Source organism: Gossypium hirsutum, chromosome D04 (genome assembly GCF_007990345.1).
Source record: "Gossypium hirsutum isolate 1008001.06 chromosome D04, Gossypium_hirsutum_v2.1, whole genome shotgun sequence".
Classification (NCBI taxonomy): Eukaryota; Viridiplantae; Streptophyta; class Magnoliopsida; order Malvales; family Malvaceae; genus Gossypium; species Gossypium hirsutum.
Genome location: NC_053440.1, coordinates 31,026,017 through 31,098,105, shown reverse-complemented (window position 1 = coordinate 31,098,105; position 72,089 = coordinate 31,026,017). Strand labels below are relative to the sequence as shown.

Below are 72,089 nucleotides of genomic sequence, written 5' to 3'. Positions count from 1 at the left end.
GGTGCCACACCCTTCTTTTATTGTCTAGAAAGGTAAGTTCTCATGGAACTTATTATATTTTCTTACTTTGGCATGTGTATTAATGTGTGCTATATGTGTATTTAATATATTTGTGTTTGTTAACCATGCTCAACATCTGTAAGCTATGTATATGTCAAGGTTTTTATGAGGTACATGACATGAAATTGAAGTTATATTTATTAGGATCTAGTGTTTTTAATGTAGTGATTACATCTATGTACGTGTAATTTTTCAAACAATTTGGTTTAATAAAACTCCATCATTATCATTAACATATTTTGTATATTATCCTTAAATAGTTATTTAATTCAAATCAAAATGAAATCAAATATTGACTTATTGATTGTCTAATGTTTAACTAATATTAAGCAACATTATGTGGTCAAATCATAAAGTGAGAGGAAAACTTGTATTAGTAGATAATCTAAACACGTTCTTAGTTTAATCGAAATTGAGCAAGTTGATTTAAAAGCTAATATGACGTCTATCAAGTCAAATAGGGAGATACCTTATCTTGGGTGTTACAGATGAAAACTCCCAGATATAGACATAGATGTGACTAACTAGATTGATAGTAAATAGGATAGGACCTAAGTATAATAGATCCTAGATCTGTTTATGAATTTATTCTTTTGTAACATTCATAGTGTGACTTACCTTATCTCGAGTAAGTAACAAACTACGTATGCATAATTCGTATTCTTTGATGTATTGATTACTTCTGTTCAATTGGTAATAGAGGAAAAACTTGGTATGTTGGGTACACGACTTTTGCAAGACATAGCTTCACTTACAATAGAGGAATCCATAACCCAAAATTTGATGGGCTTCGAATCCACCAAAAATAAATTCTTACACCTACAACTGAAAATTAAATTTGTAGTATAGAGAGTAGGGTCGATCGCATAGAGATTAGACTGTTCAATTTTATTATTTCTTACAACAAAAAATTATATTAATCTGTGAAATTAAAGAAGGGGATTAAATCTGAATATAAAATAAATAAAAGAAATTAAGAAAAGTAAAAACACAATAAAAATAAGCAAACAAAATTATATTTGAATAAACCAATAAAACAAGAGCACCAGCTTCAGGCATGATACTAGGTCTAGTAGTTTCGAGTATATTTTTCGGGTTTCGAGTGTGAAACTAGGAATTTATGGGGCTTCTAGTAATTTTTAATTTAATTTAGGAGATTAATTTAATCTAAAATCGATTAAATAATAATCCAAAAATATAAAAATATTTTTGGAAAAATTAATTTTAAAGTAATTAAATAATTATAAGTGAAAATAATTAATTTGGGTCGAAAAAGAATTTTAAAATAATTTTTATTGGGGGTTAATTTGAGTTAAATTTAAATATTAATTAAATTGGGTTTAATTGTAAAACAAGGGAAAATTTAGAGTATTTATTTGGAAAATAAACCTTAAAATTCAAAATTTTGGAGGGAAAAGATTAAATGGTAAAACAAGAGAAATGTGGGAGTGGCCATTAGGCAAATTTGCCAATTTTAAATTATGGTGGGTTGTTTAAGCTTTAAAAACAATGCATCTAGCCTACTTTTCACACCATTTACATCATATTAGAGAATTATAAATTTTATTTTCTTTACATGGTTTTAAAGATCTATCATCAGAGAATAGATCCAACCATTTTCCTTCTTAAAATACTCTCTCAATTCACCTAAAATTATTCTCAAAAGTAGCAAAAAATATTCTGAAATTTCTTAAGATTCTTTAATCAAGATATTCAATCAAAGGATTTAGAACGAATCAAAGGTAATTATTATTCCTAAACTTGTTTTTATGAAGATTAGAAACATTTTTACATGATTTGAGAGTCAATTAAAGGATTTTTTTATCAATGTCATCTTCTTCAAAGGCTTAAGGTGCTTTAATGGTGGATCTTGAATTTTGAGAGGAAATCCAAAAATCAATGGATGTTCCAACTCAAATTGGATCTATTAGAAGGTTTTTGGTTTTATTTATCAAGATTAAACATGATTTGCAAGGTAATTTGAAGAAATCTAAATTTCATCATCTTCTTGAATTAATTTTCCATATTTTTATGAAATTGATACTTAGTTTATGTGTAATTGGTTTAGTATTGAAGTTTCAAAGTGATTAGGAGGGCTGGAGAGGTCGATTTTGTGAGGAATCGAGTTTTCGACTTGATGTTACAAAATCTAGTAAGGTATCTCTGTGAGTGAATTTTTATTAGCATAGTTAATTAAAAATTGTGTTTAATATAGCTTTGGAAAGGTGGTAATGTCTACTTTACCTCTGTTGAAGCTTCGAATCTTGAAGAGGACCAAGATAACCAGAATTGAAGCTCGAAATTGCCTAGTTGATCACTTGTTGTGATAGAATAAAATTGTGTGGTGAGTGTTTCTAAGGGCAATTTGGTAAATTGACCCTCAATTATGTTTAATTAGCACCTTAATTAAAGATTAAAATTAATTAATTATGGATGAATTGTTGATTTTGCAAGATTGGTATTAAATGTGTAAAAATTGAATTTGCGTTGGAAAAAAAAATGGTAAGTGAGTTTTTGGGTGGTGTTATGCTATTTAATTAAATTAATTTTAAAAATGATTTTAAGTATGTGTACTGAAAGTTTTGATCATGTTATGTTGAAGCTACAATTGGTAATTGATAATGGGAAATTGGCAAATGAATTGCTTGATTTAAGTCGATATTAAATACTATGTTACATGTTACACATAAGCATCTTGTTACATTAAATTGAGCACACTAATGATTGATTTATATGCTATGTTTGATTGAATATATTGGCAACATGCATGGTGGATCCATTAGATATAGTTGGCATGCCATAGGATTTGTGGGTATTCACCATTATTTGTATGCCAATATATTTATTTGTGATTGTTACTATATCAATTGATGATTGAATGCCATGAATAAATGACTTTTGGTATTGAAAATGCTTATGGAAAATTAATTGACATGATTCTTTATTTTGGCTGATAATTAGTGATTGAATAGTTGTGAATTAAGCATGAATTGGATGTTAATTTATTTGTCATTTCTATTAACCTTCACTGAGCTTTTAAATCTCATACCCTCACATTCATGCAAATAATCGTCGAGATTGAGAAGCTGAGGAGATGAGCAAGAAGGTTCCAAGAGATCTAGGCTTGGTAGAGACTTTATTACGCATTTTAGAGACTGTAGTCAGGCATTATGGAACTCCCTGGAATTATTTTGATTTTGGTTGTAACTGAACTTTGGACATTTATTTTGGATGGTTTTATATTAATTTTGAGGCATGTTTGAGTTTAATTATTGATTGATTTACGGTGTATTGTTGCTTGGTAACACGATGATTGATAAAACGGTGTGTGAAACATGAAATATATACTAATGATTGTTTAACTGAAGCTTCTATAGAGTGGTTTACTAGCAACTAAGGTACGCCACTTGTTTGATTTATTCGGTGTTTGATGTGCATGAAATTAATTGCCTAATTTTAGTTAATTGAGGCTTAATTGGTGTCAATAAATTCAATTGAAGTTGTGTGTATATGTATGTTAATTAATCGTAGTTAAATCAGGTTTAATTGGCCATTAAAATACGTAAAATCGGTTTTAAAATGAGTTTTTCACAAAATAGGTGCAGTGGTTTTCACACAGACGTGTAAGGGGTTGCACACGGGTGTGTGGAAACTAGAGCTATCACACATAGGCGTGTGGGATTTCCACACGGGTGGGTGTGATCTGCCAAAAAGTTTTTCATGGCACGAACATGGAAATTTAATGACATACGGTTTGGGGACACGACCGTGTGAGATTTTGGAGGTTTGAATTTTTATCTTTTTAAATTGGTATTCTAATTTGTTTAAGTTACAATTTGGTCCTAAAAATTTATTAGTCTAATTAGAGCCCTAGCTGATAAGGAAACTTGGTAATAATTTAGGATTGGTCTCGTAATGGGTAAAATTAAATAAAAACGCACTTAATCTGTAACTCGGAGTGGTTCCTGATAGTTTGTATTTGTTACAATTTAGTTCCTAATAGTTACACTTAATCTGTAACTCAATTTAAGCTGAAATTTTTAGGCTTGCATAATTTTTACTAAAATAAGTTTGGTAAACATTTAAATCTAAAATCGGGTTAGTTTTACCATAGGTGGCAAAATGAAAAAAATGCCCTCAAGTTAAATTACCTAGGAAAAGTTTAAAATTGGCTAATAATTTGCTTCCGCGATAATAGATAACTAATATTCCAATAATATTGAGGTGTTATAAGGTTGGGGTGTATCTTGGGTGGTCGTTAGCCAGAGAGTCACTTAGGTGGCTAATGTAACACTTTGAATCTGGGCCGGTCCGTCTCGGTTGGGTTTGAGGTGTCACATTTTGACTTCAGCTTCAAGCCAATCCCGCATGATAGATTTTCTCCTCTAATCGATAAGTCAGTTATAGTGATAAAGGAACAACCTCAAACCACCAGCTATAATGCCTTGAAATATCTGGTACTAAGAAACTCAGTAGAACTTCGATATGAAAAAATTAGAATTCTAATGGATTAAATTAATTTTATTTTATTAAGAAGCCTTTAGAAGTCAATTTTAGTTAATTGGACAGTTATTAGCCCAATCAGGTATGTAATGCTCCAAAAATAGATCTAGTAGTTTCGGGTAAGTTTACCGGGTTCCGAGTGAAAATTGTGAATTAATCGGGTTAATTAGCGGTTTATATTATTAATTAGTTAGCTTAATTTCATCTAAAAAATTGGTAAATAATATCCCGAAAAATAAAAATATTTTTAGAAAAATTAATTTTATCATTTTAAATAATTTTTGAGTAAAAATAAATATTTTGGGTTAAGTTGGAATTTAAAAATAATTTAAAATGGGGGTTTAATTGGGTGGTTTAAAATATTAATTAAATGAGACTAAGTTGAAAAATAAGTAAAATGTGTAAGAGGTTTTATAGCAAATAAACCATATTTTCAGAATTTTGGAAGGAAAGGAGCAAATTGTAAAACAAGGGAAAAGGGGGACTGGCCTGATGGCAAATTCCCCAAATTTTGAAAATTAGGTGGGGGTTATCAATTTTAAAAACTCTGTAACTACCTCACTTTTCACTCATTTTCACCCGAATTGAGAGCTTTTTCTCTCGTTTTCTTTTTCTTATTTTTAAAAACAAAATATCATAGAATAAATCTAAACCATTTCTCTCCCAAAATTCTCCTAAAATCTCTCGAAATAAGTTTCAAAATTGGGTAAAAAGTCATCCGAATTTCTTCAAGCATTTTGATTCAAACTTCCAAATCAATTCTTTGAGTTCAATTGAAGGTAATCCTCATCTCTAAACTTTTTTAAGTTAATTTCAATGATTATTTGTTAATTAAAGTGATTAAATGGATTTTCAACTTTAATTTCTTCTTTCTTGAACTTGAGGATCAACAATGGTGGATCTTTAATTTTGAGTTGGAATCCAAATATTAATGGATGTCTAAGCTCAAAATAGGTATAAAAAGAGGTTTTTAATTTTAAACCAAAAGATCAAACACGTTTTATGGATCAATTTTGAGAAATTCGAATTTAATCAAGAACCTGGATGATTTTTTCAAAAAATCGTGAAATTGATTAAATGATGAAATTAACAGTTATAATACATGCTATTGGACTAGGAATGAAGATTAGAAGTGGTTTGAGGTGCTAAAAGGGGAGTTTAGTTAAGGAATTCCATATTTCGGCTTAGTTGTGCAACATCGGTAAGGTAATTTAGAGCAATGATTTAGATTCGTATACTTTATCAAATTTTGTGTTTCTTGTTACTATTGTTAGTGTGGAATGCATACTTTGTCTCTGTTAAATCTTCACATGAAGAGGAGAAACGTGCAAATCAGAATTGAAGCTTAAACTTGCTTGTTTGAACACATTTTTGCTTAAAGAGCTAAGTGTGGAGGTGAGTGATATTAAGGAAAATTTTGTAAATTGGCCTGATTATGTGTTAAATTAAAGGTTTAATTGGAGTTATTAATGACTTAATTGCATATTGGGTGGTTGGATTTGCAAAAATAGATTTTATTTTATAAAAGAGCAAAATGGGAATTGGTTTGGTAAGTTGTGTATTATGCTTTTAGCATGATTAAATTGTATGGAATAAATTGATATTTGGAGTATGAATTACTGATTTATTGAACATTTGATAAAGGTGTTTTAATTGGTATATGAATATTGGGAAAATGATATTTGCTATGCTTAATTTTATTGATGTTAAAATTGCTTAGCAGCATGCTTTTACTTGCATTTTAACATCCTAAATTAAGTTATTAAACACCAAATTTTTTGACTTGTATGTATGATTATATTGACAACATTGCATGGTGGATGCATTGGATATAGTTGGCATGCCATAAGATTTGTGAGTACTCACCATTATTTGTGATATTGTGAGCATATGGCTCATGGTGGACTAATTTGTTTGGAGTACATAAGGGAGTGTTGAGCTTGAGTCTCCACTCATAGGGTTATTTGAGGTGCTATAAGGGAGTGTGTAGCTTCGCCCCACTCAATTCGAAGAATTGTATTTGATTTGTGGGAGTTTTGGAGATCCGTTTATCCAATGTATGATCACACATTTACTTATTGCCATGGATGTATTATGCCAATATAATTGATTGATTGTGCCAATATAATTGAATGTTTATGTGTTAAAAGATGATTTTACATGCCATGGAAAAATTGATTCTTAATTCTTGAAATAACATGTGATGTTATGGTGAAATGTGAACATGTTGTGACTGAAAATTTAATACTTAATTGCTTTAATTTATGCATGTCTGGGAGCAAATTACTTGATGTTTTACTATCATTCACTGAGATTTTTAAGCTCACACCCTCACATTTCGTGCAGAGAATTTTCGGGTGTAAAGAGTTGAAAAGCGAGTGCAAGGGCGATCCAAGAATACAGCTCGGTAGTGGTTTAAGAAATTTACTTTAGAGGCTATATAGGGGGCATTGTTATGCTTTTCGGACTAGTGTTATTTTACTTGTAATGGACATTGGACATTAAATTTTGGAATTAAATTTTGGTGATTTTATAATTGCTTTAATACATGATTTTATGTCTAATTAATGTTAGATTTATGGTATGTTGATGAGTGTTCATACGGTGGTTGATAACACGGTGTATGAAGCATATATTTTATACTAACAATGTTTAATTGAAGCCTACCATGGAGAGGATTGCTTGTGACTAAGGTATGTAGCTTGTGTGAATTAATTGGTGTTTGCTAAGCGTATTGGAGATGTATGGATGTTTATGATAATTAATTGTAGCTATTTCAAGTTTAATGGGTAAGTAAAATATGTAAAATCAGATAATTAAAATGAAATTTTGACAAAATAGGTGCAATGGTTTGCACAAGGGCGTGTGGGTTTTTGGGGGTTTATTTTTTTATTTTTGTAATCTAGTATTCTAATTTGCTTAATTTATAATTTAGTCCTAAAACTTGATTAGATTAATTGAAGCCTTTAATGATAGGGAAACTTGGTAATATTTTAGGATTAGACTTGTAATTATTAATATTTGGTAGAAACACGCTTAATTTTTAATTGGCATAATTGCAAAAAAACCCCTCAACGTTTGGGGGCTTTTGGTTTTGTGCCCTTGACCCTTTTATTTTTTTGATTGACACCCTCAACATTATGATTTTTTAAGAAATCAGCCCATTTTTAACAATCAACTCACGTTGACCGTTAATCAAACTGTAGGTCAACATAATAGCCTATGTTGCATGCCACATAAGCGCACGATGTCATAGATGACGTCATCTATTTTAAAAACAATTTTCTCTCATTTTCTCTCTTGCCAAACACCATTTTTCTTCTTCAAAACATATGGTTGGCTCAGTTCATCTACAAAAAATCTCCGTTTTTGTTCAAGATATGGGTTTTGAAACTCTCAACTGAGTCTTGCATAATTTCATGTTTATTGTAAGGCATGATGTTGTTGAGCCATATTTATGAGATTTTTGTTGTCAATAAAAGAAATTGAAAAGGTTTTTGAGGTGGAACAAAGCTTCTCTAGAAAATTTTGAATATTTTGTGTTAAGATATGTGAAAAAATAAATAAAAATATCTATCTAGAAATTATATTGATTTTACTTGACTTATTATTATTAAGTTTAATATGTTATTGTATATTATTGTTAAAATGTTTATAAAAATGTGATTATGGACATATTAAAAGTTTGACTATGTTAAACGATGCTAAAAATTGGTTAATGGTATGGAAACAATCTTATTAATGGTTTTTGATTGAAGTCTCTTTATAGATATGTAAATGAAAATTTGAAAGTGAATGTGGTAGCATAATGTCATGGCAGAAGTTACTTTTATATGTTATAGATATTAATGCCATGGACATGGTGGTTAAACTGTAAATTAACTTGAGAATCAAACGCAATTATTCTGGAGATTCTGAAACAAGGCCTTAGTAGCTTAGATAAATAGTTTAGGGTTAGAGGTGTTACAATTATTGGAGTTCAAGTTAGTTCAATAATTCAAGTTAGTCCGGATACGAAAATCACCACATTTCAGCTCTGGAATTTCATCGTAGCAAAACAATACACTTTTTAAATATGCATGCAAAACAAAATAATAACTGGTCATAAACCAACCAGACCAACTGGGTTTTCGTCTAACATCATAATTAGCTAACATTCTCATAACATAAGAACTCCATTAGAAACTGAACAATTATACACATATCTCTGAGGATAAAAGAATATATATAATATCCAGAAAAGATCATCGTGTTCATTTCAATTGTAATCGTCACACACAGGCATCTTTACCACTTAATTATCATTTCTCTAACAAATTTTGTTATCACAAACCTCACATTATTCCATTCACTAACAAAAATCAATTCAAAAGAATTTCCAGTTAATACATACATTCTTTAGGTATCATACCTAAATATTTTGTCTCATCAAATTTAAAATTTTCTTTAGTTCACATTTATGAGCTTATTCAACATGATTCTCGTAAAAATTTTGTCATAAAGCAATACTGATAAGGGGGTGATGGTGAGGTCGTAAAGCCTCTAACTTACTCTCATAAATACATATATATGTGACTTAGCTTTCATCATCAATGTAATACCATCATAACCACCTAGTTCATTCCAAGCAAATTAACTCATCTATTTATTACGAATGTTTTCTGTCACTCACAATTTCACACAATGGATTTACTTACTCGAGCTCAATATTAATATCTAATTAAATTCCAATACTTGGCTTCCATTTTACTTACCGACATTTGTCAAATTAGAGAACGTCTTACGGAATTGAGTACTTTGTTTTCTCGATGCCATAGTCCAACTATGGTCTTACACATAATCACATATCACATACCGATGCCATAGCCCAGCTATGGTCTTACACAGAAATCACATAATCACATTTTCACATGTTTCCATGGTCAAACCATGGTCTTTTCCGTCAATTCATCATATATCACTGAACGAAAGTACTCATTCCTGCGTTCTACTCAATTTGATCTTCCAATTCAATTTTCATGCTATTATAATATTTATAGTTCAATAATAAAGACATAAACAAAACATCATATTATTTTTAATATAACAATTAAACATAATATTCTATCAAATAAATATACTGATTACACTTATTCAAACAAGTGTACATAAACACACATTCTATCTATTTGTGTATATTTGCTTACCATATTTACTTAATCAAATATGTCGAGGAGATAACATCATATGCACACCAAGTAAACACGGATGGGCTTATCACCATATAAACTGTCATTTTATTCTACGTTTCCACATTTCTCATCTCAATTTATGGTTATCTCATTTCGTACATTAACACATACTTATCATGAACTTCTATTCATACTTTTCTAAGTTTGTTTCATCATAAACACATTTCAATCACATCAATATAAAATTTTCAGCATTTTTTAAAATAGCTCGATTGGAAGTAATAGGGCATTACCGGATATCACGCTATCACGAGTAGTAATACGACATATATAGCTAGACTTACATACGCTACGTTAGTCCTAGAACCGACTAAACTGTAGCTCTGATACCAATAATTGTAACACCCCTAACCCAAATCTATTACCAGAATAGGGTTATAAAGCATTACCGGAGTTTACAAATTAATTTAAAGACATTTCATTTCATCAAGCATTTATATTTAAAACCAAACAAAATCAAAACATTAATGAGATAACGTTGGCCAATTTAACTTATACATGTCATTCAATGCATTATTCCCCTAACATGCACAAACTCAACATTCAAGTTAGTTCAATAATTTCCATGTATCAATAATATATATATCATGATTGATTAACTCATCAATTCCATGATTTCCATTCCCTTGTTATTTTTCCTTATTTATCCCCTTGAACTACTTGGAATTTCGAAGGATTTTCAAGGGTACACCTAAGTGTACAGATCCGGGTCTGTCAATTTATATTCATGTGCGCACATTTCCATTTCAGAGAGCACACTCCCGCGAACCTCATCCTTACAGCGGGATTACCAGTCCAGGCTAAATTCCCTGTAATATAAACTCATAGAGTATTGTCGGGATTACCAGTCTAGGCTAAATCCCCTGCAATGACAATTACTCTAATGAGCTTGGATCTGAATTACCAGTCCAGGCTAAATTCAGACCCTAATTCGGATTACCCGGGCTAAATCCATTTTTCACATATTCTTCAGGAGGGCTATATCAGGATAGAATCATTCATCCGGGCTAGATCCTTTTTACCGTCAATTCCTTTTCAAAGATCTATCGAATTTTCCTTCCATTCAACCGGGATTTCTTCCCCTTTTTATCTAATATATTAATGTTTCATCAATTTTCATACAATTAACATTCAAATCATATTCACATTAATAAAAATCATTTCAAGCATTTAAGAATATAATTCAAGTTACACGAACTTACAAGGCTAAATTGTAGAAATATCAAAATTTAAGGACATTTTGGTAATTTTCTATTTTCCTTAAATTTCCACCCAATCTTGATATAAATTAATATTTTATTCAATTTATTAATTTAAATAATAAAAAAATTCATTTCATGCAATTTGGTCACTTTTTGACATTTTTACAAATTTACCCTTAAAATATTACTTTTATTCAATTTAGTCCCTGAACCTAAGACATGCAAATTAGCCATTTTTAATGAAAATCATGCTAGTTGAACAATCATATATTTTCCTCCTCCTCCTATCCATTCCACATCCTTAATGTATATAAAATGCTTATATGTAACATTATCTATAATTTCATTATTTACTTATTTGTTCATTCAAAACTATCTACTTGAGTCCTGGTCACAAAATTATTTATATCTTGAGCTACGTAACTCCAAATTGAGATTCGTTAATTTTATATGAAACTAGACTCACATATCTTCCGACTATAAAATTTTTATAATTTTTGGTTTAACCAATAAGTTCATTTTATTCTTTAAATTCATCCCTATTCTGCTGTCTGACAGTTTTGACCATTCTTCACTAAAAATTAATTATCTCCTCGTACAGGACTTGGATAATGTTATCGTATATTTCTATTGAAAATAGACTTATTAAATATTTTAAACATATAAATTTAAGCCCCTAATCATTTTTATCAAGTTTTTGATGATTTTCCAAACTCAGAATAGGGGAACCCAAAATCATTCTGACCTTATGTCACAAAATTTATTATAACTCATTATTTACAATTCCATTGCTTGCACCATTTCTTCAGGCTAAATAAGATTTAATTCCATATTTTTTTCATCCTCTAATTTAATTTCTACGATTTATGGTGATTTTTCAAACTTAACTACCGCTGCTGTCCAAAACTGTTTTAGTGCAAGATGTTGATAATCAAATTTATAACACCCTCCTTTCCTTTCTCTACAATATTTTCTATCAATTCCTCTTGTTTCCCTTCACTAACATATCAATAACATAGAACCTTATATAATAAAACCCTACATTAACATCAATTTCATACTTTTTCAATAATATCAAACTCAAAAGTATATTAAAATCTTAATGTTCTTACCTTGCTCTATTGATTTCAATCTTTAACTTGATTTTCTCTCTCATCCAGCCTCTATTTCTTGAATCTAACTTGATATTCTAGCTCCCCATGGTCTCCTTATAAATTTTCTCTCTTGGTGGTTATGGAAATTTCTTTGATTTCTAAATGAAATGGTGAATTTTTAGTGAGAGGACCAAATTGTAAAGAAAAGAAAGTTTCTTTCTTTCTTTTCTCTTCATACGTTGGAATGCATGGGAGAAGATGATGATTCTTCATCTTTTCTTCCATATATATATACTAAATAAAATAATAATAAAATGATAAAATGTCATTTAAAAATCAAATTAAAATATTAATAAACTAATATTTATTTATATAATCTAAAATATCTCCAACATCATCATTATTTTCTAGATTTCTCTTTCTTCTAATTGACCGTTTTTCCCTTTAGATCTTTTAAAATTCTATCCTTGAGTCATCACTTAATTTGGTAAAATTACGATTTAGTCCCTCATAATTCTCCATCTATTCAATTTGGTCCCAATTAATCCATTTTCCTTAGTTTCTATATTATTCCACCCTTAAAATATTTACACTATTGCTCCTTCAACTTTTTCATATTTACACTTTAACCCCTCAAATTTTGAGTATTTACTCTTGGGTAACAAAAATTTTCTCACTTTTGCAATTTAATCCTTTCTTTAATTAATATGTCATAATATACTTCCCAATGTTGTCATAACTCAAAATTCTCCTTTTTGTCACTTCATTTCCTTACTATATCAAAGATAATATCTTACTGTAAAAATTTTCGGGGTATTACATAGTTTCAACTGTGATTAGCCTTCGAACATAGCACTTCGGTGTGCACTATTACTGTACTGTTTGGTTTTTGAACATTAGTGCTACAACACATTACCGCTACTCTAGTATGTTAGCTGGTTAGTCCCTTGTACGATTCTGATATCTCTGAGCTTATTAAGGCTGAAATTAACTAATTCTAAATTTGAAATTAAATAGATGCTATCATTTTATAAGCAAATACTTAAGTTGTCTGATGGTATTATTTCTATATGTTTTTTTATGGAACTAAATTGCTCTTAGTTTTTTTGAATTGTTGAATAGTTGCCACTAATATTGTTTCTAAATGTTTTATAAAACTTTTGTACAAAATTCGAACCATAATTTCAAAGGTAAGTATATACAGTAATTTTATATTATATTACTAAGCTTTATGCTTAACGTGCTATTGTCTTTGCGCATAGGTTTTCTTAACTTGAAGCTTGGATCGACTTAAGGATCACTAACTACACCATTGCCATTATTGAAGAGTATGAAACATTTGTATTTGCCATTTGTACCTAGTGGCATGTACCGGTGAGGTCACTTAGGGATATATATATTTTTTTCATATTACTATAAGTTATAATGGAGATATTCTCTACTTCTATCTTGTTTATTTTTGTTGGCCTTGAGCCAAATGTAATATCTTTTGAACAGGTGCATGCATTCTTAGATTTTCCATAATTAGATTGGATTTGAATTGCATTATATATGTTTTTATGATTCTAGTACAACTCATAATGTTTTGACAAGTTTCGCTTCATTTTGACTATGTTTATAGGATTCTAGTTTGGAGATGTTTTTGGGTTACTTTTTGTAGCACTCCACACCTGACTCGATCTCCTAATCTGAGATGTGGGATGTCACATTTGTTGTCGGAGCAACTACAATTTTTTTTTGCATATCAAATAAATAATTTACACAATACATTAAGTTCAATAGTTAATTATAATATGTTATCTAATCATATCTAGGTTATAAATGAGCTTGCAGAAGCTCTTATGAAAAACTAGTGTTAATGGAAATGCTAAAATATAAAATTTTCAAAATATCAGAGTGACATCGCGACCATGTGGGAATCATGTCACAAAATTAAAGGAAGAAGCTTGATGTTGCAAATTTAGTAGAGGTGAATCATGACCTTGAAAACAGGAGGCTAATGTTGCGAATTCAACAGGTGGATGTCGCAACTTTGAGAATAGGGGAATTTGGTGTCACAACCTCAACAAGGGAGAATCACGACTATGGAGACAGAAGCTCAATGCCACGACATCAAAAGGTGGTGTGCGACTTTGAAGGTAGTTTCTCCTAATCTTTGAATCATTTAAATCAAATCTGCCAATCACATAGCTCAAATGGTCTAAGTGACCTAAAAGTCAAATTCAACTAATCTTAGACATTAATTCAAATGCACAATTACTTTCATTGATATGATCTTAACCATTTCTACATCCATTTGAGTCTTATACTTCATTTGGATATACTTCCAATTAATATATTCATATTCAAGTTAACATTTTCCATTCTAAAGCACCAAAATGACAACTTACAATTTAAGACCAACTAAACCTTAGATACATACCACTTATTGATAATGTAATGAAACTATAAAAACTTGCTAAGTCGAGTGCAGAGTTCTGAATTTTGTTTCACCCCCCGAAACCTTGAGATCTACTAGTACCTGGGCAAGGACTAAAAAAACCATACACTGAGCTATAGGGCTCCATGGTACTTTCATGATTCAAATCAATAATACAATAATAATAGTATGCCAAGAAATACAATTAAAACATGTTTATTTTCAATAATTTCAATTTACCATTCATGTCTCATGTACCAAAATTCAGGCCCTATCTTATTTGAAAAACATGTATGCATATATCATACTATGCTTCTATCATCATATTGTTGATCTGGTGCCCTAAGTGGTTTTTACATGCAAAACAAAATGGAAGCAAATGTTGCTCATTGGTTGTCTAATGTTTAACTAATACTAAGCGGTATTACATGGTCAGATCGTAGTACAGAAAAACAACTTGTATTAGTAGACGAACCTAAAGAAGTCCTTAGTCTAATCAGAAATGAGCAAATCGACTGAAAGACTAATATGTCATCTATCAAGTCCAATTGGGGAGATGCCTTGTCGTGGGCATTAGAGCTGATGACTCCTAAAAGATAGAGACATAGATGTGACTGACTGGACTAGTAGTATATCAGATAGGACCCAAGTAGAATAGATCCTGAATCTGTTTATAGATTTATTCACTTGTGATACTCATAGTCTGGCATACCTAAATCTTGAGTGGATGGCGGACTATGTATGCATGACTCATACACTTTGATGTAAGTAAAAGCCTGAGTTCAAATAGATCAGGAACCAAAAGTTGGTGTGTTGGGTGTATGACTTCTGTAGTATGCAACATCATTCAAAATAGTGGAATTTATAGCTCAAAACGTGGGTAAATGATATCCTATCATTGGCATTACATGGTTGATGAAAAGTGATCATGGTCATGGGTCGTCCGTCTTTATGATGGATGAATTTATCACTATTTGATAATGATTGACTTTTCATGAAGGAAGATGTAATGGTTACCATGAGATAAAATAGGATCATACTGGGAGAGCAGATATTATCCCAAAGAGATCAAGGATATCCTATGAGGGTAACACACTTATGACAAGGTCATTGTATGAGTACTTAATAGTTAGTTTCGTAATGGTATGTCGTTGGGGAGATCTCAGTCATGATACTATAATGAATTGACTTTGTGACTAAATGAGTTTATAATTAATGGGCGAAAATCCAGAACTTAATTATAAATCATTTAAGCCTCAACTACATATTTCCAATTGGTCCCTCCACTCCGCTAGCTCATTGAAATCAGAAATGAATTATTTGTTTTAATAGAAATGAATGGAATGAATAGAAAAAGAGAAATGAAAAATATTCAGGAATTATTATGATTTTCTCCGAAATGGAGAAATGAAATCATTTGGAAATGAATGTAGGTTTCCAAAACTGGAAATATAAATGAAAATTTGCAATCCTATATAGGATTACTTATAAAATGATGGAAGAATGAGTTTACACATTTAGATTGTTTTGAATTACAAAAATAAAAATAAATCATTCGGTCATAATTAACATGTTGAGTCGTGACATATTGAACATATTTTCTCGAAATTGTTTTTATATATAAATATTAATGTTTATTTTGAGAAATAGAAAAACCGGATAGGTTGGATAATATTACAGAGTATTAGGTCAAAAAGGCCTAATAAGTACTCGTAATTGGACCAGATGTGAGAGAGTCCCAAAACTGCTCATATAACATGAAGAGGGCGACAACCGTAGTAGAAATACAAGGGTGAGTCATTCAACCCACTCCTACTCTAAGTAGGATGTTGTTTTTCTATTTAAAATACATCTTTACAACTCTACAAGGGTTCTACCTTCTCTTCCTATAAATAGTTGGCACCAATAGAGCTATTTACACAACTTTTGGGAGATTGTTATTCTACCAAAAAATAGAGAGAATATATTCTCAACTATTACATATATACTTTCCAAAATAACAATTCTATTGGTTTCTATTAAAGAAGAGAGAATTTTCATTTTCACATTAAAAGGAGAGAACTTTTTCCAGTTTTGTGTTTTAATTCAACTGGTTCGAGCCCACACTCGAAGCAGTTCATGATACAAGAATAGCGGATAAGATCATTTGGTTGAAAGCCAGAAAACATCAAAGATTCGCTTAATCCAAAAACACATGTACGATTTCGGTCTAAGGTTTATTGTTATAATAGCACAAAATGGGTTGGTTTTCAAAATCTTAATTTTCTGTTGTGCAAGAAAATCGTTTTCAAATAGAATTTTTTTTCCAATAATTGATATCAGAGCCAAGCTGTGCTATGTTTATGGTGTAAACCATGATCGAATCTCTCTCTTCATCTTGTTTGATTAATATTTGATAAGATGTGACATTCTTGTAATTATTTGCATGTTAAGGGGAATGTATGTGAATTAATGCAATATTATATATTTGTTATATAATAATTATTTTTGCCAAGGTTGTGGTTCTTAAAAAATAGATCGTGGAACTATCATCTCCACGTAGGGTTATTTTTTATTTATAGAATTCTTGTGAGCCAAAAATAGACATAGGACATAAATGTAATTTTCTAAAAAGGAGTCCATGACGAAGAGAAGATGGAGCAATGACAGTTGAAGACATAAGGAATGCTTTATGGTAAAAAGTTATGTATTTTTTTTCATTTATTTTGTAGAAATAGAACCATAAAAACCTTGGCTGGCAATTTTATTTGAATTACCAATCTCTTTATATTTCTGTTTAATAATTTTTTATGATATAATTGTAATATATAAGTATGAGATAACTCCACAGTTGATCAATTAAAGATAAGTGTGGTAATGAGAAAATACATGTGTTGTATTGTTCCATTCACTTCTTTATATTATTCGATAACTGTGAGAAGTGTGGTAATGAGAAGGTGCATGTCTAGGATTGGATCTGGCTAGGAAAGAGTTGGTTTTTAAGTGGTCAAATATGACTTGTCTGCATTTCTTGGGATCCTACCTGGTGCATGGATCACATTCACTTCTTCAATTTTTTCCCTAAAAGAAAAAATTGTGGAAAATCAAAATGTTGATTTTTTATGAATGAATGAATGTGAATATTATAAAATTGCCAAAGCATGTCATGTATACTTGAGATAAGCATGCCATATAGTTTAGGAAAAATGTCACATGTACTTGTCATGCATATATTGATTATACATCGTTGAAACCGAAAATTAAAAACCTTACATGTTTTTAAAATATTGAGTGGGAAAAGGTCACTGAACAAGATCTACGGCCTCTATCAATGGTCTCGTGTAATGGCATGACAAGTACACTACCCCACAATAGGATTTCTATATGGATTTCTATAGAATTCTCTTATTTTCAAAATGATAATTGTATCGGCCCTTGTGGTAGGCATTATCATGCGATAAGTCAAGAAATTCTATCTTCAAATGAGAAGAACTAGTCAAAGCATGCTACTCGGTGAGATTGTCCCACAATGACTCATTTTTGGTGCATGATATGATAGGTGTTGAGTTGATGGTTATACACTCAAGATCTTTTAGTTAAGTAGCTCATCATAGAGCTCTACTTGAGTTAGAATGATGGCCAAAACGTTACACGATTATTAGCACGTGTGAATTACAAAGGAATTAGATTCATGTACTAATTGGATAAAAATCCATGTTCTTACTAGTTGATCATGATCACCCCATGGTGCCTTTATTCAATGGGTGTGAGAATTATCGTTACAACGGCTTACAAATATTTTCAAGGTTTAATGTAAGATGCATGCATCATTTTAATGCATATCGTAATATTGCAAAACATTTTCAAACATTTTCTTACTACAAAGATATTAATATTTTTTTTTTCAGTTTGAAAATGACACCAACTCATTTGTTGAACATACTAAAAACAAACTGAATGTAAATAACTATAAGGAATGGAAAAGGAACCTAATAATTGTCCTGACCTGTGTGAAACTTAAAACAATTCTTAATAATAAATGCCCTTCAGCCACTCAAGCATAGGCTAGAAAATGTTGGGAAGAGTCTGATGAGATAGCTCGTTGTTATATGCTGTTAAGTGTGACAAGTAATCTGTACAAGAAACTAGAGAGCTATAAGACCGCTAAACCAATTATAAATAAGGTAGAAGACATGTTTGGAGGCCAAGCTACCTTGGATCAATAGTTTGCTATAACTAACTTAATGAATGCCCAGCAAAAGCCCGACACTTTGGTCAAAGACCTTATGATCACTCTTATGGGCTACTTTGCCAAGGCCGCGGACAATGAAGCCAATTTGGACAAGAACACGAAAATTGAGATGGTTTTGAAGCCGCGTATAACCTTCGAAACGAAAATCTGACGCTTACACAACTCATGAATGAGTTATAATCCTCTGACTTGATATTGAACGACGGTCAACCGGAAAGGGCACTTCAAGGCAAACTAGTGAAAAGAAAGAGAACTAGAAAGCCTAAATACTTATCTAAGTCTAAAAGGTTCTTTTGTAACAAGAAAGGGCACTTCAAGGCAAACTGTAAAGAGTGGAAGGAATACCTAGCTACCAAAGGCAAAGGTATGGAACTTTTGATGATAGAAACTTGTTTAGTGGAAGATTCAATAGACCACTAGGCCATTGATTTGAGATCCACTAATGTTTGTGTTTCTCTACAAGGGTTCGAGGAGACGATCTTAAAGATAAAAGGTTATTGTTGCGGACCGAGAATGGGACAAGTGTGGCAGTTAAAGTAGTGGGGGATGTACATCTTCATTTTGATAATTTTAGGAAGATTATTTTAAAAGATTTTTTCTATGTACCAAGTTTCGAAAGAAACTTAATTTCTGTTCTATGTTTAAATAAAGATGGCTTGACCGTGACTTTTAATAATGGAATTGCAATATTTATAAATCACAATCTTATCTATAATGGATGGATGTTAAATAATATCTATTTTATCAAACCAAACATGTACACTATCCTATCTCGAGATCGGGGCTGGAAGTTTTGGTTCAGCAAAGTTAAGGTTCGCTAGTGTCCGACAAACTGGGATCACCAATCAATTGGGTGAACTGGAGGTTTGCCAAGATTCAGGTGAGAATTCTGAATGTTCTGTTAGTAATTTGTTTGTTTATTGCGAACTAGCCATACCATCTTCTAGCAAGGACAAAAGTAAATCCAAAATTGTTTAAGTTTCTTCGTTTTCAATGAGTACTCTGAGATCATTTCGGTTATGTTTAGGTTACGATATTTTTTTATGATTTTCTAAAAAGAACTCTGATTTTCGAAAACCAAGATTCAAAGGTAAGTTTTCTGGAAGACCATCGATACTATATTTTTAAGCTATGAAACTCTATTTTCAAAACAAAATTTAAAAGATGATTTTAAAGCACAGTTTTATGTGAGCTCCTATGTGATCCTCCGCTTTTAAGAAAGTTATGGAAGAATGGTTTTTAAACTATGTTTTTGAAAGGCACTTAACATGAATCCTTTTTATAAGGAAATGTTTTATCTCTACTTCATGCAAGCTCTTTGACAAGCTTTGCTATGTCCGAGATCTTTGTTTTAGTTCACTTTTTGTGAAATTTTTGTTTGGATATATTTTGTGCAAGCTTTCTATTAAGCTTTTCCTAGTGCAAGCTTTCTGTTTTGCGAGCTCCTTTGAGAGCCTTCCGATTGGTATACCAATAGTGTGAATATTCACCTATGCTATGTCTCATTTTGTCTGCTCTTTGCGAACTAGGTTTGATATAAAAATATTCAAAGAGACAAAGATTTTGTGACCGAACCAGTCTTATTTTTTACGAACCAATTGTGTGACCTAAGGCTGACTCTATTCATGATTCTGTCATGTGTGAATTGGTCTCGTGACTTTGAGATAAACTCCGAATCGATTTTGATTTTAAAAGAGATATGGTCTCACAAATTTTAATGCGAGCCACTTTTTAAACATGTTTTAAGTAAAAGAACTTATATGAATCATTTACAATCTACTTTCACAAAAAAATGTTTTCAGATACGTATTGGGTCTCGCGCCTTCACTTACGAACCCAACTCGTGAAACATTTTCAAACTAAGTTTTTCCACTATTTTCAAATACTATTTTGACAACATATTCTAATGATTTCGTATTATTCACTGAGCTCACCTTGAACTCATCTACTCCTCTCTTACTTCTCAAGTAAGTAGATCATGAATGGCATAGGCGATGTCGATGATTTGGCGAGGCACCTGACTGATATTGGTGAACCATAAGGATGGGCTTGGGTTGATATTATGTTATTAAGAACAATATTATATTGTTTATTTGGTTACAAGAAAAATTTTCTTAAGGGTGAGTTAGTGTGCTTATTTTTAATTTAATTTCTTCTATTCATGTCTTGAAATATATATATTCTATGTCGTTAATCAATAAATCGATGTTATTCATGCATGTGAAATTTATTACCTTGTGATTTTCGTATGTTGGATAAATTACTTATGTACCCCTATAGTGTTAGTTTCTTTACATGTGAACCATTGGTTTGCGAACTATATTCACTAGCGTACCCCTGTTAAGATAAATTTATTACATACGAAACTGTAACACCCCTAACCCGTCTCCATCGCTAGATTAAGGTTATGAAGCATTACTGAACAATCAAAATAACATTTAAGATCATAACATTAAATAAATTAATCTTATTAAAAAGCAATCAATCATATGCGTTTGGTCCCTAAATGGAGCTTTTGAAGCCCTAAAAATAGCTTAGAAGCAATTCGGGATTAATTTGAAACAAAACAAAAGATTTGGGAAAAGTGGAAAATTTTGAAAACAGGGGATACACGGCCGTGTGACATAGCCCAGACCGTGTAACAATCGAACTATAGGACACATGGCCGTTTCGTGGGCCGTGTGCCAGATCGTGAAACTCACTGACTTGTGACACACAGCCATATCACAGGTCGTGTGCTACGCCGTGTAACTTACTGACTTAACACACTTGGAATTTACAAATGACATATGGCTGTGTAGCCAGGTCGTGTGAGTCCCACGGCTGTGTGACAGCCCATGTCTCAGGCCGTGTGATCCATATTTTGACCCTAAAAGCATGCCATTTCAAGGCCAAAACACACCTAACCAACCATCCCATTTGTATACACATTCAAGATATTTAAACATAATTCAAACACTTATAATCATACCATTTCAAACATCCTATTTCATCAAACCAATATGCCATTGAAAGGCACCATATTTGTATCTAAACATCATTGATCAAATTAAAGCAACATAGCCACATTTCAAGCATAGAACTTAGTTCTTTTATCTACCAAATGATATCACATATGACCATTTACATGCCATTACAAACATACCAAAAGGATCTTATATACAAGCACTTAAAAGTGGCCAAAATGACCTAACTTGGCAAGGCATTAAGGTCCATCAAACCAAACATAAACTTCAAGGCATATGCATACCAAAACGACCAATACACATTCAAGAAATACCATTACAAAAGGTCCTATACATGCCATATATAACCTTGGCCAAAATACTCAAAAACTACCAAAATGGTTGTTGGATAGTGTGATAGATCTCAGACAAGCATCCAACCAATCTAGCTTCTGCTAATCTATAAAACAAAGGAAAATAATTATGTAAGCAACGCGTGCTTAGTATGCTCCTATAAACTCAAACATAACTTACCATTTCTTTAGCATAAACTACAAAAGAGCATAATGTCATTACTAAGACAATAAGCTTAGTAAAAGCCTATACAACCACCATCAAACTCACAAGATAGTAGGTTCATCCATGATACATATGATTTCAATCATATAGTAAGTAGATTTTATATAGACATCATTTAACTCATCAACCTTTTCATAATATCATGAACCATTTCAATTGTATGCTTGACATGTCATTTCCTTTACTTACCTATTGAACCATTTAGAATTACATCGGATACTCGGGAATGCTCACACATAGTGTGCCTTTCCATATAATCGTAATCTTTCCTTTTAAATAATGCTCACACCAGTTGTGAAATGGGCCTAATCACACGAGTTGTGGGTCAGAATGTTAGCTACACGATGATGCTCACATGAGCTGTGGAGAATCTGCAAAAAATGCAGGACCTCAGCCATCGGTAGGACATTCAAGACCAGCATCGAAACATGAAATCCCTAATGACATGTCATTCGTATCCTAAGAATTCTTAAGGTTCAAACAGGATTCGTTATCCGTCAATTATTCATACATTGATACGTATACAATTTCAAGTCCATCTATATTAACACAACATAGAAAATAATCAATTTAGCTAACATTAATACGATCATAATTCATACGAACTTACCTCGATAACTATGGTCGTAGAAGTAGAGTTGAAAACTAATCCAAAGCTTTAGCCTTTCCTTAATTTAAGTCTGGTTGTTGTTTATCTTAATCTAAATAGATAATTTAATTTAATTGAGTACTTCAAGTATTCAATTTAATCCATAATTCATATTTGTGTAAAATTACAAAATTACCCCAAATACTTTAAATTTTCACAATTTAGTCCTTAAGCTCATAACTTAAATATAATTCATTTTAACCTAAATTCATATTAATAAATGCTACAAGGGACCTTGAAAAAACCCATATTTACCAACAATTCACAACAAAACCCATGGATTTACACTGTTAACAATTTAATCCCTATTTTAAAATTCATCAAAAATCACTTGACAAAACAAGCTTGTTTAATAACCAAGATTAATAATCTATCAAATAACTCCAAAATATATTCAAACTCAACCATGACAAGTCCCTCAAACTTTAACAGTATTTCAAATTAACCCCCGGGCTGGCTAGATTAAGCTAAAACGAACTCAAAAACATAAAAATCATTAAAAACATGACACAAAATCATACCATGCAAGAAAAAAGTGTTGGCCAAACCTTCAATCCCTAAAATGGTGTTTTTCTTCTTCTATTTTTGATGGAGAAAACCATGAATGAAGATGATACCATTTTGTGTTATTTTAGTTTAAGTTTTATTTATTTAATTAATATTTTACCCTTATTAATTTAACTTTAAAAATAACTAAATCATGTCCATTTTTGTCCACCATCAACATATATAGTATAATTACCATCGAATCCCATTAACTTTCCTTTCAATAGCCATTTAGCCCTTTTAGCTAATAGAAACCCACTTTTACACCTTTTTCGATTTAGTCCTTTTTACTTAATTAACCATTTAAACCTTAAAATTTCTTAACGAAACTTTAGAACGACCCTAAGATAATCCTATAGAAAATAAATAAATATTAAAATAATAATTCACTCATCAAAATTATGGTCTCGAAGCTACTATTTCTAACACCACTGAAATTAAGCTGTTATAGAAACCGTAGTTATGTTTATCATATTTACATGCATAACCTTAGCTTTTTGAACCCTTATATGTGTACGAACCCATGATTTTATGCAAACCTTACTTAAGTGTGATAATCTTATGCATGCATGTTTCTCATGTTTGCAAAAGACTGTTATTTAGTAAAGCTATAATGTATAAGTCTTTAAGTATTAAGCGAACTGTTAGTGCGTTAAGGTTTTTCATTACTGCATGTGAACAGCTATGTACTTTGTGTGCTTTTGTGTTCGCCAAAGTTAGTCAAGCTTTTCTGGACAGGTAAGCTCATCAGAAAGTGGCAAGGTGTGTTCACCAGAATAAGGCGAGGTAAGTGGAAACAAATTGAAGTGCTTTGTGCACTTTTGTGTGATTTTTGTGGGGTAGATTTGGGAACAACATCGCCTATGGTTCAATTATATCTTTGCAGGATAACGCCTCAGATCATCCATTTGCTCTCTGCTAAGTCTATAAGTAATTCTGATGGCACGAACCATGTTCGCATAAGAGTTTCTCTTAGTGTGAATTATGTTTGTAGTTACAAGTCTATTCTTTGCGAACTATGTTTGCAAACCTGTCTGGTATTTTGGATACTCTGTAAGTGTGATGACTTACCTTAGTGGTATTTCATGTACGTTTAGAAGTAGCAAGAATGCCTCCTTGTAGAGTGAACGCGAACCGTGTGAATGAAGCTACTAACATTTTGGAAGGTGGTTGGACTTCAGCTACCCAAAAGCAACCCCACAAAGCAAACATTCTGGAAGAAAGTATGTAACAACCCGTTTTTTAGTGGTGTTAGAAATGGTGGTTTCAGGGCCACAAATCCGATGCGTAAGTTTGTAAATATTATTATTTAATATTTACAAGTTAAATATGGTATTAAAATAAATTTTGAATTGGTAATTTATGCTATTTGAATGAATAATTAGGTTCAAGTGGTATGACCCTAAAGTGAAGTGGTTTTAGAGAATGAGGTATTAAGACCTCATTTCTATAAACCAAGCCGTAAATATTTTTATAAATATTTACAGAGTGTAATTAAGGTTGTATTGAAGTTTCGTTAAGAAATTTTAATGTTTAGATAGTTAATTAATTAAAAAGGACTAAATCATAAAGGATGTAAAATTTGATCACTATTAGATTTGAATTATTAAATGGCTTAATGATTATAAGTGGAAGGATTAATATGGTAAATATACCATTTTTAATTAGTGGGACGATAAGAGAGCTTTAAATTTTTGTTTTATTCATGTGTAAATGTTAAAATAATTCAAAATAAGCAATAAAATTGAAATAAAAGATGAAAATTATCATTTGTCTTCTTTATTTCTTCTTTAAACAAACCTAATACTCCATGGAAATGTATTCAAGGTTCAGCCATTGAAGATTCATGCATGTAAGTCCAATTTGAACTCGTTTCTCATAATTTTTATATTTTTGAGATTGTTGCAACTAGGTTCAGCTACCTATACCTTTGTTTTTGAAAGTATTAAAGATTTTGAATTTTTACATTGATGAATCTTTGTGATTTAGATGTTAAATGATGAATTTGAAGTGTTAGTTGTTATTTATAAGTATTTTGTTAAGTAATTTTTAATGATTTAAATGTTTAGGGATTAAATTGCTAAAGTAATAATAGTTCAAGGAATTGATGTGAAATTGTTACAAATGTAGGCTGTAATAGAAGCTATTAATATTCGGATGATATGGGTTTTCAATAAAATTGGTTTATTTGCATGATTAGGACATAGGGACTAAATAGAATAAAAATGAAAACTTAAGGGTAATTTTGTAAAAATGTTAAAAGGACTAAATTGCATAAAACGAGTTGGTTTTGTGATCTGAATTAATGAATTGAATGAAATTATTAATTTAGATCAAGAACGAGTGGAAAATTGAGGAGAAGAGAAAATTACCAAATAATTTCTGTACTAAGTCATTGCAGTAATTTAGCTAGGTAAGTTCGTATGAATTGTAATCATTCTAATGCTTTATAAATTGAATGTTTGTTATGTCATTTTAATGCGATTGAATTATTTTATAAATGTACCAATTTTATGATGAAATGACGGCTATTAAGTCTCGGTTGAACCTTAGGATTTTGTAAGATACAAATGACATATCATTAGGGTTTTCATGTTTCGGGTGTTGGCCTTGAATGTCCTACCGATGGCTGAGGTCCTGTATTTGTTGTGGATACTCCACAGCTCGTGTGAGCAGTATCGTGTAGCTTACATTCTGACCTACAGCTTGTGTGAGCAGGCCCATTTCATAGCTCATGTGAGCAACAATGTAAAGGAAAGATTAAGGTTATATGTTTAAGCACACTTCGTGTGAGCTTTCCCAAGTATTTTATGATATTCTAAGTGGTTCAACGGGCATGAAAAGGAAAGGAACGATAAGTGTTCCAATGAACTATATCATGTATTAATGAAAAGGATTGAAATGGTGAACTTCAATGGAAATATGCTTATGTTCATGAAAGGGTTGTATGAATCAAATGATGTATTTTCTCATGAATTAGCTTATCATGTGGTTGATCCCAAAAGAGTTATGTATAAATGCACTAACTTGTGTAATGATGATGATGTTTAGGCTTGTTTCAAGCTTGTGGTTATGCTTGATGTTTATGCTTATGCTTTGTTCTACGCAAATGAAACGTGTAAGAAAAGGGAATGAAACAGTAAGTTCATAATTGGGATATAATATGATGATATGGTAATGTTAATAAATTAAAGGTTATGTTCATAGATGGTAAATTTCATATATTATGGATGATCTCATATGTAACATGATGTTATATGTAAAAAGAGATTGATAAATTAAATGATGTACTTATTTGTGAGAAATCTACTTATGCTATGGACAAATTTACCTATATCATGGATAAGTACACTAACTCGTGAATTGATAATGTTGTTTAGACTTATGATAAGCAGTTAGAGTGGAATGGTAAGTAAGTAAATGTAATGGTTCATAGTCTTATGAAAAGGTTTATGATTATGTAATACAACTTATAAAAATCGTATTATGTTATGAATGAAAAGTATATGTGATGTTGAAAGACTTACCCTTTTGTGAGTTGATGGTTATGTAGTTTTATAAATTTTATGGCATTGGTATAGGTTTATATTTATCCTATAAAGTTCATTAGTGAAATGGAATATTATGTTTAAAGTTTATTCGAGCTTACTAAGCATTCATTGCTTACGTAGTTATTTTTCTTTACTTTACAAATTATCGGAAGCTCAATCAGTTGGAAGTTCGTCAGAGATCTATCACATTATCTAGTGGACAAATCAGTAGTTTTTGAGTAATTTGGTTACGTTTTATAATGGCATGTATAGCACGACTGTTATGGTATTATAGTGCATGTGTTAATGATGTTTTGCCATGTGTAAGCTTTGGAAAGCTATATTAGTTTGGTACATCGTGACACCTAACCAAATTATGCGATGTTGATTACTTTAAAGTGCTTGCTGATATGATTCACTTTTCATATTGATGATAGATTGAAAATGGTTACTTGTGACATATTTTAGTTCATAATTAAACTAGGTTATTATGTTTGAAAATGGTTTGAAGGTGATTTGGTAAGTATACATTATGTAAGTTAACTTTGTTGGTACATTTGATGCCTTTTTAGTTTGTGTCATTGTAACTATATCATGTTGTATGTTTTGAATGGCTCAAATAGCATGTTTTGTAATGGAATAGTAATGGTTATATTTGTGGTTTGATTTGTTAGAAGTTGAATTAGGTTTGATGATGGAAATGTGATCAAATAAATGCATGCTTAGGTAAGTTTAAATGTTTGCACTTGAGGTGCCTTGATTGACATATTGGTTGATTGATTTGGGATCACTAAATTGGTCATTATATGTATGTTTTGGTAAGGTTTTGATGCTTTGATAACGAGCACTACAAGTCTTTAGTTGGATGCATGAATTAGTGTTGGAAATGGCTTGAATTTGGAAATTTTCATGTCTACACGGCCTGAGACACGGGCATGTGACTCAGCCGTGCATGACACACGGTCTGGCGACATGGCTGTGTGTCCCCTATAGGTTTTAATACATGCAAGTCAGGCTGTTACACGACCTAGCACACAGCGTAGGACACAGGCGTGTGACCCAACTTAGAGAGTTACACGGGCACAGACACGGTCGTGTGTCCCTATTTTGATTGTTACATAGCCTGAGACACGGGCGTATATCTCAGCCGTGTGAGTCACATGGCTGTGTGACCCTTGCAGTCTAATTTTTCTAACTTTTTCCTGAACTTTCCAAATGTTTCCAATTTAGTCCCGATTTGTTTTTAAAGTGTTTTTAAGGCCTCGAGGGCTCAATTAAGGGACGATAAGCATATGAATGAATTGTTTAATTAATGATTTTATTAATGTATGAAATGTATGTTTTAATGCTACATTTTAATGGTAATGCTCTGTAATCCTATTCCGGTGACGGATACGAGGTATGGGTGTTTGTAAACTAAAATATATATAGGATTTTTCCTATATAACTCATTACCTTTTTACTTAAATTTATTGTTAAAACCAAGTATTTTTTTAATAAATTAATGAAATATACGAAAATATTAAATTAGGACATAGAAATTATGAAAATGTCATTTTATACTTTATTATATAGTTTTGATACATAAAATGACTTATTTTATATTAATTTGAGCATATTATATTTTCAAGCTATAAAGTGAGTCATGCATGATTAAATTAAATAATAAAATATAAATTTATATTTAATAATTCATTTTTAATATTTCATTAATAAATTGGGTTTTAATTAATTAAGTAAATTGATTAATTAAAGTGGTTAAATTATATTATTTGGTCCTCTAAACTATCTACTATTTTTGGACAGGGCTGGGAGTTTTCGTCTAATTGCAAAACCGTCCAAGTTGGGGACCAAGTCAACCCAATTTTTAACTGCACATGGCTGTTATAAACCATTTTTTTGGTCTAATTATACAAATTCCTTGAAGAGTTAAAGAAATTGGAGATTTTCCCGAAGATTTACGGATGACTGAGTCTTAGTCCTGAGTTGTTGTGGCACTCAAATTAACAAATAATCAATTAAAAATCAGCCACCTTTCATCAATTCATGGCTAGCCACTCTTGGAAGAAGTTTCAAAGGATGGACACTCCTATTTTTAGCAAACTAGCTCCTTTGCCTCACCTATAAATAAGAGCTCATTTCTCACTTTTTTAATCATCCATCATCCCATCATCTTTCACTCATTCATCATTCTCTCAACTCTTTTAACTGTATTCTCCTTCATCATCCTTGCATAAGAATTTTAGCAATTAAGCCTCTTAAAGAACCCTTGGTCGACCACCTTGGAGAGCCATCAGCAAAGGAGCAACGCAAAGAAGCGAAAGAGCCTCGTCAGTCAGAGTCTTGGGTGACAGCTGCTCTGAATTGGGTTTAATATTCCTTTTCTTTAAGTTTAATTTAAAGATGTTTGCTACGTGTTCTTTGTTCTTGTTTACAACAATGATAGCTTAATTTTATTTAAGTTAGAATGATTATTTTGATTAAATAATATTTATTTGATTCATGCTTATAATGTTTCTGCCTCAATCGATCATGTTTTCAATTAAAATCAAGTCTATATTTAGTTCATACGTGATTGAAATGCACTTGAATTAGCTGAGTGATCCTAACCAGACGACGGCTAATGGACGCATAATTGAAATGTGCATGCTTAATTTAGATCCTAACCCGATTGAATTGTAGGTTGCATAACAACTCTAACCAAGCTCTGTTATCTGCATAGTATTTAGATTTGTGTGATTAAATTGTTTCAAACCTAACATGTCCCTGTTACCTCACACGAATGCTAAGAAACCCTTAGTAAATAAGGATTAGTAAAATGCGTATTTACTAAGTAAAGGATTCTGAAAGGACCTAATGTGATTTCCAAACTCATGAAAAATTGAGTTGCCATGGAATGTTTTTCCAAATGTTATTAAGCATGTTGATAATAAATTGAGTTTAATTAAAGTAATTGTCCTAGTTTATTTATGTTGTAATTGTTGCAAATTGTGTTTAATTTTTCTAAAATCTATTTCATTCTTATAGTTTACATACTTAGGATAATTTGCATTAGGGATCATTGTATTTAGTTTAATATATTTTAATCACCACTTCTCAACCATATTGTGTTTTTATTTACCAAATTGTTAATATAATTTTACAAATTAAGTGACTTAGCACAAATACAATTCCTGTGGAGACGATAACTCGATACTTACTTATTACTTGATAACGACTGTGTACACTTGCACAAACCCTAGCATTACAAGTTTTTGGCGCCGTTGCCGAGGATTGTCAACTGTTGCCATAGTCATTTTTTTCGTGAAATTATTTATTTTCAATTTGATTTATTTCTAACATTACTAACTTATTCTTTTTAATTTTTTTGATTTTCTTTTCAGGTGTTTATGAGCATAGATCAAATTATCGATTTACTTTCTGTAGACCCTGAAATTGAGCAAACTTTCAAACAAAAAAGACATTGGACAGCTCAAACTTTCAAACAAGCGAACTTTCAAATGAACAACTCAAAGACAAGTCGAGATGAGATCAGAATCAAGACCAAGGTAATGGTGCAATTTTGTCTAAGTCTTATAATGAGGCTTATGAGATCATTGAGAGGATCGCGAGTAATAACTATCAATGGCTAACAAATTGAACAGCTTCAGGAAGACGTGTAGCCGGAGTTCATGAAGTTGACTCCTTCACTTCGTTATCAACTCAGGTATCGTCTATTTCTTTATGTTAAAACAGTTAACCGCTAATAGTACTAATAATTTTGCAGCTTAGTCACCAAGTTCATTTGAAGTAGTTTCCTATGTGTACTATGGGGAAGGTCATTCTTTTGAGAATTGTGCACGAGTCAGTGTACTATGTGGGAAACCAATATCAAAATAGGAGTGGACAAAGACCCCAGTACAACTTCTACAATCCTTCATGGCATAATCATCCTAACTTTTCTTGGAGCAACCAAGGAAATGAACTGAACAATAACTTATTACAGCAAAAACCCAACCAATCTCAAGGGTTTAATCAGCAAGCTTCAAAACCACCTCAAGCTGAGGCATCAAACAGTTTAGGGAACTTTTTGAAAGCGTACATGGCAAAGAATAATGCTTTGATCCAAAGCCAAGAAACAACACTAAAAAATTTTGAAAACCAAATGGGTCAGTTGGTTACGGAGCTTCGTAATAGACCACAAGAACCTTACAGAGCAATACTGAGAATCCAAGGAATTTGGGTAAATAACATATCAAGGTAGTGGCATTGGAAAGTGGTAAGACTCTGGAACCCCGATTGATTGATGTCGAAGATGAGCATGTTGAAAAGGAGAAAAGTCAACCAGATGTTGAAGTTCCTACACCAAAGGAATTAGAATCTGCAAAGTCTGACAAGGTAAACCCTGACTTAGTAAATTAAGATATTTTAACATCTTCTTTGGATGTAGAGTTACCTACTCAGAAAAGTTTTCCGGTTTAACTCCATCACCTCCATATCCGCAAAGATTGCAGCAAAACAAACAGAAACAAGAGGTGCAATTCAAGAAGTTTTTGGATGTTCTAAAGTAGTTACACATTAATATTTCGTTGGTGGAGGATTTAGAACAAATGTCGAATTATGTGATGTTTATGAAAGATATAATGTCCAAAAAGAAACGACTGAGTGAGTATGAGACTGTTGCCTTGACATAGGAGTGCATTGCGTTCCTACAGAATAAATTACCACCGAAATTGAAAGACCCAAGACGCTTTACTATACCCTGAAACATTGGTGAATCTTATTGTGGTAAAGCTCTGTGTAACCTAGGAGCAAGTATCAACTTGATGCCTAAGTCTATTTTCAATATGTTAGGGATAGGTGAAGTAAGACCTACAACTGTGACACTTCAGCTAGTGGATCGATCTTTAGCATATTTTGAAGGAAAGATCAAGGATGTTTTGGTGAGAGTCGATAAATTTATTTTTCCTGCTAATTTCATTATCTTAGATTTTGAAGCAGACAAGGAAGTGCCAGTCATCCTTGGGAGACCTTTCTTAGCCACGGAAAGAACGTTAATTGATGTGCAGAAAGGAGAACTTACCATGCGAGTTCAAAACAATTAGGTAACCTTTAACATTCTTAAAGCAATGAAATTTCTCGATCCTGCAGAGGAGTGTTCAGTTAGGGAAGAGATAGAAACCTTGGTTTTATGGAAAGCAATTTTGAAGAAGATCCACTGGAGAAAGCCTTAGATCTTGACCCTTTGGAGGATAAAGAAGGTGAAGAAAACATGGCTTTGATGGAAGCCAATCCGGGAAATTTTATTCAATCCACACGATTTGAACCGTTGGAGTTGGAAGTCAGAGAATTTGTGCAACCCAAGTTGTCAAGTGAAGAACCACCTAAACTCGAACTAAAGGTACTTCCTTCCTATTTGACATATGTTTATATAGGTGACTATTCTACTTTGCCTGTGATTATTTCAGTAGAACTAACGAAAGATTAAAAGGAACAACTGATTGCTGTTTTAAAGAAATTTAAGAAATCAATTAGTTGGACCATAGCTGACATTCGAGGTCTAAGCCCTTCTTTTTGCATGCATAAAATCATTTTAGAAGAAGGTGAAAGAGATAAAATTGATGGGCAAAGGAGGCTCAATCCTATTATGAAGGAAGTTGTGAAGAAGGAAGTGATCAAATGGTTAGATGCAAGAATCATCTATCCTATTTCAGATAGTTCGTGGGTAAGTTCGGTGCAGTGTGTACCGAAGAAAGGTGGAATCACGATTGTTGAAAATGAGTGTAACGAGTTAATTCCAATGAGAACTGTTACCAGTTGGAGAATCTGTATTGATTACAGAAAGTTGAACAAAGCCACTCAGAAGGACCATTTTCAGTTGCCTTTTATGGATCAGATGTTAGATCGACTGGCAGGTAATGAATTCTATTGTTTTTTAGATGGTTATTCGAGATATAACCAAATAGTTGTAGCCTCAGAGGACCAACATAAAACAACCTTTACTTGTCCATATGGTACGCTTGCTTTTAGGCGAATGTCTTTTGGTTTATGCAATGCACCTGCAATTTTTCAATGATGCATGATGGCAATATTTACTAATATGGTCAAAAATTTTGTTAAGGTTTTCATGGATGATTTTTTTGTTTTTGGTAACACTTATGCTATCTATTTGAGTAATTTGGCTAAGTTACTGAAGAGATGCGAAGAGATGAATCTTGTCCTTAATTTGGAGAAATGTCATTTTATGGTTAAGGAAGGGATTGTCTTAGGCCATAGAATTTCAAAGAACGAAATTGAAGTCGACAAAGCAAAGGTCGACGTAATTGAATGATTACGAGCCCCAGTTAATGTGAAAGGAGTCAGAAGTTTCTTAGGCCATGCCAATTTTTATCGAAGGTTTATCAAAGATTTCTTGAAAATTTCTAAACCGCTGTGTTTGTTGTTAGAGAAAGATACAGTGTTTGATTTCAATAAAGCATGTTTGGAAGCTTTTGAAGAACTAAAGAAGCGGTTAATCTCAGCCCCAATAATCATTACACTTGATTGGAACTCACCTTTTGAGTTGATGTGCGATGCAAGTGACTATGCTGTTGGAGCTGTGATGGGTCAAAGAAAAAATAAAGTGTTCCACCCTATTTACTATGCAAGTAGAACCTTGATGGGAGCCCAACTCAATTATACGGTAACTAAAAAGGAACTATTTGCTATAGTTTTTGCTTTTGAAAAATTTCGCTCATATCTTATAAGTACCAAAGTTGCAGTATTTACTGACCATGCGGCCATTAAATACTTGTTCACGAAGAATGATGCGAAATCGAGGCTAATTCGTTGGATACTTTTACTCCAAGAATTTGACCTTGAGATCTAAGACAGAAAAGGTGTTGAAAATCAAGTAGTTGATCATCTGTCGAGGTTAGAGCAAGATGAGGTAACTCGATCACGTGTGCCTATCAACGAGAATTTCCCAAATAAGCACTAATTTGAGGTGAGTCGAATTCATATAACACCTTGGTTTGTTGATTTTTCCAGTTATCTTGCATGTGGAATAATTCCTCGAGAAATGACATACCAACAAAGGAAGAAATTCCTTCATGATAGTCGGTATTATTTTTGGGAGGATCCGTTTTTGTTTAAACAGTATACAGATAATATAATTCGAAAGTGTGTAGCTGAAAGTAAGATTACTAATATCTTATATCATTGCCATTCATCTCCAAGTGGGGGACACTTTGGTGGTTTACGTACTGCAGTAAAGATTTTGCAAGCAGGTTTCTTTTGGCCTTTTAAAGATACTTATGCTTATGTGAAGAACTGTGATAAATGCCAAAGGACGGGAAATATATCAAGGAGGAATGAGATGCCCTTGACAAACATTTTAGAGATTGAATTGTTCGACGTATGAGGCATTAACTTCTTAGGCTCGTTTCCTTCTTCGTATAGGAACAAATACATCTTAGTTGCTTTGGACTATGTATCCAAATGGGTTGAAGCTGAAGCATACCCTACAAATGATGCTAAAGTAGTCATACGATTCCTACATAAACATATGTTTACACGATTTGGGACACCAAGAGCTATTATTAGTGATGAAGGTTCTCACTTTGTGAACAAATGGCTTAAGTGGTTGCTTGACAAATATGATGTAAAGCACAAGATTGCTACTGCTTATCAACCCCAGCCCAATGGGCAAGTTGAAAGAGTGCCGTGAAATCAAAGGTAACCTTGAAAAGGTAGTACGCCCTAGTAGAAAAGATTGGTCTCGAAGGCTCGATGATACATTATGGGCCTATCGAAAAACATTTAAGACTCCGTTAGGAATGACTCCTTATCGGTTAGTCTTTGGAAAGGCATGTCATTTGCCATTAGAGTTGGATAATAAAGCTCGCTGGGCTTTGAAGCAATTAAATTTTGATCTAAAGCAGGCCGGTGAGAGAAGGATGTTACAACTAGATGAGATGGAAGAGCTGAGGTTGTTTTCCTATTAGAATGCCAAAATGTGTAAAGAAAAATCAAAGAGATGGCATGGTACTCATATACAACTTTGCAAGTTTAAAGAAGGTAAGAAGGTGTTGTTGTTTAATTCAAGGCTGAAGTTATTTCCTGGGAAGCTGAAATCCCGATGGAAAGGACCCTATACCATCTACCAAGTTTATCCTTACAGCACTATTGAATTATATGACAATTATGGAGGTACGTTTAAAGTTAATGGTCAACGTCTCAAACACTACTGGATGGTGATGTTGAGCGAATTGAATCCTCGCTCATCTTAGCATACCCTTAATTTTTCATGAACTCATTGTGTAAATAAATAATTAGAACTTATTTTCTTAATTTATTACATTTAATTAATTTTGTCTAAGGAGATTGGAACTTAAGCGGGACCGTTGTGACCCCTCCAACCTTTCTTGGGAATTAATTTAATGTAATTTGTTATGAAGAAATTTTCTAATTAAAAATTTTAAGTTTCATTTTGTTCAGTTTAAATTTTAAATTTTTATGTTAATAAAGGGGGTCAAATTTGGCCCAAGTACTAATCAGTTTTTTTTAAGATACAGTCTGAGTTTGAGGCCCAAGACAGCAAAAAAGAGGGAAAAACTTAGGCCTTGCCGTCATACCCATTACTTGCCGCCCAAGTAACTTTAATGTAGTTAAATTTTTACTACATGTTGCCCTAATTTTTCCCCATATAAACCCCTCTTCATTCTACTAATTCTCGTATCCCTCAAAGCAATTTGCTTCCACCCTAAAAATCTTTAAATCTCTTCTTTGTGCCATCAACCTCAAATCCCAAAAAAACCCTAGTCCTTTTCTTTCTTTTTGCCAAAATTCCCTATTGCTACCGTAAAAAGATCGCCGTTGCACCATCTTTGCTGTCGCAAGATTTTTGCCGTAGCAAGTTATACCAACTTTGCCTATTTCTTTTTTCTCTTTTGTGCAGAAACTCTACTGAATTTTCAGGAAAGTACCATGTCTCGTAAAAGAACTAGATCGTCAAAGACTACTCCTGAAAACCTGATTGTGGTTGATAAAGAAGTGAAGAGTGATTTGATTCAATTTTCAAGCATCAACCTATGATGTCGAAAAAAGGTTTTAATCTGAAGAGCAATGATGTGATAGTTGTTCCTGTGCCAATTAGAAAGATAATCAATGCTCTCAAATGGGAATGATTCTGTGATGCTCATTCACTTCCCGATAATGAACTAGTTCGAGAATTCTATGCTACTTTGACTACATAAGATGCTACTGAAGTCGTCGTTCGAAAGAAAAAGGTACCTCTTACTTCTAAGTCTATCAATGATTTGTTTAATTTACCTGATGTTGTGACAAATCTGAGATCCTAATGGATTATAAGAAAGTATGAGAGCCATTCTTGTCGAAGAGAATACTTGAAACTAGTAGCAAAGGTATGGTTTTATTTTGTTTGCTACAGTTTTATGTATATCTCACACAGTTCCACCAACTCGATGGAACGAATGCTTTTTTTATATGCAATCTTGACAGAAAAATCCATTAATGTTGGGAAAATTATCCTCAAGGAGATTCATGATTGTACTAAAAAGAAGGCAGGAAGTTCTTATTTCCCATCATTAATCACTTCACTTTGCTTAAAAGCCCGTGTTAAAACACAAGCAAATCTGAAGGGGCAGTATGTTCAAAGGTGTATTACAAGTCATGATCCTGAAAGATTGGTAGAAAGAGTGCATAAGTTGAACCAAGGTAGGCAAGAGGAGCCAACTGAGCTAGAAACCAAAGAGTCAACAAATAAAATAGAAACTGAAGTTGATTCAGTTACAGACACTGAAGAAGAAGAATCTGATAAGGAATCAAATAGTCCTCAACCAGCTGAAGGAGCTGAAAATCTTGAACCTAGGGTTGAGCCAGAAGAAGAACCAGTCAAGCTAAGTGTTGAGCTTGAATATAAACTCCCACGCCGACTTTTGTAAGTATTTCAAGGAAATCAGAGTTGTCAATTTTGATGGATATGTGCAAGTTCATGCACAATCAGCAACAAACTTACTGGAAATATGCAAAATTAGAGATGATTCAATTCGAAATACCTTTAAGAATATCTCTAATACTTTTGTTCTTGAGTTCCTAGATTCTATCTTTGTGACATGGACGGAAGAGACTAACGATGCAAGCGAAGATGGAGCTAAAGAAGACAAGGGGAATAAGTCAGAAAAATAAAAGGGGGGATTCTTGTCTTGTTATTTATTTAATTATTTTTAGGTCTTTAGGAATTTATTTCTTTAGTAATTAGGATTTAATTTTTTCAAAATAAAACATAGCAAGCATGAATAAATACTTCTTTAGAAAGAAAAAGATTAATTGATGTGACAATGGGAATGAACATGTCTAGGATTGGGTTATTAGGAAAGACTTGGTATTTAAGCGGTGTTAATGACTCACCTCTCTTTCTTTACAACCCTACCTGGTGTTCAGTTTTCATTCATCACTTTATTGTCGCAATGAGAACATTGCTTCTTTTTAAAGGGGGTAAGGCAAATTGCTCAAAATTTTAAAATTTTTATGTTTCAAATCATTCTTTCATAAGTATGTCTTAATAAATGAATGTTAAGAGAAATTCTTTTTAATAAGATAGCTTGTATGCAAGCATGAATGATGATTTAATCTGAGTGATTGTATGTTATCATGAAAAATTGAATGTTTTTATGATCTTAGTCTTAGGTAATGTTTTCCATGAAAACTTAGTTTCTCTTAAGATTCGACATGCATAAAGGTTTATATCTTTTGAATTGACTTAATGAGGCGAAATCCTAGGGGACATAAAAATCTAAAATGATATAGGCACCATTTTTCTTTGGATAGCTTGAGCTTTTTCAAGCCCACCTTATGATATTAGACCCTTGAAACTATAATTTTGAGCTTAAAGGCTTGTTTATTGTAATAAACCTACATTATAAGCCAGTACCATCTTTTTAAAATTATCCTAATTTTGTGCACCTATTTTAACTAAAGTTGTCTTGGGAATCAACATTTGAGGAAATTTTCATAAAGATGTATGTGCTCATGCTTAAAAAAAATACACAACAACAACAACAAAGACAAAGAAAGAGTGAAGAAAAATTTGCTCAGTCTCCAAAAAGAAAATGTATGAGTATGAGTTCAAAATAAGTTTGGGGAAGTTCCACAAGTTCACTTGAAGAAAAAGGTAAAGGTTAAGATTCTGAAACTGAAATGTCCCATCTCTTAAAATCCCCACATTTAACCGAGCCCCATTACAACTTTATAAAAGACCTATTGATTTAATGATTATGTCACGTACATTAGTTGAGAGGAAGTATTAAGTTCAACATATGAATATCATAAATAAGCCTTACACTACACCAAAACAGGCTTTTAGCGGCGTTTTTAGTGGCGTTTGGATAAAAAAACGCTTCTAAAAATAAGCATTAGCGGCGCTTTAGAAAAAACGCCACTACAGATCCAGTATTAGCGGCGTTTTTTGGAAAACGCTGCTAAAAATGAGCATTAGCTGTGTTTTCCAAAAAGTGCCGCAAAAAACCTAAGCACAACGATGCTTTTTTGAGTTTTCGGGGCTTTCTTGGCGTTTTTGAAGAAGCTTCGCTAATGCTCTGGGCTTTAGCGGCATTTTTGAAGAAGTGGCGCTAATGCTCTATTTTTAGCGGCATTTTTGGAAAAGTGCCGCTAATGCTCGGGGCTTTAGCGGCATTTTTTAAGAAGCGCCGCTAATGCTGGGCTTTAGCGGCGTTTTCCAAGAAGCGCCGCTAATGCTCGGGGCTTTAGCGGCGTTTTCCAAAAAGCGCCGCAAAAACATTTTATCTGTCTATTTACTATTTAATTTGTTTATTTATATTAATTAAAATTCAGTTTATTTTTAATTGAATATTTGTTAAAAATGGATAAATTTGAAATAATGACACGTAGAAATAATTTGAAATAAAAAAAATAGAAAAAATATTTGTTAAAAATGGAGAAATTAAAATACTATTATTTAAAATAATTTTAAAATTTTTTGGGTACATAATTGATTGATTTTTAATTTATATATTAAATAATTTCAAATATAATTGTAAAAGATACGATAGTATTAATTTTAAAATATTTAATTTAATTATCATTATAGTTTAGGGTTTAATATATATAGTTTAGGGTATATATATGGTTAATTTAGAATTTAGGGTCGGTTTAAGAGTTACAATTTTAAGGTTTATAGATTATGGAATTAGGGATTATGGATTAAGGATTCTGATTTAAGAGTTGTGATTTAAGGTTTAGGGGTTAGGGGTTAGGTGTTAGAGGTTAAGAGTTAGGGATTTAGGGTTTATGGATTTAGTGTTAGGTTAAGGTTTAGGGTTTAGATTAATTAGTGTGTTTTAATTTATATATTAAATAATGTTTAGGGGTTAGGGATTCGAGGTCGAGTTAGGGTTAGGGTTTAGGATTTATATTAATTAGTTTTTTTTAATTTATATATTAAATAAGCTTATTGGGTTTAGTGGTTAGCGGTTTGGGGTTTGGGGTTAAGAGTTAGTGATTTAAGGTTTAGAGATTCGGGGTCAGGTTAGGGTTTAAGGTTTAGATTAATTAGTATTTTTTAATTTATATATTAAATAAGTTCTTTTATAATTGTAAAAGAGATAATAATAAATTGTAAAGATTATTAATTTAAAATTGATATGCAATATACAATAATTGAATATAAAAAAATATAAAATATGCGAGCTTTGGCGGCGTTTATAGCAAAAACGCCGCTAATATGTATTAGAATTTTTCAAAACGGTGTCGTTTCATTACAAGAATTTAATTTATTAGTGGCGTTTCTTCTGTAAACGCCGGAAAAGGTAACATTAGCGGTGTTTATGACTAAACAATATTTAATCTAAACTGTTTGATATATTTAAATATTAGATTTAAAAAATTAATAAAAAATGTAACAAATTGATACGGATAGGTAACTATCTATTTTGGATATATAGGACCAAATTATAACAAATAAAAATAAAATACAAAAACTAAAATCATTCCACATCGAACATCTAGCAAAATAATTATATTTTAGTTAGGAAGAAATATCTCTAATAAAATGGAGATTAGATCGGAAATGAATAATATAAAATCATGCTTAACGTCTCAATCTTTAATAGAAATTTGATATGTGAGAGATTAATTGCTTACATTGGATAATTCTAACTTAATAATTAATTACAGCGATTTAATCATTTTTTTCTTATTAAAATATACGATATTTATTTTGAGAGTACTTGATTTTTTTTATAAAAATTCAACTTATAAAAAATAATAATAAATGTTTTATAAAATCACTTAACTAATAATTTTTAATAAACAAAATAAAAGATTTTTAGCATAGCAAAACAGTGTCGTTTTATTCCAAATGAAATAATTTTTTGCGGCGTTTTTTATGAAAAACGCCGCAAAAGGTAAGCAATAGCGGTGTTTTTATAAAAAATGCCACAAAAAAATAATTTTACTTTAAAAAAATAGCGCCATTTTATATAGCAAAATAATGTCGTTTTATTCCAAATGAAATAATTTTTTGCTGCGTTTTTCTGATAAACGCTGCAAAAGGTAAGCAATAGCGGTGTTTTTATAAAAAAATGCCACAAAAAATAATTTTACTTTAAAAAATAGTGCCCTTTTAGCATAGCAAAATAGTGTTGTTTTATTCCAAATGAAATAATTTTTTAGCGGCGTTTTTATAAAAAAACACCACAAAATATAATTATATAGCAAAGCAGTGTCGTTTTATTCCAAATGAAATAATTTTTTGCGGCGTTTTTCAAAAGGTTATAAAAACGCCATAAAAAATTATTTTCCTTTAAAAATAGCGTCATTTTATAAAATCCCCTCCCCAAAACAGTATCGTTTTATTCCAAATGAAATAATTTTTTGCAGCGTTTTTCAAAAGTTATAAAAACGCCACAAAAAATTATTTTCCTTTAAAAATAGCGTCATTTTATAAAATGGATAAAAGGGGTCCAAAATCAAAGAACCCAGAACCAGGAAACCAAGGAAACGATGAGAAAAAAAGCAAAAAGGGATTGGAAATTAAAGGGTACCGAGTGGAAGGGTTGTCAATAGGAGGGCATGAAACTTGCATTATTTTTCCCACTCTTATTCAACTCTGAAATATTCCTTGTTTTGTGCATAATCTGTTTTTTTTTTTTACACTTTTAGCTTAGTCAAAATGTTTCTAATATGTGCTTGAAGTTGTTGTGTATTCCAGGGGCTTTGGGATGTAGAGAGCGACAATGATGGCCAACAAGAAGGCTGCGTGTTGCGGGTTTATGTTAATGTGGCTTTTAGCAAGAAAACTGTTTGGAAAGGTTTGCCTTTGCTGAATGATGATGAATCTCTTGTTTATATAGTGTGCTCTTTTATCATTTATGTTAATGTGGCTTCGTGTGCTTTCCTCAGTATATCCCCTTGGTTTCTCAAATTTTTTTCCCTCTGTAAGGTTAAATGGTGGCATGCTTATTTTTCTTTAAATATTAAATGTGACGTTCTCTTACTGCACAGAAACTTAGTTTGGAACAATCTAGTTTTAGCCAGCAAGGAATGGAAGCCTCCATTAAGCGTTTGCTTGCAGAAAAGGAAGAATTGGCAATGGTAGTCTAATATATCATTGGTTATGAAGAAAGCTTTGTGTCTTTGGTAGTCTAATTGTGTTTGTTGGACCGTGCCTTTGATATTGCAGCAACTTACTAATTCACTATTGGAAATGGAGGAAGAAAAGGCAATACAGTGTGCTAGAGAGAAGGCTTCAATTGAAGCTATTGAAGAGAAAAGAAAGTTATACAATTCTCAGATAACATCGTTATCAGAAAAATTGTCTGAGGTAAGAGTCTCATGTTTATCATTGGAGATTTTAGAACTTTAATTGAATTATTGAAAGTGGCTTAATTTTTAATTTTGCAAGTTTTTGTTGATCAACAATTTATTTATTTTCTGTGTGTAGTATTTTTCTATATTTTTTTATCTTTCATCATGCTATCCCTTGCACCATAGTTAACAAATTGCTTGTGGAATTTGTGATTTTCCATATCTGTTTCGATCTCATTTTGTGTCTTTCATAACTGGAATTGTTATAATACTTCTTATCTTGTGTGGAAGACTGCAAAGGTCTCAGTCTCTATAATTCGTTATCTTATTTGATCAGGTGCTCTCACTTTGCCGATCCAATTTCTTTTTATGGTAATGTTTTTATAAGTTGTTTTGCTGCTGGAGATACATCTCAGTGGAAGTTGAGCTCTAGCATTTAGACTTGCATGACATGCATATACTAACTCTACTAGTTTGACTATTTATCCGTCTATTAATGTTTTTTGATATTCTATTTTTGCTGTTGGAGAATCTCATGGATTCTTTACATGTAAATATGATAGTGCTGTAAATCTCCTATTATTTAGCTATAATTGTTCCAGATTTGTATTTTGATTTGTAGTCATAGACTGAATTGTTGACTGTGACACGTTCCATGCATAAATTGCGTATTTTCTTAGCATTAGTTTTTAATGTTCACAGATGTGTAGATTATTTTCGATGGCAAGCTAGAGTTTTTGTTTAAAATATTTGAGGATGGATTTTGCACTGCTAACTTGATGCTTGATTGTAGGAGTCGTGAATTTCTATTGCAGGAAGGGCATACTGCCTTCGCAACAAAGGAAGAGGCAGACACTGAGTTTGTGGCTGAAGGCTTCAGTACAAGACCTTGCTTCTTGTGCAGCTAGTCGAGCCATGGCTGAAGCTGCAAAAAGCATCAGCCCTCCAAATACAGCATATCAATTTGAGGTTTCCTGTAGAGCCCTATCTGGTGATCGTTCACCACAGGCTCATCTTCTGAAGGTCTGTGTTAGTTCATATTTTCTATTTCTGTTTTACTTAATAAGGCACCTATATGGTCCTTTAAGATGAATGTCCATGTGAATGTTATTATTTCTCGTCCAAGTCTCTTCATTTGTGCCACAACTGATTTTCCTTTTTAATTTTTAGGTTACATCTCCAAGTGCTTTACCACAGATCTTTAAAAACGTAATGTCTGCTTCCATGTTAGTTGACATTGTTAAATGTGTCGCTACATTTTTCAGGTAAATGAAGTCTTTCTATGATCTCTACTACCTTGTTTTGCTTGATTGATGAGAAATTGTGTTGAATGAAAAATATTATCTATGCCTGTTACATACATGCAAGCTATGATTCATGTTGGCATATCTTGAAACTTAGAATAAAAATTTCAAAATGTTTGTATATGAGTTACTTGTTAATAAAGAAGGTCTATGAGCATGAATTTATTGATGCATGATTGTGAGACAAAGATTGATGCTACTTACACTCTTAGCAAAATTTGCCTTAGCAAGACCTTGTGTTGTGCATGAACATTACTCGGGACGAGCAATGATTTAAGTTTGGGGGTGTGTAAACTGAAAAATATATAGGATTTTTCCTATATAATTCATTACCTTTTTACTTAAATTTGTTGTTAAAACCAAATAATTATTTAATAAATTAATGAAATATGCGAAAATATGAAATTAGAACATAAAAATTATTAAAATGTGATTTTATACTTTATAATATAGTTTTCATGCATAAAATGGCTTATTTTATATTAATTTGAGCATATTATGTTTTTAAGCTATAAAGTGGGCCATGCATTATTAAATTAAATAATAAAATATAAATTTATATTTAATAATTAATTTTTAATATTTCATTAATAAATTGGGTTTTAATTAATTAAGTAAATTGATTAATTAAAGTGGTTAAATCATATCATTTGGTCCTCTAAACTATCTATTATTTTTGGACAAGGCTGAGAGTTTTCTTCTAATTGCAAAACCGTTCAAATTAGGGACCAAGTCAACCCAATTTTCAGCTGCACATGGATGTCATAAACCATTTTTTTTGTTTAATTATACAAAGTCCTTGAAGACTTAAAGAAATCGGAGATTTTCCCGAAGATTTGCTGATGACCGAGTCTTAGTCCTGAGTTGTTGTGGCACTCAAATTGACCAAAAATCAAGGAAAAATCAGCCACCTTTCCTCAATTCATGGCCGGCCACTCTTGGAGGAAGTTTCAAAGGATGGGCACTCCTATTTTTAGCAAACTAGCTTCCTTGCCTCACCTATAAATCAGAGCTCATTTCTCACTTTTTTAATCATCCCTCATCCCATCATCTTTCACTCATTCATCATTCTCTCAACTCTTTCAGTTGCCTTCCCCTTCATCATCTTTGCATAAGGATTTTAGCAATTAAGCCTCTTAAAGAACCCTTGGTCGGCCACCTTGGAGAGCCATCAGCAAAAGAGCAACGCAAAGAAGCGAAGGAGCCTCGTCAATCAGAGTCTTTGTTCTTGTTTACAACAATGATAGCTTAATTTTATTTAAGCTAGGATGATTATTTTGATTAAATAATATTTATTTGATTCATGCTTATAATGTTTCTGCCTCAATCGATCATGTTTTCAATTAAAATCAAGTATGTATTTCGTTCATACGTGATTGAAATGCACCTGAATTAGCTGAGCGATCCTAACCAGACTTCAGCTAATGGACGCATAATTGAAATGTGCATGCTCAATTTAGATCCTAACCCGATTGAATTGTAGGTTGCATAACAACTCTAACCAAGCTCTGTTATCTGCATAGTATTTAGATTTGTGTGATTAAATTTTTTCAAACCTAACACGTCCCTGTTACCTCACACGAATGCTAAGAAACCCTTAGTAAATAAGGATCAGTAAAATGCGTATTTACTAAGTAAAGGATTCCGAAAGGACCTAATGTGGTTTCCAAACTCATGAAAGATCGAGTTGCCATGGAATGTTTTTTCGATTGTTATTAAGCATGTTGATAATAAATTGAGTTTAATTAAAGTAATTGTCCTAGTTTATTTATGTTATAATTGTTGCAAATTGTGTTTAATTTTACTAAAATCTATTTCATTCATATAGTTTGCATACTTAGGATAATTTGCATTAGGGATCATTGCATTTAGTTTAATATATTTTAATCACCACTTCTCAACTATATTGTGTTTTTATTTACCAAATTGTTAATATAATTTTACAAATTAAGTGACTTAGCACAAATACAATCCCTGTGGAAACGATAACTCCATACTTACTTATTACTTGATAACTACTGTGTACACTTGCAGAAATCCTAGCGTTACAGTGTTACGGGGTATGAAGCAATTGGTTTAGGTTATGATAAGAGCGTTTCAGTGAGCTGCTGGTGCCTATGCTACATTTGCGAACCGTGACTTAAAATTGGAGCATTTGCAAGCTCTGGGTGGTAAATAATTCAGTGGAGTTAGGGGAACTGACCCCCACTGAGGCTGAGTATTGGCTCGAGTGAGTGGAGAAAATCCTTGAGCAAATGACATGTCTTGATTAGGAGAAACTAGGATGTGTTATGCCACTACTCACTTGCGAAGCCCATCACTAGTTGAACATTGTAAGGCAAGGGACTATCGCGGATCGTCTGACTTGGGTGTTCTTTTTGGCAATCTTTAAGAAGAAATTTTTGGGCAAGCAGTATTTAGAAGCTCGTAAACAAGAGTTCATCAGTTTGAAGCAGAGTGAACTATCAGTGGTTAAGTTCGAAGTAGAGGAGAGGAACCACTATCAGAGGTTTTTATTTGGTTTACACCACGTCATCCAACTGTATTTGGTGACTCACGACACTGCGAACTCCGATAAGCTAGTGGATAAAGCCAAAGCCATTGAAAACATCAAGGCACAGTGAGCTGAGAAGCAAGTTTCTAGGCGAGGATAAAAAATAGATCACAACTTGTGAGGTGTTGGAAAGAAGTTTAAACGAAGCTTCAAAAATGAACAGTCACGTTAAAAGGAAATTTAGGATCGTAAGGAGGGTTTGCACCAGTCTGTAAGCTGGGTGTACTGCAAGCTCTGCGAGAGGAAGCATCGTGGGGAGTGTCGCAAGAAAACTGGAGGCTATTTTAAGTGTGGTTCTAAGGAACACTTTATCAAGGATTGTCTAGAATGACAAAAGGGCTTACAAGTGCAAACTGTGACCCTTACTCAAATGTGAGTTGGTGTTCGTGGTTAAGGACGAGGCAAAGGTAGAGAGACTAGGCCAATTGGGCAGTGAACCTTAGCCCACACTATTGCAACCTAATAGGAAGAGTCTGAAGGTCTCGTACGAGTCTATTTTATGAGAGAGACACAATAGCAAAGTGCCACCGATGTTATAACAAGTACCTTCACTCTACAAACTATTCCCTTATTTTTGATTCCTATTCAACACACTCTAGTGAGTTGGGAATAGTAGTAGCGAATATAGAGAAAGGCGTGACTGTCACCAGTTCATTTAGGGATAGTGTGTTAGTCTATAGAGTGTACTGTAGGTGTCCACTAGAAGTACAATGACAAGTCTTCTATGCGAACCTGATGGAGTTTTCATTTTATGGGTTCGATATGATCCTTGTAATGGATTGGTTGACCAAACACAAGGCCAAGATCAACTTTTAGTTAAATAAAGGCGTTTTGCGAAGTAGGGAAGGCAACAAAGTAGTTGTGGTAGGTGAGCGAGCTCAGTGTAACTTGGTTTCAGCATTGAAGCAGAGAAGATACTGGAAAGGGGCGGCAAGTCCTATCGCACATTTGTGATGGGCACATAGGTTTTGGTGAAAGGTGTTTGTGAAGTGCAAACTATTCAAGATTTCCCAAATGTATTTCCTGATAAGCTACTAGGTTTATGATAGAGGGTCGCGCGCGGACCAATATCGAGTCGTCAAGTCACAGGAAATTCCTACGAAGGCTCTAAACAATCAGATCTGAAACGAAACAGAAAAAAATAAAAAATTAGATCTTTAAATTTCCAGATCTGAAATAAAATCCCCAAATCAGCAAAGAATCAAATTGAGACTCGAAATAAGTATTAATAAGGATTCTTGAGAATCAAGAACACGTAATTGAACCCCAAAGAAGACTCCAATCTGCCGAATCTATCAATTGAACACGAAACAGAAAATTAAAACGCAACAGATCACAACAACCCAAAAATTGAAATAGAATGAGGATAGGTTGTTTGGACGGCAAGATCAAAGGAAAGGGATGATTGAAGAACGTTTTCTTGCTGCCAAGAAGAGTGCTGATCGATTTCTTTAAGATTGAAGTTGGCTGGAAACACAATAAAAGAATTGAAATAAGTTAGATAAAGAAAACGGCACAAGCAGAATTTAAAAGAAAGAATGACCAGCAAGAAATAAAAGATAAAGTCCTAAGAAGCTTTGAAATCGAGAAATATTTTACAACTCCCTTAAAACGGCTCTAATCTCCCCTCCAATGAAGAACAATGGCAAGAAGAAGGCTGAAGATGGCTCTCACAATCAAAAAGATTGTTAAAACTACTTCTAAAGAAAACTCAAGAGAGAATTCTTGGAGAAAACTCAAAGAGAATTTCTACTCAAAAAAGTATGAAATTTTTAATGTAAAGTAATGTGTTTAAGGGTGACTGGCCAAGCCATATATATAGGCCTCCTAACTACTTTCCTAGCCCTACTAGGAAAACTTAAAAAAAAACCCTAATTTTGACTTTTAAAGGGGAATTTCGTCTAACGCCTTTAAATGGGTCTCTTGGACTGAATTTTTACATAGAAATTTATTCATAAAGTCTAAAAATTTAAATTAAGTATTTAAAGAATTAAATTGGGCCACTTTGACAATTTGGCCTGATTTTTAGCTAAGTCTAATTTAAACTTCTGGATTGGGCTTGGAACATCTTATTGGGCCTTGTCTTCAAGAACTTGGGCTTGTAATCCGTTCTCTCCCGAAATTGGCTTGTTAATGCTCGTAACTGATATCCAATGCGCCTTAGTTGCAAGATTCGGTTTCTTGGACCAAGATTTCCAAGATTTGAAATCTTGATTTTCTTGATTCTTGAAATTGCTCAAAACAGCAAAATTGGACCAAGATTCGGTTTCTTGATTTTCTTGAAAACAAGAAAGTGAATCTTGATTTTCTTTTTCCTTTGTATACGCATCTGAGGTCTTTGTGACTCGTATCATTCCCCCCTTCCTTAAAAAGATTCATCCTCGAATCTGAAAAATCAAATGGAGATAAGTCAACCACATTGAAAGTAGAACTTGTAGTCCAAACATAAGCATAACAAAACAAGTATAACGCATGCGAATGGACAGATTCAGATTACCATGCAAACCAGCTAATTTACTCGCCAATGCGTCATCAAATATTCGAAATAAAGATGGACATGTTTTAAGGCATTCAATCATCTCAAATTATTTCCACAAACCATGAATAAATCGCGAGTAATAAATCAAATGGTAAACGTAATCATCACAAGTAGGTATTTGAAAAGGTTCACACGGTTCACAGAGTTGCACAATCATGCCATGCAGTAATCAACGGTCTATAGATTCACTCACACATGCATTATCAAAAACAAGAATCTTTTTATCAACCATCAAAACAGATAGATCATCACTAAATAAAATAGGACAGTCAAGCACGTTTCGATCTAAGTATTTTACAAAAATTAAATCATCAACACAATCTTTGTCACTATCTGAGGAGTACAAAAGTATTTCAAAAGTTTCAAGCATCTTACCTTTATAAGCAGAAGAAGAAGGGTCGATTTTACCTTTTCCATTTAATACAAACCTTCGCTCATCGGGGGCATAGTGTAGTCGAAGCTCTGTTGTTGAGTTAACCTTTGTCAAATGGCACTCAAACTTCATGTACAACCACCTAAACTGTTTAAGGCATGAATATAAATTGAAAACAAATTTGGAAAATTTCGTTACCTTATTCACCAAAACAGATTTGCACAAATTCGGTGAGTTTACACAAGGCAAATCAAGAGAATAAGAACTCACGCTTCCTTTCGTAATGACTTTATCAACCATAATCGAAGAATAACAATTAATCGGATCAAAATGAGGGAATCTTTTAAGAATTAAGTCACCAAAAGTTTTATCAATAATTTTCAAATCTGCACGGGACTCAGTTGATAAAATTTCCTTACCTCGCTTACCTTCGGGCTCATTTAGTGTGATTTCATCTTTGCCTATGTTGATTGTATGAAAGCGTCTTTCATCGGAAAGGTATTGAGGTTGAAAGTTATCTTTCATATGTGGCCAATGGAAGTGTTCTATCCCATGCAAAGGTGGTAAACCTTTAGGGGCCTCACGAAAAACATCCTCATAATCCTACGAAAAACATTGAAACACATTAGGCAAATTTTCATTAATGTTAGATAAAGATAAATAATTTTGCCTAAACCTCACAAGGATACAAGACTGATCATTGAATAGGTCTCTCCGCACATCTTTTTTTGTTACAATTAAATTTTCACTCTATTTTTACCACTTGCAGATTCACTCACCTTTGGGCCATTTAAATTTTGACTTTTTTCACTACTAGCCTCTTTTCTCTCTGTCTTTTTTATTTGTCCTTTCTCCCTCACCCCCTCACAAAATTTCATCATTTTTAATTGATCTTTATATAGATCACTGGGATTCAAATGAGCAAGAGTGAATTTTTGGCCTTTAAACACAAGATAGTATCTATTAAGCTTGCCTTGGTGTGTAACATCACGATCAAATTGCCAAGGCCGTCCAAGGAGCAAGTGTGCCGCATGCATTGGGACAACATCACACCATACCTCATCCTCGTAATTCCCAAGCTTAAAAGTGATCAAGGACTGTTTTGTAACTTTAACTTCTGAGCATTCATTAAGCCACTGAAGGTGATACGGCTTAGGGTGCTCGATACAAGGTAACTTTAAGGAATCCACCAAATAGCTGCTAACTACATTCGAACAACTCCCACTATCAATAATAAGTGAACATAAGTTACCTTTTATAAAACACCTAGAATGGAAAATATTGGTCCTTTGGTTATCACAATCGTCTCCCATTTGGATGTTAAGGGTGCGGCAGACTACCATTTTTTTTTCCTCTTTTTTTTTGAAATACCTGTAAAACAAATACTCAACATTCAAAAGAAAAATTAGCAAACCTCACCGTTAGTCACTCAAAAAGAAAAATCAAATTCTCAATGAGATAGAATTCAGTCTTGTGAGTTCTTTAATAGAGTCTATATCAACCAATTAGAAAGTGTATGAACCGAAACTACCAAAGAGTCCTAATTTGCACTAAGATGCCAAAAACTGACGAGACACCAATTAATTTGTGTTGCACCGAGAAAGAATTGTGCACACCTTAAAATCATACTAACACAAGAAACAAGAAGGTGTTAGATAGTGTAAAGGAAGAATAAAGGCAAACAAATGAAAACCTACAGCTGAGAATCAATTAAAATTGCTGAAATCGAAAAACCCGAAAAACTGCAGAGTAACTTGACAACTTCGTTCGAGGTGTTCCCGATCTCCAAAAATCAAAAAATTAAATCTGGAATGTCCTTAAATATTTAATTTTTTATCTGGAAAGTTTGGGCACCAAAATCAACCCGCAGAAACTTTTTTTAAATTTTTATTGGATTTCATATTTTTCAATTTTTTTGACTTTTTTGACTGAATTTTTGTGGGAAATATTTTTTATATACAATCACAGTGCCAAAAATATGTATGTAAAATTTCAGATCAATCGGACAAATTTTACCCACTCAAATGAATTTTTTTCAAAAAAAATTTCTGGGTAAAACTGCTTTTTGTAGTTTAAAAAATAGAGATCAGTTTAGAAATCAACCAAGAACACCCAAAATGCCCAAAATCTGATACCAAATGATAGAGGGTTGCGCGCAGACCAAGATCGAGTCGTCAAGTCACGGGAAATTCCTACGAAGGCTCTAAACAATCAGATCTGAAACGAAACAGAAAAAATAAAAGATTAGATCTTTGAATTTCCAGATCTGAAATAAAATCCCCAAATTAGCAAAGAATCAAATTGAGACTCGAAATAAGTATTAATAAGGATTCTTGAGAATCAAGAACACGTAATTGAACCCCAAAGAAGACTCCAATCTGCCGAATCTATCAATTGAACACGAAACAGAAAATTAAAATGCAACAGATCACAACAACCCAAAAATTGAAATAGAATGAGGATAGGTTGTTTGGACGGCAAGATCAAAGGAAAAGGATGATTGAAGAACATTTTCTTGCTGCCAAGAAGAGTGCTGATCGATTTCTTTAAGGTTGAAGTTGGCTGGAAACACAATAAAAGAATTGAAATAAGTTAGATAAAGAAAACAGCACAAGCAGAATTTAAAAGAAAGAATGACCAGCAAGAAATAAAAGATAAAGTCCTAAGAAGCCTTGAAATCGAGAAGGATTTCACAACTCCCTTCAAACGGCTCTAATCTCCCCTCCAATGAAGAACAATGGCAAGAAGAAGGCTGAAGATGGCTCCCACAATCAAAAAGATTATTAAAACTACTTCTAAAGAAAACTCAAGAGAGAATTCTTGGAGAAAGCTCAAAGAGAATTTCTACTCAAAAAAATCTAAAATTTTTAATGTAAAGTAATGTGTTTAAGGGTGACTGGCCAAGCCATATATATATTCCTCCTAACTACTTTCCTAGCCCTACTAGGAAAACTTTAAAAAAACCCTAATTTTGACTTTTAAAGGGGAATTTCGTCCAATGCCTTTAAATGGGTCTCTTGGACTGAATTTTTACATAGAAATTTACTCATAAAGTCTAAAAATTTAAATTAAATATTTAAAGAATTAAATTGGGCCACTTTGACAATTTGGCCTGATTTTCAGCTAAGTCTAATTTAAACTTCTGGATTGGGCTTGGAACATCTTATTGGGCCTTGTCTTCAAGAACTTGGGCTTGTAATCCGTTCTCTCTCGAAATTGGCTTGTTAATGCTCGTAACTGATATCCAATGCGCCTTAGTTGCAAGATTCGGTTTCTTGGACCAAGATTTCCAAGATTTGAAATCTTGATTTTCTTAATTCTTGAAATTGCTCAAAACAGCAAAATTGGACCAAGATTCGGTTTCTTGATTTTCTTGAAAATAAGAAAGTGAATCTTGATTTTCTTTTTCCTTCGTATACACATCTGAGGTCTTTGTGACTCGTGTCAGTTTACCACCAGATCGCAAGGTGGAGTTTGCCATTGAGCTGTTTCCTTGCAGTTCGCCGGTGTTTATCACACCATATCGCATTGCACCCAAGGAGCTTAAGGAACTGAAAGTAGAACTCTAGGAGTTGTTGGATAAAGGTTTCATTTGACCTAGAATATCGTCTTGGGGTTCACCAATGTTGTTCGCGAAGAACAAGGATGGGAGTATGAGGATGTGCATCGATTACAGACAATTGAAAAAATTTATAGTCAAGAACAAGTATCCTTTACGGAGGACAGATGACTTGTTTGACCAGCTACAAGGAGCTACTGTGTTCTCAAAAATTGACTTGTGATACGATTACTACCAACTAAAGGTGAAGGAGTCTGATGTGTTAAAGAAGATATTCAGAACACGATATAGGCATTACGAGTCTGATTTGACCAACGCACTTGCTATTTTCATGGATGTGATGAATCGAGTGTTTCATGAATATTTGAATCGATGTGCGGTGGTGTTCATTGATGACATCTTGGTGTACTTGCGAACCAAAGAAGAGCACAACATGCAACTGTGAATAGTGCTACAGATTTTGCAAGAGCAACAACTATTCGCAAAGTGTAGTAATTGTGAGTTTTGGCTAAAAAAGTGACATTTTTGGGGAATGTGATTTCAGCTAAATGGGTACTGTGGACCCAAAGAAAATCAAAGCAATTGTGGGGTGGAAACCACCGAGAAGCATGACCGAAGTGCGAAGCTTTTTAAGGCTTGCAAGGTATTGTCGCCATTTTGTTAAGGCCACTTTTTTGAGTGGTTCTACACTATAGCAACGCACTCAACGAAGCTATTTCAAAAGAAAGAAGAGTTCGCATGGACTGAAGAGAGGCAGTGAAGCTTCGACAAGTTTAAGGAGATACTCACCAAAACACCAATGTTGACTTAACCCGAACTAAAAAAAAGAATTTGTGGTCTTCAATGATGCCTCTTACATGGGACTTGGATGCGTGCTAATGCAAGAATGGAAGATGATGGCTTATGCTTCGAGGAAATTGAAGATTAATAAGTTAAATTACCCTACCCACGATACGGAGCTAGCAGCAGTGGTGTTCACACTAAAGATTTGGCAACACTATCTTTATAGCGAGCAGTGTGTCATCTATACAGACCACAAAAGCCTCAAGTATTTGCTAACCCAACAAGAATTAAATCTACGACAAAGAAGGTGGATTGAGTTGCTAAAGGACTATGACTGCGTGATAGAATATCACTTAGGAAAGGCCAACGTGGTAGTTGATGCATTGAGAAGTAAGTCCATGAATGAACTATGAGCTATGTTTGCACAGTTAAGTGTGACCTACGATGGAGGACTACTCGAAAAATTGCAAGTAAGACCAACATTGTCACAAAAAAATTAAGGCGAAGCAAGGTTCTGATGAGGAATTGGGGAAGAGGGTTCGCCAAGTGGAACAATAAGTGCAAGGTGATTTTGCACTTAATGATGAGGGAGTGGTTTTTTTCCAAAAAAAAGGTTGTGTATGCTTAAAAAAAAAGAACTACGGCACATGATTCTTAGAGAAGCCCACAATAGCTCGTTTGTAATGCACCAAGGCAGCAATAAGATGTATCGCGATCTCCGCAAGCTCTATTGGTGGCCTAGTTTGAAGCGAGCTACCATGAGTATGTTGCGAGGTGTTTGGTTTGCTAAAAAGTCAAAGTTGAGAATCAATTTTCATCAGGATTACTTTAACCACTCAAAATCTCGAAGTGGAAGTGGGAAAGAATTACAATGGATTTTATGGTTGGTTTGCCATTGACCATGACTAAGAAGGATGCAGTTTGCGTGATTGTGGATTGCCTAACGAAGTGTTTTCACTTTTTAGTTGTTCGCACTGACAACTCATTGTAAAGGCTTGTCGAGATTTATGTTTCTAAGATAGTGCGGCTTAATGGAATGCCTATTTCCATAACATCTGACCGAGACCCAAGGTTCATATCGTAATTTTGGAAAATTTTGCAAGGAGATTTGGGTTCAAAACATTACTTTAGTACTTCTTATCATCCTCAGACAGATGGCCAGTCCGAATGAGTGGTGTCAAAAATAGTGGTTTTGGAACCCCAACTCTGATTTTTCAGTTTGTAAATATTAATTATTTAATATTTATGAGGTCATTAATGTCGTATTAAAATTTGGTTATAGAATTTTATCATTTAGATAGTTAATTAATTAAAAAGGACTAAATTGTAAAGGAGGTAAAAGTTAGTCACTATAGATTTTAAATAGTCAAGGGACCAAAATGGTGATTAAACCTTGGTTAAAAAGTCCAAGCAGTGGTGGCCATGGTTGACCCAATAGCTTTTGGGTTATTTGCTTATTAAGTCCTAATTAGTTTAGGGTTAAATTGAAACTAAGCTTGTTTTGTTAATTTTAAAATAATTGAAGGACTAATTGTGCAATTAAACCTTCCTTAAATGGTAATTATACCCTAGGCAATTATGGTAGACATTAATGGACATGTTTAAGTGAATTAGTAAATAATAAGTAAAAATAAAGATGTAAACTATCATCTTTTTCTTATCTTCATATTGCCAAAAATGAAAGCACCATTGTTGAGGGAGAGCAAGCTTCAGCCTAGCTAGGGTTTCCTATTAGGTATGTGTCTGATGCCTATTTTTTTGCAATTTTTATGTTTTTGAGCTCATATTAGCTTAATCTAGCGAACCCGAGGACTAATTTGTAAAACTATAAAATTTTTTAAATTATGCCATTGATGATTTTGTTATTCATGATTTTTTATGAAAGATTACTTTGTTGTTAGTTAGGATTTTTTTGTAAAGTAGTTTTTGATGATTTTAATGTTAAAGGACTAAATTGTTAAAAGTGAGGATTTGATGTGAATTAACAAGAAATAAGAGTTGTAGAGAGGTCCTTGTATAATCGGCCAAGCTTGAATGTGAGTAAAAATGGTTAATTTGCATGTTTTGGGCTTGGGGACTATATTGCATAAAAGTAAAATGTTAAGGGTTATTTAAAAAAGTAAAAAAGGACTTAATTACATAAAATGATTTGATTTGGCTGTTGGAATTAGTTAATTGAATGAAATTATTATTTTAGATCAAGAACGAGCTAAATATTACAAAAAAAGAGAAAATTACAAAATAGTCCATGTACCTTGTTGTGATGTAGTTTAGTCAGGTAAGTTCATTCGATTTAATTCTAATATATTTACATGCATATTAGATGAATTAAACTGCTTTTGTTGAACATTATAATGATGCTATGTATATGAGAATTGAAGAAATGGATCGATATAGCATTGATGCTATGTATAACGTGGGATAGAGTACGATTAGCATGCCAATAGGTTATTTTGCGTGCGGTATAGGATTGATCTGAGTAGTGGAGATGATTTCTGTATATTCTCTATTCACTGGATATGCCAAAGTCCTGCATTTGTTACGGACTATCAAGTTATATTACAGTGTATTCTGGTGTGTTGGTTGGTCTAGCTCATTCGAGCATTTGGTGTGCTAGATGGTTAACCGTGTAGTCACATCCACTTATCATTCATCGAGCTATTTTTTTATCTCTAGATGGTATTGAAATGTAAAAATTTATTAGAATTATTGTGTTAAGCAATACTCACCTATTGAGAGATGTGATTGACAAGAACTCTGTTGTTTATTTTGTTATATGAATTGCTATGTTTAATTTAGTAAGCTTTATCGTTTAACCAAAGAACTTACTAAGCTTGATGTGAGTTTACTCGTGTCTTTGCCATTTTCTTTGCACATTTTGTTTTCTGGAACCGTGAGGTTGGATCAACTTGAAGAATCACACTATCCGGGGATCTCATGGTAGATTTTGAATTTAACTTGGCTTATATGGCATGTAAGGACAATTTGGCCTTGTTTTGTAATGATTCATAAACTTATAGTAGTACATATGTGCTATGCTTTCGATGTGGTAGATTAAACAACTATACAAAGTATGCATGTTTGAATCAAGTTTGGTGTTAAGTAGCCTAACATAAAATAGTCGTTATCTTGTTTAAGGTATTGCATGGTGAGATTAAAATAGGTTATTTTGTGTGTATGATATATTTTGTGGATGAAAGCCAAGGTAGTGAATATGTAAGTACTTATAGTGTGATTTCATGTGTGATACATTGGTTAAGTCATAAATTTTTGAATTTTGCATGTTTTGGTTGTTCTTAATTGTGTTTATGGTCTTGTGATTATGTCTTATAAGTTGGTTTAGGTACCTCTGCAATTGAATGACAAATGAGCATGTTTTAGGTCAATTTTGGGCACACACGGGCAAACCCACACTGGTGTGTGCCCCTAGCGTGTTAGGTGCAAGGTTCACATGGTCTGACACAAGGCCTGTGACACGGTCGTGTGACCCAAGTTAGAAAGTTACACAGCCCATACATAAGGGCGTGTGAGGTCGTACACGAGCGTTTAGTATGGCCACACGGTTTGGGCTTTGTCACACAACCTGGACACATGATTGTGAGCCGTGTTTTGGAAATTTTTCATTTTTGTCCCAAATCTCTTGTTTTGTTCCAAATTGGTCCATGATTGTTCCTAAAGTATTTTTAAGGCCTCGTAGGCTCAATTTAAGACCTATGAATGTATGTCTTGCTTCATTCTGAATTATTTATGAATATTGTTAATTAACTTGATGAATTGGATACTATTGTTATGGAGTGTTCTGAATTATATGGTAATACTCTGTAACCCTATTTCGGTGACAAAAACGGTTTATGGGTGTTACATTTAGTGGTATCAAACCTACGGTTTGGTCGATTCTCGGACTGAATATAGCATGTTTAAAGTCTAGAATTACATGTCAAATAAACCTGTGATAGTGTGATATTGATTGGTCCGATCTAACCTCTGTTTTCTTATAGATACTAAAGATGTCATCTGATTCTGAACGTGATGGAACTAATGAGGTTAACAGTAATATTTCGACTAATGATTCTAGTGCAAGTCATAGTATACCAATTCCAAAGATGTCTAAAACTAAAGTTAAAAGTATGTTCTTCGATTTAATAGGACAATAGTTTTCTAAGCTTATGAGAAATAATCTAGTGGCTCAGCAACCTTTACCCCCTGCTGTAACCCCTGTTGTACCACCTGTTGTATCTCCGACCCTTCGGTAGTCGAACCAAGTCAGCGAATTCCTCTTGATAAGGTTAGGAAGTTTGGGGCCGAAGATTTCTGGGGTAAAACTGATGATGATCCGTCTAAAGATGAATATTCGTTAGAAAATATTCAACGAGTTTTTCGATATTTTTTCTTAATATTTTTATTTTTTCTATTTTCTTAAATAATGTGTATTGGATATTTCTCTATAGATAATATAGAGAGGAAACTTTGAGGGTTTAAAAATATTTTCCTATCATTTTACCTCACTTTATATAATTTTACAATTTTTATCTACTTTTATTTTTATTTTAATTTTTAGAATTTTCTAAACTTTTAAAAACAATATCAATTTTTTTTATGATTTTATATATAATTAGGATCAAATTAGCAGAAATTATAAATTTTGAGTACTAAATTTGTTATTATATCAACTAAAAAAGTGCCATTTAACAGTCAAGTGATAAAAAATAACAATTTTGAAAATTTTAGTTAACATTTTTTAGTTAAGTGACCAAAACAAAAACTACCTATAGTTTAGTGACTAATGGTATAGTTTACCCAGATTTTATAAGGTTAAATATAAAATTGATACCCAAACTTCTTCATTTTTCCCAGATTGCTACTTCTTCTTTTTTTGTCCCAGATTGGTACCCGAATTTTTTCTTCATCAACTAGTTTGGTACTTTTTTTAACGCGGTTAAGTCTGAGGCAGGTAGCGGAATTGAATTGTGACACGTGTCATCATGAAATCATCATGATGTCATAATTTAAAAAATATAAAAATAAATGAAATTGTTATAAAATAAAAGATAGAGAATAAATAACAAAGAGGGTGAGAGAGCAAAGAGAGAGTATATTTTATTGATCAATCGGAATATTTACAAAATTTCTCCAAAGTCTATTTATAGGCATAAGAAGTACATATGAAGTTGAGATCTACCTCTAATGACTATAAGAATTTAAAGTACATGAAAATTTATCTTGATCTTGATGGACATCCACTTAATAAAATATTCATAACACTCCCCCTTGGATGTCTATTGGTAGATAATGTGCCTCGTTAAAACCTTACTAAGATAAAAACCCTGTGGAAAAAAATTCTAGTGAAGGAAAAAGAGTACACATATCTATAATATGCATAATATTCTGTCTCATTAAAAACCTTACCAAGAAAACCCAATGGGACAAAACCTCGGTTAAGGGAAAAAGAGTATAGCGCGTATTTACTCCCCCTCATGAAAACATCACATATTTTCTCATATTCTACATATTCAATCTTGAATACTAGTTTTTCAAATGACTAGTTGAATGTATTTGCTAAGCATTTACATCACCATTCTTTTGAAAGTCATGAGTGAGGGAAAATTTGGGGGAAATATATTTTGATCTCTTCAGGAGTTTCAACAATAATCATAGCAAATTTTAATCATGATTCTTCTATAAAAACACAAATAGGTATTTTGTATCATTTTATAATCCTCCTTCAACTACTATTGACTAAGTCAAATTTACCACATATGTTCAATTATTTCAATTCATATAAATGAATAATTTCCCAATGATTTCAATATGCTTCTGGCATTCTAAATCCTTTAAGGATTTTAATATAAACTTTTCTATATTATAGCAGTCCAAACCCGGCCTAGGAGTTATGGCCGAATCTGGAGTGCCACATTGAGGTGTTTAGCTTAAATTGAACTCGTTGGTAAAAATTAGCTTCTAGGTTTAAAACCCCTTTATTATTATTTAATAAATCATCTAGTCAAAAACGTTTACCTTGTTATCTGCTATTGTTATAAAAGGTTGATCTAAAATCGCGGAAGCTTTTGAAAACTCTAATGTTTAAATTTCGTGTCTTTGAAAACAATAATTATTTTGAAAATTCGTCTTTTGCTAAACTAGCAGTTTAAAATAAGTAAGCAAAAGCCCAACTAAAAATTTAAAAAAAACATAAATGGCCTTATTACATAAACAAAACCCAACACAAACTTTAATTTTAAAATAAAGCAAGTGTAGCACAACTGCAATTGTGTGGCCACCTCCGAGTCCCTCGCAGCATCGACCCGCCTACAACTGGGGATTACCTGTATAGTTAAACAGAGGGGTGAGTTTACAAAAACTCAGTGTGTAATCCCCTATCAGTCAATCAGTATACAACAAACAGTGACAATCTGGGCTTGAGCCCTATTCAGTAACAGTACAGTGTGGGCCCTAGCCTAATACAGTAACAATGTGGGCCTTAGCCCAATATAGTATCAATACAGTGCAATAATGCAACCCATCCCAATCCAGCCAACACACCACTCCGTACCAGCAACACACCATGTGGGGATAAAATCGACCCACCCAGCCAACACACCAATATCACAGCAAAGCTGCCAGTAAAATAAACGGCATATAGCCATCAGTAGGTCCACAGTCATCTTGGGTGACCCGTGCAACCTTATCAGTATGGTACACTTCCTCCAAATATAACAACCCATCCCCATGTAATATGTCGTGACATAATATCGTACGTGTATGCAAAATGTCATGCTCAATCACAGTCATACATATCATAGTGCAAATCAGTCATAACATAAAGCCATAACAGTCATTTCATCTCCTAGGGATATAACAGTCATTTTACCCAATGGGGGTATTTCGGCCATTTTACCCTATAAGGGTATTTGGATGGGGTAACTCGATCATTTTACCCTATGGGGTTAACTCAGTCATTTTACCCTGTGGGGGTAATTCGGTCATTTATTGACCTCTCGAAAGTTCCGCAGTCACCTCGAGCGACACAGGTAACCTAAATGGTCATAACAGTGTAAATGGGTCCAAGACCCAATACTCGGCCCAAGTGGGCCCATAAGCTCGTGCGGCCCACTCATCCTAGATTTTGCCACGGCTATGGAATCCACATAGCCCAGTGCAGTATTTGCCTTAAATCGTGGATTTCATCCATGTGGGGCCTACTAGCCCATCTAGCCCATCTAGCCCATACGGCCCATTTCTGCCCAACGTGGCCCATTACGGCCTATGCCCATGAATTTTCTCATGGAGGCCTCTACAGTCAAACACCCATGTTTCATGGGTTAGGCTTGCCACACGAGCGATCGTATGCCTGTGTGTCTCAAATGCTGTATTTTTGGCTTTTCGACTTTTTGTCATTCTACAGTTGAATAGGGTGTTTACACACCTGATGCGATTTGCAGATTCTTTTTGTTCCGAACACTCTTATTCCAAAAATCAATGATCATCGCACCCTTGGTTCCCAGGAAATGTGCCAATCAACCTCGACCACCACCAGTTAGGAATGGAAGCAATGTAGGTTGGAGAAAGCGACGAAAACCTTGAAAACCTCGCCGATCTCCCATCGAGAACACGGAACAAATGAGATGGATATATATCTCTCCACAACAACAACCTCCCCAAATCCTAATATTCTCTCCTCGAATCTCTTCAAATATCCCTCCTCAATTCTCTCTATGACCAGTTCAAACTCCATTTAGTAGTATTTCAATCCAATTCTACCACCCACACGAATTAGGCAGCAAAATAAATACTCTCTTTCTGATGCGCCACCACTCGAACCTTAGACCCCATGTACACTCCACACGCCCCTTACCACTAGACCAACAACTCATTTGTATCATATTTTAACCACAATAATTTAAGAACCTACTATCTAGATCCAAGGATTTTATTCACTTAAAATAAAAATTTTGTATAAGCCAAAGTTTGAACCCCTAACTTCTCAGACACTTCTCAAACACTCCTAAATCACTTAACCACTGAAGCAGACATTCATTTATGTCACTTCCTTGTACAACTAAATATTTATGTGAAGTCTCCTAACTGTTCCCTTGTTCAAGACCTATTTCTTCTAGGCCCAAAATTCAGGGTGTTACATATATAGTGATTCATAAAAGGTTGTAACAACAATCATTAGGCGCAAGTTAAATATTTTATGAACTGTTAGTTTAACAATATATCCAGAGGTTATTGCATCCACCACAAAAGAATATTATATATTTTCATAATCAATGTCAGGATTTAGCAACAACTTCATATTCTATTCTGCTTTTGCAAAACTACTTCATTTGTACCCTCACTAGCTTTATACTTTTAGATATTTGGACTACCGGTCCAGAAACTCCTCAAATTCAATTGTACTTGAGTTACGTCTTTCAATTTTGAACAATCTATACCATATCTATATTTCTCGATAGATTTGTTTAAGATCCTCCTTTCATTTCATCCTTTCAAAATAGATATTTATAGCAATAGTGATTCATATGAAATATAATATTTTCCCCATTTACAATCTCAATATGAGATCCATTATAAATATCTTTTAAAACCAATGGATTAACTATCACAATATATTAATATATTAGCTCTTCTACAGTTTTTGACTAATTTTGTATTATCAAATATTGGAATAATATTGATTTATATTTTCTTTTGTGTTCACTTCGGAGAATGCAATAGATTTACTAAGACGAACTTATAAACGTCCCGAAAAATTCTTTATTTCATAATCACCATTAGGGGTGAGCATTCGATCGAATCGAATCGAAAATTTTTGAGTTAATCGAGTTTTCGAATCTCATTTTATCATCCTAACTTTATTTGAAGTTTTCTCGAATCGAGTCAAGTGAGATGAAATTCGAATCGAATCGAATCGAATCTATTTGTTTGAGTTAAATTTTAAAAAATAATTTTGGGTCCTTGTAACCACTGTCACCCATCGTAATAAAATTTGTCCACCTTAATTAAATTTTTTATTAACTTTCATTACCTCATAATTTATTTAGTAATTTTTTTTTTACTGGTTAGCTTCTTTGCTTGCTTAGTTGTTTCAATTATCTTCATATTCTTGTCACTATGTATTTTGGAATTAAAAAATATATTAAATGTAAAAATATGATTTTTTTAATAAAAGTTATTTTAAAAATAAAATGTGAAATTGATACCAATATAAAATTTTAATACGAATATTTTATGGCATAATTAATAATTCAATTTTAATATAAATATTCAATATGACTAAAAAATTCAATAATATAAATAATATAAAATGTGAAATTTAATTTAATAATATAAATAGTAGATATAAATAAAATTATTAATATTTATGTTTAGTGATTTTTTTGGATAATTTTGATTTTTTATTTGAGAGTAAAGGATGAGAAGTAAAAGTTTAGGGGAAAAATAAAAAGTTTTGGGGAATAAAAGTTTGAGAGAAAGTAAATAGGGGGAGTAAAATTTTGGAGGCAAAATATTAAAAAAATGGAGGGGGAGGGTTTGAGGTAGATGAGAGGTGGGATGGGAAGGGAATAAAAGTTTTAGGGGAAAAGTGGGAGAGAGTAAAAATTTTGGGGGGAAATAAAAGGTTTTGAGGGTTTTTGGGAGTAAAATTTTGAGAAAAAGTAAATGGGAGAGTAAAATCTTGGTGGGAAATGGATTTTGGGTAGATTGGAGGGTTGGGAGGGGAGGGGAGTAAAAGTTTTGGGGGGAAAGTGGGAAAAAGTAAAAGATTTTAGGGAAAAGTAAAAAGGTTTGGGAGTTTGGGGTAAAAATGTAAAATAATATAGTTTGATATTCGAATTATTCGAATTATTCGAGTTATTTTAATTCGAAAACTCAACTCGATTCGAACTCGAAATTTGAAAAAAAAAATTCGAGTTGATTCTAATAACTCGATTAACTCGAATAACTCGATTCGTTTAACTCGAAATTCGAATTTTTTTTTATTTTTTCGAGTCGAATTGAGTTTTGCTCACCCCTAATCACCATCGCAAACATGCGTGGATTTCAAACCAAAATCTATCTATTCATGTTTGTCATGATTAGTCTCCAATTATAATAAACATGATATAACAAATAAATCATAGAAAAATATACCTAAGATTCTTTAACATCATCATCGTCACCTTGGCTATTATCACGAGCACTACTACAAGTACTAAAATAACTATGCTTTCATAATAACATACTACATATAGCTTATAGAATCTTATGATGCTCTAATAAATTATTTGTACTTAATAATTCAATCTAAAAGTTATAATCCAATCATTCACCAATAAAAAAAATCTCTTTAAAGGGGACCAATATCACAAAAACTTGTATTTTGCGTTGACAATTAATATGTATTTAAAAAATCATTAAAAATAATATATTATAAAGTTTTATTAGTAAATCTTATGAACCCATCAATATTTAATAATATAACTTAATGATTTCATCAGACTTAAAACAAATAATAATCATACCTTAAAAAAAATTGAAGCTCCTTACCAATTTAAATTGTGCTATAAATCCAAAATCCATGTTGAGATCAAATTTTTTTTCAACATCCAAAGCTATGGACTATAGTGTCCGTCTTGGTATTGAGCCTCTTATTGTATACTCAAACCTTCCATTCGAAGTAATACTCTTTTACCAACTTTAATAAAAAGTAGAACAAGTTAATTAAAATAATCTCAAATTAATTTAACTTAATTGAAAATTAATCTAGATATAAAACACTAAATAGATAAAGACTTCATGCAAATAGTTGCAAACAGTAACAGGAGAAAGGCAGCAAGTAATGGAGAATTAGGGAAGTAAATGCTCAATTTGAATAGCAACCAACAACAATAAATAGCCATTTGAAGAAGCAAAAGAGCCAACAACACAGAAAAATAAGAGTAATGTTAGTGGTCCGAGGCTGAATTTTGGTATTATGGATGGGGATTAATGGTTTGCAAAAGTTGCCTCTGATTTAATCCACAACTAATATCATTAAAAGAGAATCGTGTTGATAATGTGTTATAAAATAAAAGACAGAGAATAAAGAACAAAGAGAATGGGAGAGCAAAGAGAGAGCGTATTTTGTTTTTCAAACGAAATATTTACAAAGCTTCTCCAAAGTCTCTATTTATAGGCATAAGAAGTATAAATGAAGTAGAGCTCTACTTCTAATGACCATAAGAATTTAAAGTACATGAAAATTTATCATGATCTTGATGGGCATCCACTTAATAAGATATTCATAACAAAAATAATATTTCTGAAAACTATTTCCATTTTTTCCCTTTTTTCCTTCTTTTTCCATGTTTTCCTTTTCTTCATTCCAATTTTCATTTCTTTTATTTTTTCTTCTTCCTTCGATGAACCCTAGCCGTTTTCACCATCTGAGCTCTGATAGAGCACCATCAGAACACTCCTCTCTACCACCTCTCTTCAAATTGTCGGTTAATTTTCTAATAATTTGACCCAATTTTGATGAAACAAAGGCCAAAGCTTCAATCTCTTTCTTTCTCCGATCTCCCTTTTACACCGTCAAATCATCACCAATCTCCAGTATGTGGTACATCATGTTGTGGTTCACCTTACCACCGTTACATTTGCTGAACGGAAATCTGGAGTTCCAAACCTGAGCTCAAACAGTAGTCCTCAATAAAAACCCTATATTTGAATATGAATTTTCTTGCTATGTTTTATCTGCTCTCCGATGTTGAACCAAGCCACTGTCGTCAATGGCCTCGCCTCCGGTCAATGTGCATTGTTGCTCAACCTCTTATTTCTTTTCCTTTTTTACCACTGCCTCTACTGTCTAACTTCAGATGATAAACATGTTTGCAAACATATGATTTTTCTGGGTTTGTTTTCTAGGTTTGCAAAACTAAGTTTTAGTTTGGGTTTGTTTTCTAGGATGTGATTCCATTTTCCCCCCAAACGGTGATTTGATTTTAGTTTTCTTTTTTGATTGGGATTCCATGTTTATTATATGGGTTGTCTCTGCTTTGATTTTGTGCTGGATTTTGATTTGCTCCATCATCAAGTACTATTGAGACAAGCTATGGTTCCAAGCTTTCGATTTTGATTTTAATTTGCAATGTATTCATGATGATCCCAATACAAATAAGCTTTGCTTTTCGAATAATTTGAAATTGGATTCAAATTTCTCGAATCATTTGAAATTGGATTCAAATTTTTCGGCAATTGAGATTTTTTAAGCTCGACTTCATGGAGTAAACTAGAGATTTCAAAATATTCAAACTCGGATACCATTTCATGAACCTTAATTTGAAAGAAAATTGGAAACCCCAAATCAGCTCAACTCCAATGCCATTTTTAGGCAAAAAAGGAGGCCAATCGTTGGTGGCGCTAGAGGCATCAACTTGGGTTGAGAGAGGAAGAAGAAAGAAGGAAAAACAAAAAAATTAAGGAGAAAAGTCAAAAGAAAAAAAATTATTTTTTTAGATTATGATGTCATTTATGCCACATGTCACAATCTTATTCTACCACGTGTCCTAAAATTAATGGCGTTAAACTCAAGTATTGATTTAGTTGACGGAAAAAAATTTGGGTACCAATCTGGGACAAGCAAACCATAATTACCAATCTAGGAGAAGTGGACAAATTCAGGTACCAATTTTATATTTAATCCAATTTTATGTATGGTCATATTAAAAAATTTTAATGTTTACATTATAGAAATATTATATATTAAATTTTTACCTGTTATAAATTACATATTAGACAAAAAAAATATAAAACATTAAAAACATAAAAAAAAGGGTCAGGCGGGGCTAGGTTCGAGTTAGAACATTCAAGGTCCGAGTTCGACCCATATTTTAAAAGGGCTTAATTTTTTGCCCAAACCCATTTTTTAGACCTAATATTTTTGCTCAAATCCTCCTAAATTTTGGATAGACTTTCGGGCTTGGATGGGAAGCTCGACTCATAAACAAGTCTAGTAAATAGTATTCTAAAATATTCATTAATATTTTACTTGCTATAATTTTTCTTTATATTTTTCCGATTCCATCTTTTTTCTAAAGTGACATAACTTATACTTTTCTTTTAGATACCTAAACCTCTTTTGAAGTTTTCTTATAATTATTTCTATATTTAAGTACTTACACCTATTCTAAAGTTTTCTAATAAATTATATGTTGGAAAATAGGGTTTGGAAAACGCAACAAAAAATAAATTTTGGGAAAAACTAGAGCTTTAAATTTTTTTTCCAAAACAAGAACTTGGTTGTGATATCTAAAGTAATAAGCACTTAATCAAAATTTTACATTTTCTATTCATCTAGGATGAGTGCTACACTGAGTAGTCTTTTCCATTATCCTCAAGCTCACGTCTGCCGAATGTGGGCTCGCTTCGAATTAGAAAAATTTTCAAAAAAATTATCAGTGGGGTAATTTCACAATTTCTCTAAACTTTTAGGCCAAGTTGTAAATACGAAAAATATCTCTAAAAATTTTCTGAAATGCTTTCTTTAGAAAATTTTCTCTCTACAACTTTCTCTTGAATTCAAGTGTGTAAAAAGTAATGACCCAAGACTGTCTTTATATAGGGAGATTTTAGAGAGTTCAACTATGATTAAACTTAATCAATTTAATATTAAATTAATATAATATTTATCTACAAGATAAATATTAAATTAAATTTAATATTAAAATAATCACTTTAATATTAAATTAATAAAATATGGTTAAGATAAGTATTAAATTTAATAAAATAATATTATTTTTAGAATAGTTAATCTGAAATCAAATTCTCTAGTAGAGTCCCTATAGGAGTGTAACTCTTCCACTGCTTAAAAATCGAAGACCCACCAGTACCGGCCTCCGAAACACTGTCGTCATAGTCGTTGGCACCGCCAGAGTGTAATACCTTCACGGAACCCCAAGCCGGTTTAGCTCCAGTCAGTTCAGTCTAGCCATCGATTGGACCGTCGGCCCGATTTCATATACTGGGCCTGGTTCGACGAGTTTTGTGTCTTGGTCTTGGTTTTGTGCTCCTGTGCCCAATTTACGATCTCAGGTCTAATTTTTAAGTTCAATTACCCATTGGGCCAATTGTCTGACTTGAAAATTAACTTCCATAAATATCATATTAATTTTAATTAATTTGATTAATTTAAGTTTACTCGATCAAAATTATTTTTTCCAAAAATCACTTAGATTTTCCAAATTAATTTTTTAAGAAAAATCTTTAATCAAATTCTCTAATTGAACAATTCTCACGACCACCTAATTTAATTTCATATCGAATAAATTGACTCAATTAAATTATTCCCAAAGTTGTAGAATTTTCTTCTGATTCAAATGCAATCCGATCGAAATTTTGTTGAGCTAGCGGAGGGACCAATCAGACATATACAATTAGGCTCTAGTGATTGCAGTTATGTCCAAAAGCATTGTTTCGATAATTCGCAATTACTTAATCATGGAGTCAGTCCACAAGGAGTATCATGATTGAAAACTCCTTATTGTATGCTCTTTACGAAAGCAATCCATCCATCTGCTTTGTCCAATAACCTCGTCATGTGTGTGTTACTCTCATATGATATCATTAATTCCTTTGAGTTAAATTCGTTCACTCAATACAATCCTATTTTATCTCATTCTCACCATTGTGTCTTTTTAATAATTAATATTATCACTGTCAACAAATGACTATGATAAATTGCTCATTAGAGAACAAGCAACCCGTGGTCACGTTCCATATTTATCAATCCACACAATGCCAATGAGAGGATATTGTTAACTCTTTGATTGAGCTATGAATTCCACTGTTGCTAGCATAGTCATGCCATACACAAGTCATGTACCTTGCATACCAACTATGGGCTCAATCATCTTTAAAGCATAAACCTCTACTTATATCAAAGCACATGAGTTACATACACATGGTCGAGACTAACTTAGGATTTAGGTAAATCACACCATGAACGTCACAAGTGAATTAATTCACAAACAGATTTAGAATTAATTCATTTTGGGTCCAGTCCAATGTATCATTCTACCAATGAATACATTTATGTCTCTATCCGTGGAGTCAATTGCTCTGATAGCCAAGACTAGTCATCTCCTCAATTGGAATTGTAGACGACATAATAATCCTTTTCAATATTTGAATCAAATGTTCACTTTGATTCTTTTACAAGATTACAGACTTGTTTATATTATCTACTAAAGTAGGTTTGTCTTTCTCGCAATGTAAACGTTCTTACAATGCCACTTATCTTCAGTTTGAACTTAGACAATCAATGAGCTAATATTTATTTGTCACAATTTTTCTATTCATGCAAAATATGATATAAATACAAAATACAAAATAGAGAAATGTGAAATTAAATTTATTTATTTATTCATCGTTCAAATAAATAAAAATATTTACATGTTTACTGTATATGGGCACATTTCCCAACATTATAAGCTTGACCTCATCTTGAGTGTTTTCCTATACAATATGACCATTTTGAGTGTTTTCTTTTCTCTTTTTACGATGATTTTTTTATTTGAAATTGATTGGTCTTCCACACTTTCGCTTTGGACTAGATTACTTTATTTTGCAATAATAAGTTGTCCTACTAGGATATCAATTAGTACGAGTGTGTTTTCAGCCATGGTACCATGTATTCTATTTTCTGTACCAATCAAATTTCGACGTGTTTCAAATATTTCGTCCGTTTTGGTTAATGTCGGTGTATCCCAACTTGTGCCAGTTTGTACAAAATTTTGACATTTTAAACTAACTTTTACTTTTTTATCTTAACCATTTTATTTTTTTATAATTACATTTAACAATTAGACTGTAAATATATATCTGAAAAATCTTTAAATGTATATATAATTTATCAATAAACTAAAAATTAAACTCAAAATATATACATGTAACACCTCTAACCCGTATCTATCGCCGAAATAGAATTATGGAGCATTACCAGAAAAATTGTAACTTAAAACATTCAATTCTAAACATTTCATAAATCAAAGCATAATTCATTCAAACACATGCAAATTGTCCCTTATTTGAGCCCTTAAGGCCAAAGAAACACTATAGAAATAATTCAGGACTAAATCGAAAACATTTAGAACTTATGGAAAAATATAGAAACTTTCATACTACAGGGGTCACACGGCCGTGTGTCCACGCCGTGTGACATTTAAAGTAGGGACACACGGTCGTGTCTCAACCCGTGTCCTTGACTGTGTAACTCTCTGGCTTGGGTCACACTGCCAAGCCACACGCCCGTGTACCAGGCTGTGTAGCTCTTGAAATGGTCTCACGCTCCCATGTGCCAGACCGTGCAACTGCCTGACTTGAATGCCTTTAAAACCTATATGGGACACACGGCCGAGACACACGCCCGTGTCTCAGGCCATGTGGACATGAAATTGGCCAAATTCAAGTCATTTCCATCTCCAACTCAAATATGTACCAACAAGCATTCTGTTCCCACATTCAACACCTCAAAACATACCAATTCATGCATGAAATAATCATTCAATAGACCGAAAATTCATCCAACCAATATGCCCGCAAGGAACCTCAATTTCATGCAACCAAAAATCATTTAAACATAACCAAAAACTTATCATAATTAAACATCATAACTCATTTTAAACTAACCTAATACACACCACATGTTTGAAGTATTCAAGCACCAACACTTTGCACCAAAAAGATTTGTACATTATCTACTTATATGTGGTCTAAAAGGTTTACCTAGTTATGCACACAAGTTCAAATGTCATTCACTAGCAACAAGCAAAAACCTATCAACTTTCAATATTTACATCTTCACAAAAATATCAAAATACTAAAGACCTTTCCTAATACATGCCACTTAAACAAACTAGCAATAACCAAAATGACTACCTAGATGATGATGATAGTGTGTGAGCTTTTGGGTCGATTCCAATCAAAGCAACGATTTCACAAGTCCTATAAAAATTAAATCAAACTAATAAGCACAAGAAGGCTTAGTAAGTTCGATAATAGCTTTATTTATTATTAACCAAAAATGTTTAATTTGATGTTAACTTTCAATACACAGATACAAAACCTGCTAGGCATAGAGCCTGAATAACATTACGCTTCTATTTCTTTAAACATAGCTAAATGAAATTCAAATATTATCCAATAATGAAATATTATGAAATATTCAATACAGTTAATAATAGTCATATAACGAACTTACAAGACTAGATTGTAGAAATTACGAAACACAGGAACTACCCCTAAATCTTCCCTTTTCCACGATTGTCAACCCGTTCCTCATCTAAAACAATAATTTCATTCAATTGAGTTCTTCTAGATATTAATTTAATCCATAATTCATTTATATGAGAATATACTATTTTTCCATATTATTTTAACTTTTCACAATCTAATCCTTAGGCTTATAAGATGAAAACTAAACATTCTAATCCTTCATTCAAATTAACCAAGTTTATCTAGGACTTATATCAACTCAAAGAAACCCTTATTTAATAAATTTAACACATATTCTTTTTTATTTTTACAAATCAATCCCTAAATACAAATTTCATTAAAATTCACTTTACAAAACTTGTTTATTCCTCAACAAAGATTCATTATCAAACATAAAACATCAAAAATCACTCAAGAAAAATCATGGCATAACCCTCAATCTATAAAAATTTTATGAATTGGTCCCTGGGCTAGCTAGATTAAGCTATAACGACTTCAAAAACAGAGAAATCATTAAAAACGAGACAAAAATTACTTACATGCAAGCAATGAGATGTAACCAAATGTTCAAATCTCAAAATTGGTGCTTTGTTCTTGTATTTTCAGTGATATTTTCCGGCAAAGAAGATGGTATCTTCTTTTACATTATTTTACTTCATTTATTTATTAATTTACAAAATTAACCTTAGTAATTAACCTTTAAAATACTTAATAAAATGTCCATATTTGTCCACTAATAATAATGGTTTATTTACCACATAAATCCCTCAACCAAATAATTTCACAGCCATTTGGTACCTTTAACTTATAGAACTCTAGTTTTGCACCTTTTACGATTTAATCCTTTTCACCAAATTAAACATGCAAACGATAAATTTCTTAATGAATTTTTTATACAAACTTGCTAATATTTCATAGACACTAAAGTAATAATAAAATAAATATTTTGCGTCAGATTTGTGGTCCCAAAACCATTGTTCTGATTTTATTGAAAACGGGCTGTTATAACTCTTCCCCTAAAGGAATTTTCGTCCCCAAAAATCTTACCAAAAAATAGGTTTGGGTATTGTGATTTCATCAATTCTTCTTTCTCCCACATAGCCTCTTCAACCCCATGACGATTCCACAAAAATTTTTGTGATAAAATCACCCACAGCAAACTCAATACTCTTACGCTTCAATTTTGTGTATGATTTCTGACGATCCATTGCGAAATTCAAGCTATTCCGAATGGTCCTGACTTTATCTTCAGTATCCCGAAATAAATCAACTCCTTCAAGCTTCCTCTCACTCAACTCTGACCAACATAATGGATTCCTACATTTACGCCCATAAAGAGCTTCATACGATGCCATTTTCAAGCACACTTGGTAGCTGTTAGTGTACGCCCATAAAGAGCTTCATACGATGCCATTTTCAAGCACACTTGGTAGCTGTTAGTGTAACCAAACTCGACTAATGACAAAAATTTCTCCTAACTACCCTCAAACTCAATAATTCAACATCGAAGCATGTCTTCTAAAATTTGAATCACTAATTCAGTTTGATCGTCCGTTTGAGGATGGAAATCCGTACTAAACTTCAATTTTGTACCCAACGCCTCATGCAATTTACCCCAAAATCTTGAGGTAAACCTCGGATCACGATCTGAAATGATCAATAATGGAACACTATGAAATGTAACAATCTCATTAACATAGAGTTTGGCTAATTTTTCCAATGAATAATTGATTCGTACAGGTATGAAATGTGCGGAGTTCATTAGTCGATCTACAATAATCCAAATTGCATCTTTCTTTCTTGGCGTTAACGACAACCCTGTGACAAAATCCATTGTAACTTGGTCCATTTCCACTCCGGAATCATGACCGATTGCAAAAACCCAGACGGAACTTGATGCTCAGCTTGTACTTGTTGACACACCAGACATTTTGATACAAAATAAAAA

At 32.7% G+C, this 72,089-nt stretch overlaps 1 protein-coding gene across 10 annotated transcripts; it reads left to right on the top strand.

Moving 5' to 3' along the window:
* Positions 1–40,898: 40,898 nt before the first annotated feature.
* LOC107899212 (kinesin-like protein KIN-7O) lies at positions 40,899–46,850 on the top strand. 10 transcript variants are annotated; one of them, XR_005912069.1, is made up of 7 exons: positions 40,967–41,027; positions 41,199–41,298; positions 41,492–41,581; positions 41,670–41,810; positions 42,588–42,817; positions 42,965–43,059; positions 43,824–44,532. XR_005912069.1 is itself a non-coding variant. In XM_041091251.1 (7 exons), the coding sequence occupies exons 2-5, from the start codon at positions 41,224–41,226 to the stop codon at positions 42,700–42,702; spliced, it is 399 nt and encodes a 132-aa protein (XP_040947185.1). In that variant the 5' UTR covers positions 40,967–41,027; positions 41,199–41,223; the 3' UTR covers positions 42,703–42,817; positions 42,965–43,059; positions 43,824–44,381. The 10 variants fall into 10 exon arrangements, 8 of the variants coding, with proteins under 8 accessions (XP_016680353.1, XP_040947184.1, XP_016680352.1 ...); XM_041091251.1 differs by having other exon boundaries at positions 42,610–42,817; positions 43,824–44,381; XM_016824864.2 differs by lacking the exon at positions 43,824–44,532 and having other exon boundaries at positions 40,899–41,027; positions 42,610–42,817; positions 42,965–43,221.
* Positions 46,851–72,089: the final 25,239 nt, after the last annotated feature.

Excerpts from the sequence above, each read along its gene's own strand:
- LOC107899212 (XM_041091250.1), top strand. The coding sequence starts at position 41,224 with ATGATGGCCAACAAGAAGGCTGCGTGTTGCGGGTTTATGTTAATGTGG. Across the intron at positions 41,299-41,491 it reads CAAGAAAACTGTTTGGAAAG|AAACTTAGTTTGGAACAATC; the intron begins GTTTGCCTTTGC and ends CTTACTGCACAG. Across the intron at positions 41,582-41,669 it reads AAAAGGAAGAATTGGCAATG|CAACTTACTAATTCACTATT; the intron begins GTAGTCTAATAT and ends TTGATATTGCAG.